This window comes from Hyperolius riggenbachi, chromosome 10 (genome assembly GCF_040937935.1).
Source record: "Hyperolius riggenbachi isolate aHypRig1 chromosome 10, aHypRig1.pri, whole genome shotgun sequence".
NCBI classification, from domain to species: domain Eukaryota; kingdom Metazoa; phylum Chordata; class Amphibia; order Anura; family Hyperoliidae; genus Hyperolius; species Hyperolius riggenbachi.
This window is the reverse complement of record NC_090655.1, coordinates 284097802-284169890: the sequence shown is the minus strand read 5'-3', so window position 1 is coordinate 284169890 and position 72089 is coordinate 284097802. Positions and strand designations below refer to the sequence as shown.

Here is a 72089-nt window from a genome sequence, read left to right as displayed (position 1 = left end):
CTCACCTCGGGTTCACTTTAAATTACAGTTAGCTCCACCCTCATCCGGTCATGGTCACAACCATTTTTTGCCATGGCGCGCTTAGCGTGCCGCAGGTTGTAGCCACACCCACTTTTTGCTGCTGCGTGCTTTGCACGCCGCAGGTCATCTACTACCCCGGAAATTGGGCCAACACCTGCATAGCACCCCCTAAAAAAAAATCCTGGAGCCGCCACTGACCTTAGGTCCTGTGCAATACTACTCACAGCAGCAGCTCAAACAACATACTGGGAAAGACACAGAGTCAGAATCAGAATCAGATTTATTTCGCCAAGTGCAGCAGTTGACACACTCGGAATTGTTTGAGGTACACATCGGCATAAAGCATAGTACAAAGGCATTAGAAGCATAGTAGTGCAAAAGCATTCAATGACGACAGACAAGACATTAAAACCAGGTAGTACAAATACATGTACAGACAAGGGAATTTAGGTATTGTAGTGCACACTACATGCGGTAACCACAGAATAGGTAAACCTTAATTTAGGCCTGGGTCACAAATGTGCTATTTAGTTTTCCTGTGTGTGTGACTTGAGTTCAGAAGGCACACTGCTTGGGGGACAAAGGAGTTCCTGTGCCTGGAGATTTTGGTGGAAATAGCCCTGTAACGGTGGTCTGAGCGCATGCGGTTGAAGAAGCGGCTGCCAGGATGGTGTGGGTCATTCGTGATCCTGTAAGCCCTTGTTCTCAGCCTGGATGCGTGGAGGAGGTCCAGAGGTGGCAGGGGTGAACCAATGATTCTTTCCGCTGCATTGATTACTCTTTGTAGTCTGTACCTGTCACTCGTGGTGGCACCCCCATACCAAACGATGATGGATGAGCACAGGATTGACTCGATGGTGGCGGTGTAGAAGCTAGACAGCAGCTCCTGCGGCATACCAAACTTCCTGAGTTGTCTTAGGAAGAACAGCCGTTGCTGCGCCTTCTTTTGGCATTTAGTGGTGTTTTCACTCCATCTCAGGTCGTTGGTGATGGTGGTGCCCAGAAACCGAACACTTGATACTCTGGTGACTTCAGTGCCTTCGATGAATACCGGGCTGAGTGGGGGGGGGGGCCTTTTCCTGAAGTCGATAACCAACTCGACGGTCTTTGCAGCGTTTAGGACAAGCATGTTGTCCTTACACCAGTTGCAGATTCGCTCAATCTCACTGCGGTAGATGCTTTCATCCACTCCACTGATGAGACCAAGGATGGTGGTGTCATCTGCAAATTTAATTACCTTAACGCAGTCGGCAGTTGAGGTACATCTGTTTGTTTACAGGGAAAACAGGATCGGAGACAGTACGCAGCCTTGGGGGGCGCCAGTATTTGTGGTCCTCATTTGGGAGAGGCAGCTGCCAAGTTTAACCTGTTGCGTCCTGTTTGTGAGGAAGTCCTTGATCCAGGTGCAGAGATTTCCGTCAAGCCCAAGTTGCGCTAAGTTGTTGTACAGGATGTTCGGGCAGATCGTATTGAAAGCAGAGCTAAAGTCTAGGAAGAGGATCCTGGCGTAGGTGTTGGGTCTGTCCAGATGTTCCATGATATATGCCAGGCTGATGTTGATGGCATCCTCTATGGACCTGTTTGCCCTGTATGCAAATTGAAGTGAATCTAGGAGAGCGTTGGTGGAGTTTTTCAGATGGGTGAGGACCAATTTTTAAAGGATCTTCATGACAGTTGAGGTAAGGGCCACAGGTCTGTAGTTGTTGAGATCCGTAACACCTGTTTTTTTGGGTACTAGTATGATGGTGGAGGGTATCTTGCCAGCCGACAGGGAATTCTGAAAAATGGAAGTCAGCACGGGGGCTAGCTGGCTAGCGCAGGATCTCAGGCACATAGATGACACGCCATCTGGGCCAGAGGCTTTCCTAGGATTTAGTTTCCGGAGGTGCCTGAGTACGTCAGACACCTGGACTACTGCTGGTTCTGGGAGGGCACTGCCTTTACTAGGAGAGGTGGGGGTTGCCCAATGGGTAGCCCTCGGGTTTCCTACATGGGTTGGTTGTTGTTCAAACCTGCAGTAGAATTCGTTGAGTTTTTCTGCTAGTTCGAGGCTCGCTAGTTCGAGGCTTGCCAGACTTCCCGTGTTCCCGTGTGTTGTTTGAGCCCCAGCTTGTTGGAGTAGGCCCTCTTTGCGTTGCTAAGTTCGCACTTGAGGGTGTATCTGGCTTCCTTGAACTCCTCCGGTGTTCCGGACTTGTGCGCTTCTTCCTTGATTTTCCGGAGCCGGCGTAACTTGCCGTTAAACCAGGGCTTGTTGTTAGGGTAGACCCTGAAGGTTTTTGTGGGGATGCACAGCTCCTCGCAGAAGCTGATGTAGGAGATGACGTTCACTGACCAATCCTCCTGGCAGGCTGTCTCGAGGGTCACCCAGTCAGTGCAGTCGGAACAGGCGTGTAGTAGTGTTGGGCGAACACCTGGATGTTCGGATTCGGGCCGAACAGGCCGAACATGGGCCAGATGTTCGGCATGTTCGGCCCGAAAGCCGAACTCAATGGAAGTCAATGGGACCCCCGAACATGCCCATTTTGGGGGCCCTATGGGGTCGCAGGCATAAGGGGGGAGCATGCCCCGATCGCGGGGGGGGGGGTTCGGAAATTCCCCCCACCCCCTCCGCTAGCGCTCCCCCCTCTGCCCGCTTCCCCATAAAAAAAGTTTAAGGCAAGTTAAATAGTACTTGGTGGCTGGCACTGGCAGTGGAGTGAGGAGGAGGAGGAGTCCGAGTAGCAGAGTGACGCGTTGAGGCCGGGCAGCGGGCGGTTCAGCGGTAGTACCCTTGTGGTACTTCCGCCCTTTCTCTGACCTCACGTCCTCTGCATACGAGGGTACGCGTCATGCGTACCCTCGTATGCGTCATCACATAGAGGACGTGAGGTCAGAGAAAGGGCGGAAGTACCACAAGGGTACTACCGCTGAACCGCCCGCTGCCCGGCCTCAACGCGTCACTCTGCTACTCGGACTCCTCCTCCTCCTCACTCCACTGCCAGTGCCAGCCACCAAGTACCATTTAACTTGCCTTAAACTTTTGTATGGGGAAGCGGGCAGAGGGGGGAGCGCTAGCGGAGGGGGTGGGGGGAATTTCCGACCCCCCCCCGCGATCGGGGCATGCTCCCCCCTTAAGCCTGCGACCCCATAGGGGGGCCGTATTGCGGCATGTTCGGCCGAACAGGGGCCCTGTTCGGCCCTGTTCGTGGCCGTTCAGTAGTTCGGGGCGAACCCGAACTTAAAAGGCCGAACTCGAACATCACCTGAACAGGGTGATGTTCTGCAGAACCCGAACAGTGGCGAACACTGTTCGCCCAACACTAGCGTGTAGTTGTAGCTTAGCTTCTTCTGTCCACTTTCTCACAGTCCTGAGGACCTACTTGGATGATTCAAGGTGCTTTCTGTAGTTGGGAATTAGATGGATTAGGCAGTGGTCAGAGTTCCCTAGGGGAGCCTGTCGAATAGGTTTGTACGCATCCTTGAGGACCGTGTAGCAATGGTCCAGGGTGTTCTGATTCCTGGTGGAGCAAGTAATGTGCTGTTTGTAGCGAGGCATCTCCGTGTGGAGGTTCGCGCTGTTGAAGTCCCCGCAGACGATGAAGAGGGAGTCTGGGAGGGATGTCTCCCACAGCGAGATGGTGTCGCTGAGTGTACACTGAGCGATCTTGGTGTTGGCACTGGGGGGGATATATACTCCTACAAGAACGTAGGAGGAGAATTCTCTTGGTGAATATTGAGGTTTGCAGTTTATGAGTAGGAGCTCGATGTCTGGGGAGCAGCGGCTGTCCATGATGGACGTGTTAGTGCACCAGGTGGCCTTGAAGCAGATGCCACCCCCCCTCAGTTTCCCGGAGAGTGCGCTGTCGCGGTCTGCATGGAAGAGGTTGAAGCCAGGTAGTTGGAGGGAGTTGTCCGGGATGGTGTCATTTAGCCACGTCTCAGTGAAGCAAAGGACTGGTGTGTTTGCGCCCATTGAACATACATAGGGTGCACATATATACAGTGACACAACTGTGACATGTTTCACCATGAAGGGCCTCATCAGAAAGTAGGAACAATGTAACAGAAATACAGCTATTTACAATATCCCCCACCAGAATTCCCAGTAGCAAACAGCCCCAGTCAGAGCTGAGTTGCCAAATTAGCCTCTGGGTTAAATACCTGTGTGTTAGCCGCCTAGACACGCCCCTAGGGTGTTGTCCGGACCGTGTTCACCTGTATATAGAATTATCCATGATGCAGGTGCTGGTGTGCATGGTATGTACCCCTCCATCAGCATATTTCGAATGGGCTGTGTGAGGAGATGGGCAGGTGCATACAACCTAGTTCCCTGTGTCATTTCCTGAGTGTGGTCAGGGATTACCCCATGTCATTTCCTGGGTGTAGCCAGGGATTACCCCATGTCATTTCCTGGGTGTGGTCAGGGATTACTCGGTTGCTATGGACACCCATAAAGCAGTGGGCATGAATTTTAAGGTTCATGTAAATTAACATATGAGTCCCGCAGTGATGGTCTGTAAAGCCTCACATCCCCTGTATAAGGCAAGATGTGATAGAGGCATAAGACTCAGGTGTAAATCAATGAGAGAGAATCTAGAATAATGCAATCACAATATATGCTGTATAATACAAGACAGTGTGAACCAGGTAAGGATAAATGACACAGGTAACCGTAGTGGGGATGTTTTTAACCACTTTACCTCTCCCAGCACGAGTATCTACATCCCTGCTTTACCTTGCAGAGACGTATATACTCCTCTCTTGCTGCCGTGCACTCGCCCCCCCTCCCCCACGCTTTTTTTTACCGCTGAACAAAGTTTCCATTCATTAATCTGAGTCCCCGTTTGAATGACGCCAGCGATCAATTCGATGCCACGTCAGTCACAAAAGCCGATACTTCCACTTCCACTTATTGCTTCCTGTTTAGCAGACTAATAGTACGCAACAGAAAGGAATGCATGAGGCCATCTTTTGGCCAAATAGTAAAATTACACCTAGGTACAATTTTTTTTTAAATAAAAAGTCATACATTTACATTTAAAATTAACTATTTCCCACCCACACTCTCCCATAGTACCCAAGTTTGTTTCTTTTTTTGTATAAAAAAAACATAAAAAAACATAAATAGTAACCTTAGTGGCTGAACTTTTTAAATATGTATGTCACTAGGGTATATTACTGTTATTTTTTAACCACTTGAGGACCCACCCTTTACCCCCCCTTAAGGACCAGCGCTGGTTTGAGTGATCTGTGCTGGGTGGGCTCTGCAGCCCCCAGCACAGATCAGGGTGCAGGCAGGGAGATCAGATTGCCCCCCTTTTTTTCCCCCTATGGGGATGATGTGCTGGGGGGGTCTGATCTCTCCTGCCTGCTGTGGGTGGCGGGGGGGGCACCTCAAAGCCCCCCTCCGCGGCGAAATCCTCCCCCTCCCTCTCCTACCTGGCCCCCTCCTGGAGATCCGGCTGCACAGGACGCTATCCGTCCTGTGCAGCCAGTGACAGGCTGTCTCCTGTCACATGGCGGCGATCCCCGGCCGCTGATTGGCCGGGGATCGCCGATCTGCCTTACGGCGCTGCTGCGCAGCAGCGCCGTACAAATGTAAACAAAGCGGATTATTTCCGCTTGTGTTTACATCTAGCCTGCGAGCCGCCATCGGCGGCCCGCAGGCTATTCACGGAGCCCCCCGCCGTGATTTGACAGGAAGCAGCCGCTCGTACGAGCGGCTGCTTCCTGATTAATTAGGCTGCAGCTGGCGACGCAGTACTGCGTCGCTGGTCCTGCAGCTGCCACTTTGCCGACGCACGTTATGAGTGTGCGGTCGGCAAGTGGTTAAATCACGGGCTTGTAAATAGTGATGGATGCGAAATTGAAAGAAATGCACCTTTATTTCCAAATAAAATATTGGTGCCATACATTGTACTAGGAAAACATTTTTAATGTTGCAATACCTGGGACAAATGGGCAAATAAAATGTGTGGGTTTTAATTATGGTAGCATTATTATAAAACTATAATGGCCGCAAACTGATAAATAATGAATTATTCCCATTCTTTTCTTGTTTTTTCTGTTAAAATGCATTTAGAATAAAATAATTCATAGCAAATAGTAACACCCAAAGAAAGCCTAATTTGTGGTGAAAAAAACAAGATAAGAAGCAATAAAGTATAGGCAAATGAATGGAAGGAGCATTATTTCTCTGGTGTGTAAGTGTACCTTTATAGTCTGAGTGCAGATGATTCCATCAACAGAGGCTGCAGTTAGCCTATCTACCACAAGATGGAGATCTCGCCCTCTCCCAGGTGGAACGCATAGACAGGAAAATGTTAAACCAAAGAAAGGAAGTGGTGTAATAGAGATGGGAAGTGATGTCACGAAAGGAGAATTTGCAGGAAGTGGAGAGAGCACAAGGCTGGGAGAGGTAATTGTGTGATTGTTGTTATATATTGGGCAGAGCAGAGGTCAGGGTGGACATACTTGTTATATATTGGGCAGAGCAGAGGTCGGGGTGGTCATACTTGTGATAGATTGGGCAGAGCAGAGGTCGGGGTGGACATACTTGTTATATATTGGGCAGAGCAGAGGTCAGGGTGGACATACTTGTTATATATTGGGCAGAGCAGAGGTCGGGGTGGACATACATGTTATATATTGGGCAGAGCAGAGGTCGGGGTGGACATACTTGTTATATATTGGGCAGAGCAGAGGGCGGGGTGGTCATACTTGTTATATATCGGGCAGAGCAGAGGTCGGGGTGGACATACTTGTTATATATTGGGCAGAGCAGAGGTCGGGGTGGTCATACTTGTGATAGATTGGGCAGAGCAGAGGTCGGGGTGGACATACTTGTTATATATTAGGCAGAGCAGAGGATAGGGTGGACATACTTGTTATATATTGGGCAGAGCAGAGGGCGGGGTGGTCATACTTATTATTATTATTATTATTATTATTTATTGTATTTATAAAGCGCCAACATATTACGCAGCGCTGGACAATAAATATATACAATGATACAAGGATGACATACATAGGGTTATACACATAGAACAAAGTTATACATACAAATTGTACAAAATACATGATCATGCAATATGGGCTGGTTAGGTAGGCCCAGTAATACAAGTACAGGCTGTCATAGGACAGGAGCACATGATCCTGTAGATTACACTAGGGAGTGGAGGACTCTGCCAGAGGCTTACAATCTAAAGGGAGGGGTGGAAACTAGGGGGGGCTGTTAAATATTCCTTAGAGAGTTACTGTGTGGTAGGAGGTGGGTAGGCCATCATAAAGAGGTGGGTTTTGAGGGCTTGCTTGAATGTGTTGAAAGAGGGAGCAAGTCTGATGGGTGGTGGAAGGGCATTCCAGAGGGTGGGGGCAGCTCTTGAGAAATCCTGGAGGCGGGCATGGGAGTGTGAAATGCGCGGGGTGGTGAGGCGAAGGTCGTTGGAGGAACGGAGGGGGCGACCTGGTGTATACTTGTGAACAAGCTGCGAGATGTAGGTAGGGCATGTTTTGTGCACAGATTTATACGCCAGGCATAGAATCTTGAAACTTATCCTGAGACGGATAGGGAGCCAGTGCAGGGATTCACAAAGGGGAGATGTGGATGCAGAGCGGTGCGAAGAATGGATGAGTCTTGCAGCCGCGTTCATCACTGATTGAAGGGGGGCAGTGCGTTTCAGGGGGAGGCCAGAAAGGAGTGAGTTACAGTAATCAAGGCGGGAGATGATGAGGGCATGGATGAGCAGTTTGGTCGTGTCCGGGGTTAAGAATGGGCGGATCTTGGAGATATTACGGAGGTGGAAATTGCAGGCTCTTGTGATGTTTTGGATGTGTGGGATGAAGGAGAGGTCAGAGTCCAAGGTGACACCCAGGCAGCGGGCCTGGGAGGTAGGGAGAATGGTTGTGTTGTCGATTGTGAGGTGGAAACCTGGGATAGGTGCAGCAGCATGGGGTGGAAGGATCAGGAGCTCAGTTTTGTCTAGGTTAAGCTTTAGGAACCTAGCTGACATCCAGGAGGAAATTGCTGAGAGACACGAGGAGACCTTGTTTATGGTGGTGGCTGAGAGATCGGGGGTATGGAGGTAAATCTGAGTGTCATCTGCATAAAGGTGGTAATTGAAGCCCAGGGAGGAGATAAGCTTGCCAATTGAGGAAGTGTATATGGAGAAAAGAAGGGGGCCTAGAACAGAGCCCTGGGGGACCCCAACTGAAAGGGGGGCAGGAGTTGAGGAGGAGCCATTGAAGGAAGTGGTGAAGGAGCGATTGGATAGGTAGGAGGAGATCCAGGCCAAGGCAAGCCCATGGATGCCCATGGACTGTAGTGATTGGAGGAGGAGGGAGTGGTCAACAGTGTCAAATGCTGCAGAGAGGTCAAGGAGGAGCAGGATGGAATAACTGCCTTTGGCCTTGGCAAGGGTAAGGTCGTTGACCACCTTGGCGAGGGCTGTTTCAGTTGAGTGCGCAGGTCGGAATCCAGACTGTAGGGGGTCAAGTAGGGCATTGGTGTTGATGTATTGGGTAATGCGCTGGTGGACTAGGCGTTCGAGGAGTTTAGAAGCATAGGGAAGAAGGGAGATTGGGCGGTAGTTTGAGGGTAGGGATGGGTCGAGTGAGGGTTTTTTCAGCAGGGGAAGCACAGTGGCCTGTTTGAATGCTTTGGGGAAGATGCCTGTGGAAAGGGAGAGATTGAACAAGGAGGTGAGGACTGGGGCCAGGTCAGAGAAGTGGGGACGAAGAGTATTCGCGGGTACCGGATCACAGGGAGAGGATGTGGGGGGGGAAGCCACTAGCAGCAGGCTGACTTCGTCAATGGTGGCAGGAGCAAAAGAGGCGAGGGGTTGATGAGACAAGGGAGCCGCTGGGAGGGAAGGCAAGGGGACAACCTGAGACGCATTGGTAAGGGAGGGATGGAGGGGGGAAATTTCATTGCGTATTGTTGCAATTTTAGTGGTGAAGTGGTTGGCAAGGTCATTGGCTGAGAGGGAGGAGCTGGGAGGGGGAGGAGTGGGGTTGAGGAGGGAATTGAAGGTAGCAAAAAGCTGTCGAGGGTTGGAAGCTTGGGTTACAATCAGTGCTGCAAAGTACCTTTGTTTAGCCTCGGAGAGGGCAGTGTGGAAGAGTAACAGTTTGGCCTTATAATCTAGGAAGTCAGCATTGAGATGTGATTTCCTCCATTTCCGTTCGGCTGCTCGAGTTTCTTTCCTGAGGTTACGTGTGTGGGTGTTGTGCCAGGGTTGGGGGTTGGGGGGCTTGATAGGGCGGAAGATTGAGGGGGCAGCTTGATCTAAAGCAGATGAGAGGGCAAGGTTATATTGTGCAGCCGCTTCATTTGGGCATGTTAGGGTGGGTAGGTGGGAGGAGAGGGAGAGAAGGGGACTTGCTAGGACATTTGGGTTGAGATTACGTAGGTCTCTCTGCCATCGACCAGGCTGAGGGGTGGGGAGAGAAGTTGTTGGTGGGGAGATAGTGAAGGTGAGGAGGTGATGGTCAGAGATAGGGAAAGGTGCGATGTCCAGGTTGCTGAGGGAGGTGGACTTTGAGAATATGAGGTCAAGAGTATGACCAGCGCGGTGGGTGGTGGAATTTGTGTGCTGAGAGAGACCAAGGGATTTGGTGAGGGAGAGTAGCTGCTTGGCAGCAGTGGAGATAGGCTCATCGATAGGTAAGTTGAAATCCCCGAGTATGATGGTGGGGAGGTCAGATGACAGGATGTGGGGGAGCCAGGAGGCCAGGTTGTCCAGGAAGAGTGAAGTTGGAGCAGATGGGGGGTGATATAGGACCGCAATGATGGCTGGGAGAGGTTGGTACAGGCGGATTACATGGGCCTCGAAGGATGAGAAGTGCAGGGAAGGGGGCGGTGATAGGACCCGGAAGGTGCAGGGTGCGGAGAGAAGCAGACCCACTCCTCCTCCAGACCTGTTGTCAGGTCTGGGGGTGTGACTGAGATGCAGTCCCCCATAGGAGAGAGCAGCGGCTGCGGTACAGTCAGAGGGGGTGAGCCATGTCTCTGTGAGGGCGAGGAAGGTGAGGGATTTAGAGAGGAAGAGCTCATGGATGGATGTGAGCTTGTTGCGGACAGATCTGGTATTCCATAGACCACAAAACAGAGGGAGAGAGTGCCTGGGGGTTGTATGGATGGGAATGAGATTATTATGGTGTGGTCTGCGGATGCAAGAGGAGTGTGGAGGGGCTGGAAGGGGGTTGGCTGGGAGTTTGGGGACCAGTGGGGGTCTAGGAATGGGTGGGTTGAGGATGGAGGGAGAAAGCACTGGGACCAGCTGGAGAAGCAGGTGGAGGAATAGCATGTGGTAGTGGTGGAGGGGTGGCAAAGGGTTGGTAGGAATATGGTGGGTGAAGTGTGGGTGAGCCAGAGAAAGGACTGGGGGGAAGGGGTGCATTACGTTGTGTGGAGAGGAGGCTGGCAGTGGTTTGGACAGAGGTAGATGTGTAGAGAACGGTGGAAGGTGCATGGAGTAGGAGAGAGGAAGCAATGTGTGTGAGGTTTGAATAGTGATCAGGAATGCAGGTGAGGCTAAAAGATTGAGGAAGTTACCTTGGTGTAATGCTGATTTCTGCTGAATTGCTGTTGAATTCTGGTAAATTCTGGTTAATTTCCACCCTTTGAAACGACGCTCGGGCAGAGCAGAGGTCGGGGGGGCATACTTGTTATATATTGGGCAGGGCAGAGGTCGGGGTGGACATACTTGTTATATATTGGGCAGAGCAGAAGTCGGGTGGACATACTTGTTATATATTGGGCAGAGCAGAGGTCGGGGTGGACATATTTGTTATATATTGGGCAGAGCAGAGGTCGGGGTGGATATACTTGTTATATATCGGGCAGAGCAGAGGTCGGGGGGGGGGGGGGGACGACATACTTGTTATATATTGGGCAGAGCAGAGGTCGGGGTGGCCATACTTGTTATATATTGGGCAGTGCAGAGGTTGGGGTGGACATACTTGTTATATATTGGGCAGAGCAGAGGTCGGGGTGGTCATACTTGTTATATATTGGGCAGGGCAGAGGTCGGGGTGGACATACTTGTTATATATTGGGCAGAGCAGAGGTCGGGGTGGACATACTTGTTATATATTGGGCAGAGCAGAGGTCGGGGTGGGCATACTTGTTATATATTGGTCAGAGCAGAGGTCGGGGTGGACATACTTGTTATATATTGGGCAGAGCAGAGGTCGGGTGGACATTCTTGTTATATATTGGGCAGAGCAGAGGTCAGGATGGACATACTTGTTATATATTGGGCAGAGCAGAGGTCAGGATGGACATACTTGTTATATATTGGGCAGAGCAGAGGTTGGGGTGGACATACTTGTTATATATTGGGCAGAGCAGAGGTCGGGGTGGTCATACTTGTTATATATTGGGCAGGGCAGAGGTCGGGGTGGACATACTTGTTATATATTGGGCAGAGCAGAGGTCGGGGTGGACATACTTGTTATATATTGGGCAGAGCAGAGGTCGGGGTGGGCATACTTGTTATATATTGGTCAGAGCAGAGGTCGGGGTGGACATACTTGTTATATATTGGGCAGAGCAGAGGTCGGGTGGACATTCTTGTTATATATTGGGCAGAGCAGTGGTCGGGGTGGACATACTTGTTATATATTGGGCAGAGGTTGGGGTGGACATACTTGTTATATATTGGGCAGAGCAGAGGTCGGGGTGGACATACTTGTTATATATTGGGCAGAGCAGAGGTCGGGGTGGGCATACTTGTTATATATTGGTCAGAGCAGAGGTCGGGGTGGACATACTTGTTATATATTGGGCAGAGCAGAGGTCGGGTGGACATTCTTGTTATATATTGGGCAGAGCAGTGGTCGGGGTGGACATACTTGTTATATATTGGGCAGAGGTTGGGGTGGACATACTTGTTATATATTGGGCAGAGCAGAGGTCGGGGTGGACATACTTGTTATATATTGGGCAGAGCAGAGGTCGGGGTGGACATACTTGTTATATATTGGGCAGGGCAGAGGTCGGGGTAGGCATACGTGTTATATATTGAGCAGAGCAGAGGTCGGGGTGGACATACTTGTTATATATTGGGCAGAGCAGAGGTCGGGGTGGACATACTTGTTATATATTGGGCAGAGCAGAGGTCGGGGTGGACATACTTGTTTTATATTGGGCAGAGCAGAGGTCGGGGTGGACATACTTGTTTTATATTGGGCAGAGCAGAGGTCGGGGTGGACATACTTGTTATATATTGGGCAGAGCAGAGGTGGGGGGGGGCATACTTGTTATATATTGGGCAGAGCAGAGGTGGGGGTGGATATACTTGTTATATATTGGGCAGAGCAGAGGTCAGGGTGGACATACTTGTTATATATTGGGCAGAGCAGAGGTCAGGGTGGACATACTTGTTATATATTGGGCAGTGCAGAGGTTGGGGTGGACATACTTGTTATATATTGGGCAGAACAGAGGTCGGGGTGGACATACTTGTTATATATTGGGCAGAGCAGAGGTCGGGGTGGACATACTTGTTATATATTGGGCAGAGCAGAGGTCGGGGTGGACATACTTGTTATATATTGGGCAGAGCAGAGGTCGGGGTGGACATACTTGTTATATATTGGGCAGAGCAGAGGTCGGGGTGGCCATACTTGTTATATATTAGGCAGAGCAGAGGTCGGGGTGGACATACTTGTTATATATTGGGCAGAGCAGAGGTCGGGGTGGACATACTTGTTATATATTGGGCAGAGCAGAGGTCGGGGTGGACATACTTGTTATATATTGGGCAGAGCAGAGGTCGGGGTGGACATACTTGTTATATATTGGGCAGAGCAGAGGTCGGGGTGGACATACTTGTTATATATTGGGCAGAGCAGAGGTCGGGGTGGACATACTTGTTTTATATTGGGCAGAGCAGAGGTCTGGGTGGTCATACTTGTTATATATTGGGCAGAGCAGAGGTCAGGGTGGACATACTTGTTATATATTGGGGAGAGCAGAGGCGGGGTGGACATACTTGTTATATATTGGGCAGTGCAGAGGCGGGGTGGACATACTTGTTATATATTGGGCAGGGCAGAGGTCGGGGTGGACATACTTGTTATATATTGGGCAGAACAGAGGTCGGGGTGGACATACTTGTTATATATTGGGCAGAGCAGAGGTCGGGGTGGACATACTTGTTATATATTGGGCAGAGCAGAGGTCGGGGTGGACATACTTGTTATATATTGGGCAGAGCAGAGGTCGGGGTGGACATACTTGTTATATATTGGGCAGAGCAGAGGTCGGGGTGGACATACTTGTTATATATTGGGCAGAGCAGAGGGCGGGGTGGACATACTTGTTATATATTGGGCAGAGCAGAGGTCGGGGGGGGCATACTTGTTATATATTGGGCAGGGCAGAGGTCGGGGTGGACATACTTGTTATATATTGGGCAGAGCAGAAGTCGGGTGGACATACTTGTTATATATTGGGCAGAGCAGAGGTCGGGGTGGACATACTTGTTATATATTGGGCAGAGCAGAGGTCGGGGTGGACATACTTGTTTTATATTGGGCAGAGCAGAGGTCGGGGTGGCCATACTTGTTATATATTGGGCAGTGCAGAGGTTGGGGTGGACATACTTGTTATATATTGGGCAGAGCAGAGGTCGGGGTGGTCATACTTGTTATATATTGGGCAGGGCAGAGGTCGGGGTGGACATACTTGTTATATATTGGGCAGAGCAGAGGTCGGGGTGGACATACTTGTTATATATTGGGCAGAGCAGAGGTCGGGGTGGGCATACTTGTTATATATTGGTCAGAGCAGAGGTCGGGGTGGACATACTTGTTATATATTGGGCAGAGCAGAGGTCGGGTGGACATTCTTGTTATATATTGGGCAGAGCAGAGGTCAGGATGGACATACTTGTTATATATTGGGCAGAGCAGAGGTCAGGATGGACATACTTGTTATATATTGGGCAGAGCAGAGGTTGGGGTGGACATACTTGTTATATATTGGGCAGAGCAGAGGTCGGGGTGGTCATACTTGTTATATATTGGGCAGGGCAGAGGTCGGGGTGGACATACTTGTTATATATTGGGCAGAGCAGAGGTCGGGGTGGACATACTTGTTATATATTGGGCAGAGCAGAGGTCGGGGTGGGCATACTTGTTATATATTGGGCAGAGCAGAGGTCGGGGTGGACATACTTGTTATATATTGGGCAGAGCAGAGGTCGGGGTGGCCATACTTGTTATATATTGGGCAGTGCAGAGGTTGGGGTGGACATACTTGTTATATATTGGGCAGAACAGAGGTCGGGGTGGACATACTTGTTATATATTGGGCAGAGCAGAGGTCGGGGTGGACATACTTGTTATATATTGGGCAGAGCAGAGGTCGGGTGGACATTCTTGTTATATATTGGGCAGAGCAGTGGTCGGGGTGGACATACTTGTTATATATTGGGCAGAGGTTGGGGTGGACATACTTGTTATATATTGGGCAGAGCAGAGGTCGGGGTGGACATACTTGTTATATATTGGGCAGAGCAGAGGTCGGGGTGGACATACTTGTTATATATTGGGCAGAGCAGAGGGCGGGGTGGACATACTTGTTATATATTGGGCAGAGCAGAGGTCGGGGGGGGCATACTTGTTATATATTGGGCAGGGCAGAGGTCGGGGTGGACATACTTGTTATATATTGGGCAGAGCAGAAGTCGGGTGGACATACTTGTTATATATTGGGCAGAGCAGAGGTCGGGGTGGACATACTTGTTATATATTGGGCAGAGCAGAGGTCGGGGTGGACATACTTGTTTTATATTGGGCAGAGCAGAGGTCGGGGTGGCCATACTTGTTATATATTGGGCAGTGCAGAGGTTGGGGTGGACATACTTGTTATATATTGGGCAGGGCAGAGGTCAGGGTGGTCATACTTGTTATATATTGGGCAGGGCAGAGGTCAGGGTGGACATACTTGTTATATATTGGGCAGGGCAGAGGTCGGGGTGGACATACTTGTTATATATTGGGCAGAGCAGAGGTCGGGGGGGGGCATACTTGTTATATATTGGGCAGAGCAGAGGTCGGGGTGGTCATACTTGTTATATATTGGGCAGAGCAGAGGTCGGGGTGGACATACTTGTTATATATTGGGCAGAGCAGAGGTCGGGGTGGACATACTTGTTATATATTGGGCAGAGCAGAGGTCGGGGTGGACATACTTGTTATATATTGGGCAGAGCAGAGGTCGGGGTGGACATACTTGTTATATATTGGGCAGAGCAGAGGTCGGGGTGGGCATACTTGTTATATATTGGGCAGAGCAGAGGTCGGGGTGGACATATTTGTTATATATTGGGCAGAGCAGAGGTCGGGGTGGATATACTTGTTATATATCGGGCAGAGCAGAGGTCGGGGGGGGGGGGGGGGGGACGACATACTTGTTATATATTGGGCAGAGCAGAGGTCGGGGTGGCCATACTTGTTTAATATTGGGCAGAGCAGAGGTCGGGGTGGACATACTTGTTATATATTGGGCAGAGCAGAGGTCGGGGTGGACATACTTGTTATATATTGTGCAGAGCAGAGGTCGGGGTGGACATACTTGTTATATATCGGGCAGAGCAGAGGTCGGGGTGGACATACTTGTTATATATTGGGCAGTGCAGAGGTCGGGGTGGACATACTTGTTATATATTGGGCAGAGCAGAGGTCGGGGTGGACATACTTGTTATATATTGGGCAGAGCAGAGGTCGGGGTGGACACACTTGTTATATATTGGGCAGTGCAGAGGTCGGGGTGGACATACTTGTTATATATTGGGCAGAGCAGAGGTCGGGGTGGACATACTTGTTATATATTGGGCAGAGCAGAGGTCGGGGTGGACATACTTGTTATATATTGGGCAGAGCAGAGGTCGGGGTGGACATACTTGTTATATATTGGGCAGAGCAGAGGTGGGGGGGGGGCATACTTGTTATATATTGGGCAGAGCAGAGGTTGGGGTGGACATACTTGTTATATATTGGGCAGAGCAGAGGTCGGGTGGACATTCTTGTTATATATTGGGCAGAGCAGAGGTCGGGGTGGTCATACTTGTTATATATTGGGCAGAGCAGAGGTCGGGGTGGTCATACTTGTTATATATTGGGCAGAGCAGAGGTCGGGGTGGACATAATTGTTATATATTGGGCAGAGCAGAGGTCGGGGTGGACATACTTGTTATATATTGGGCAGAGCAGAGGTCGGGGTGGTCATACTTGTTATATATTGGGCAGAGCAGAGGTCGGGGTGGTCATACTTGTTATATATTGGGCAGAGCAGAGGTCGGGGTGGTCATACTTGTTATATATTGGGCGGAGCAGAGGTCGGGGTGGACATACTTGTTATATATTGGGCAGAGCAGAGGTTGGGGTGGACATACTTGTTATATATTGGGCAGAGCAGAAGTCGGGGTGGTCATACTTGTTATATATTGGGTAGAGCAGAGGTCGGGTGGACATTCTTGTTATATATTGGGCAGAGCAGTGGTCGGGGTGGACATACTTGCTATATATTGGGCAGAGCAGAGGTCGGGGTGGACATACTTGTTTTATATTGGGCAGAGCAGAGGTCGGGGTGGGCATACTTGTTATATATTGGGCAGAGCAGAGGTGGGGGGGGGGGCATACTTGTTATATATTGGGCAGAGCAGAGGTGGGGGTGGACATACTTGTTATATATTGGGCAGGGCAGAGGTCGGGGTGGACATACTTGTTATATATTGGGCAGGGCAGAGGTCGGGGTGGACATACTTGTTATATATTGGTCAGAGCAGAGGTCGGGATGGCCATGCTTGTTATATATTGGGCAGAGCAGAGGTCGGGGTGGACATACTTGTTATATATTGAGCAGAGGTCGGGGTGGACATACTTGTTATATATTGAGCAGAGGTCGGGGTGGACATACTTGTTATATATTGGGCAGGGCAGAGGTCGGGGTGGACATACTTGTTATATATTGTGCAGAGCAGAGGTCGGGGTGGACATACTTGTTATATATTGGGCAGAGCAGAGGTCGGGGTGGACATACTTGTTTTATATTGGGCAGAGCAGAGGTCTGCTCTGTTATATATTGGGTAGAGCAGAGGTCGGGTGGACATTCTTGTTATATATTGGTCAGAGCAGAGGTCGGGGTGGACATACTTGTTATATATTGGTCAGAGCAGAGGTCGGGGTGGCCATGCTTGTTATATATTGATTTTTATTGAAAAAATATATACAAAATATACAATACAATAAATAATAATGATATTCGTGATCAAGGATCACAAAAGCAAAACATACTTAATCGATATATACATTGTATATCTTATACATAATGCATTAGCAACAATACTATTTACACAAGCTGATGAATTATCCACATCACAAACTCCCTGAGCAGAAGAATACTCATTCAATCTACATTCAAAACCAGGCAGGACAACAGGAAACATGAATCCATCACCCTACACCCAACAAGTGACAATCACCAGAAACAACAACCACTCATTCTGCCATTTATGCAGGAGGGGTAAACAAAGACAAAAATATCAAAATCAACACAGGACAAACAAGGACACCCATAAGTTAGTTGGAGGGATAACTCCACTAATTATGTCTGCGGCCAATCATCAAAAAAGGTATGAAAAAAACCCAAAAAAACTGAAAAGGGTGATAAGAAACAGAAAGCTCACCCAGAAGAGATGGAGATAGGCTAAGGAGGCCTGATGTTCTGCCACGCAAGAACCCAGGCACCTCTGCCCAAACTACGCCTCTCCAAGTCCCGGATCCTAGATACCTCACCCAGAATATTGCCTACCACCACCTGAACAGGAATGGTTTTATGCCTAAGTGGTACCTGACACCGTGCCAACCATGTGTGCTGCCTAACAACTAAGCTGACTAAGTATAAGGTGCATAAATCAAAACCCTGGTGGTGTCTGAATGCTCCATACGCCCACTCTGCGTAACTTAGACGCTCCAGAAAGGGAATACCTAGGCTTCCTCCCACCTGTTTATACACTTCAACGTTAAAAGGACAATGAAGTAGAAAGTGGTCCATGGATTCCTCAACACCACCACACTCCTCACGAGGACATCCACGTGCTTCCACCTTCAAGCACTTAACATTACTTCTAACGTAAAGCTTGCCATGAAAAGAGAGCCAAGCAATATCCCACAATTTATTTGGAATCCGCGGTGAATTAAGAAGTCGCAAACCCTCCTCCAATTTTACGCTTGGGCAATCTCTCAGGTACAGTGGCTCATGAAAGTATGAGTCTACCACCCGGATCGTAAGGACACGCCTCTCGACCGATTTGATATCCTCCACAGTCAATCCCCACTGCCTTAATTTTCTCAAGCACATAACAACATAGGTCGGAAGATAGTCACGATGTGATGCCAGTCTCTTCACTGAACCACCACTTTCCCAACTCTTGAGGTAAGTCCCAAACCAGGTCCGAAAGATGCCTACCCAGTCAGGTGGGTTCTCTGCAAACATATTACCAAGATTGTGTTTAATAAAAATCAGAGTAAAGAAAACAATTGGGTTGACCATGTCTATGCCACCCTCCCGCCTGGCTCTGTAGGTGATGCTTCTACGCATGATGTTTAATCTATTTCCCCAGAGCATCTGGAAAAACAGATCACAGATCCTTGCATACAGAGATTGAGGCAAAACTGCAACATAGCTGACATATAAGAGGATTGGAACCAGATGGCTCTTGATCAGGTCCACCCTTTCCCTAAAGGTCAATTTCCAACCTTTCCATCGTGCTACTTTGGTGCTGACATCATTCAGCCTACTAACCCAATTTTGATGACCATAGTCACCAGGTCCAAATTCGATGCCAAGAATCTTGATTTTCGGCTGGGGCACGGGAAAGGAGCCAGGAAGTACAAAGCTCTCTCCATCATTCCCCATCCAGAAAATTTCACACTTGTCTGGATTGACTTGTGAGCCTGATGCTTCTGAGTACTCGGCAATCTCCGAGACTACCACCTCTGCTTCCTCTGCCTTAGAGATCACCACAGTCACATCATCAGCATAGGCCACAACCCTGAAGGGTGAGACACCAGGGATGCCCACAGGAACTCCACTGAGCGCACCGCCCTCCAACCTTCTCACGAAAGGATCGATAGCAAATACGTACAGGAGGGAGCTCAGCGGACAACCCTGACGCACACCAGAACTTACTTCAAAAGGTTCACCAACCCAGCCATTAATAAGCATGAAACTCTCTGCCCCTTTGTACAAAGTACGAATCCAATCAACAAAACCTCCCTGTAGGCCGTACACACAAAGTAGCCTCCATAGGTACTTATGGTTGACCCGATCAAAGGCTTTAGACTGATCCAGTGCCAGCAAATACTTTCCCCAGCCCTCAGCCCTGCAACGTTCCAGGACTTCCCGGACAGCCAAAAGTGCTGAGAAAGTACTTTTTCCTGAAATCGAGCAGTGCTGGTGGCGAGAAAGCACACATGTCGCCTGAGACAATCGCCAGAACAAAATTTTTGCCAGGATCTTCCTGTCGATGTTGAGAAGACTGATGGGGCGCCAGTTCTCAATTATCTCAGGATCTTTGCCTTTTGACAAAAGGATCACCGCTGACTGTCTCATGGATGGTGGTAACTCACCCTCAGCAAGACATTGATTAAAGAGCTCTGCCAATTGTGGTGCCAGAAATGACTTGAAAGCCCTGTAAAACTCAGCCGTCAACCCATCTGGACCAGGTGTCTTTTTGGGTGTGAGACTATCAATAGCTCTCACTACTTCTTCAGTGGTGATCTCTTCTGTCAGACATATGTCAGAAGCATCTGCATCACCCAGACCTGGAGTTGAGACCAAAAAGCTTTCCATCTTTGCTTGGTCAATTGGCTTTTCCCCAAGCAGATCAACATAAAAACTTCTAGCGACGGATAGGATTCCAAGCCTGGACTTTGCCACTGAACCCGATCCATCCCTGAGACCACTGACCGTTTTAAGGGCTGCACCTTGTCTGCAATTCAGATAGGGATCAGGCGAGTGGTATTTGCCATAATCCCTCTCCAAACACAGAGAGGACAGACGGTCATACTGTTGCTGCCTAAGTTGAGCCTTGACCTCAGAGATTTCCCCATGATCTCCGCCTTCCGAAACAAGAACTTCAAGCCTTTTCCTCAATCGTTGGTAAGCAACATATTTACCAATTTGTCTTTTCCTGGCTAGGTTCTTGAAAAGAGCAACAACACGTCTTTTGACTACCTCCCACCACTCCGACCTGTTGTCAAAGCAGTCCAGTATGGTAATCTGTGCCTGAAAAAATTCCTCAACAGATTGTCTTACACTCTCTTCCAGTAGCATAGACGAATTTAGTCTCCAGATACCCCTACCTCTGGGAGCAGCATCTGAAACATTCAGGTCCACCGATAGAATACAGTGATCCGAGAATTCCACTGCCTGTACCCTAGGGGCCGTGGCAGTGAAACGCTCTGTAACAAAAAACCTGTCTATCCTACTCTGACTATCTAATCTACGAAAGGTGTACCCAGTGAGGCCTGGTGAATGTCGAATGTGAACATCCACCAGACCAGCCTCACTAACTATCCTATTAAGAAATTTGCTGTCAGAACCCAGCTGAGTGTTGGTACCACTCCTGTCCATAACCCTAACAATGGTGTTGAAATCACCACCAAACACTACCGGCTGGGTCGTAAAAAGGAAAGGCCTGATCGCTGTAAAGAGGCACTTCCTCTCCCAGGCCGACTGGGGTGCATAGATATTAATTAATCTGAGGTCTTGCCCCCTCACAGCGACGTCTAGGACCAGACATCTCCCCATCTCCACCTCAACCACTCGCCGGCAAGTTACCATACCAGTAAAAAGCACCGCCACACCACTGTAAGGCTCAGCCGCAAGAGACCAAAAACTCGGACCGGACCTCCAGTCCCTCTTGGCCAGATGGATATCGGCCAAAGAGGTGAGCCTAGTCTCCTGCAAAAACAAAATGTCAGCATCAAACTCACTGAGAAAAAATAAGGCTAGTTTACGAGCTCTTACTGATTTTATACTGGAAACATTAATGGTTGCCAGTTTCAATGGTGGGGAAACAGCCATTTGAGTGTTTAAGGTAGAATCCCTCCAACTTACTTCACTAAGGACAAAAAAAAATAGAAAAACACAAGACAGAGACAACATTAGGATGTATTCTTCTGCCCAGAATCTGATGTGTCCATACCCTCCTCAGAGGGCGGATCTGCTTGTTCACTATTCAAAGCATTGAATCTGTTAGACAAATGAATGCCTTGTCTTTTAACAGCGGTCTCATACTGTTTTTGCAACCGTCTTTCCTTCAAGGTTTTCGGTTTATGCTTTTTTACATACTTAAGTCTGTTTTCCAAATATAATAGTTCATCTGCCGGTAAATCTTCCCACTCGACAGACATCAACGGCTCTCTCTCTGTTGAGGGAGGAACCGCAGATGTTTCAGAAGGTGATATTGGACCAGGGGGATCTGACAAAGGACCGGGGACGGAAAGTTCATCAGGAGGGACGGGGGGTGGAACAGGAGGGGAAGGTTTAACAGGAGGGGGAGGTAAGGGAGAGGTTTCAGGGGGATCAGTTGAAGAAGGGGAAGAAGTTTTGGAACTAGGCCCAAGTTTCGGAGTTGATTGGGGCAATGGCCCCTCACCATCTCTGTGAGATGAATTTTTCTTAGGTCCCTTTTCCCTGGGACCCATGTGAGACCCAGGATGAGGGATATCAGTGGCTTTCCTTTTTGGGCCTTCAGCCTCGGACAAATTCTGGGAGAGAGTGCCCGCTCCCCTCCTCACATTCCCAGCACGACCTCTCCCCCTGGCCCTCTTCACCGTATGCCACAGTTCCTCGGAGGCCCCATCAGCAGACGCCGTTTCAGGGGGGAGCACAGTCGTTGGGTTTACAATAGGTTCAGACACAGGATTTGACACATCGGGAAGGGTGACAGGGGAGACAGACTGAGAGGACTGCACAATGGGAAGGTTAAGGGCATACGACTGTACTCCCTCCTCTTCCATCTTTACCAACAAGGCCTCCTTCACTGCGGCAGGCAGGTTTTCCCAGGAGTTTGGGCACACACTGTATGGATGGCCAAAGCTGTGGCACAAATTACATTTAATGTTTTTACAATCCTTCGCGTCATGCCCAAACTCCTGGCAAAGTCCACACCGGGGCTGCTTACAGCCATAGCTGTAGTGTCCCCTCCCCCCACAACGGTTGCAGACCCTAGGCTGACCCGGGTAGAAAACTGAGATCTTGTCTCTCCCGATCAGAGCAGATCTGGGCACGTGACAATATACTCCATTTTTATATCTCATTTTTATCGGGATCTCATAACCGCCCCACCAGATACCCAGGTCATCCAGGATCCTCTGGGGACGGGACACCACATCTACATAGTGAGAGAGCCAGAGGATAACGTCTTGTACTGGGATGGACTCATTGTACACTACGACGGTAGCTTTCCTCTCCAGGGGTTGCCGAGACACATACGATGCAACAAAATTTTTCCACTCTGCTCTCCTTCTATCCTTCTCTTCCATGAAAAACTCTTGCCCCCCTGAAGTCAGAAAGCTAACGTCGTAGTACTCAGGGGGGTCACCAGGTGCAATGATCGCATAAATGTCCTGGGCCTTTACACCCGTGTCAAGGAGAAGGCGGACGAAGTCCTGCTTTCCCGGGATCCGGGACTCCCCAATCCATTTCAAACGGACCACATTCCTCCTTCCCCCCAACACGGATGCATCCTCCCCCTGTTCCAAGGGAGCGGGCACTCTCTTACCACCTGCAACACCACCTCCCACCCCACCCCCCGCCACCCGGGCATACGAGACGGGTTTGTTGACCGGTAACTTAGGTACCACGACAGGTACCGTAGCTTTCCCACCTCTCGTAATGGAGGCTACACTAGGGATGGAAGAGGAAGCTGCTTGCTTTATAGAGGGATGACATTCCCCTACCCCATTAATAATCTCCATAAGGATTTCATTACCATTGATGTCATAACAGAAAAGAACTTCATTTCTGATTAAAAATCTGAGATCGGTTGTTTTGAAATCCGCCTGGATGCCTAAACTAGAGTCACCCAGTCCTACTGAGGTAATTTTGCTTAGGTCAACATTATCTGGTAAAGAAAAAAAATCAACAGTTTTGCAGGTTTTAGCTTCTAGTACATACAACACCTCTGGTTCAAAAACATACCGCCTGCTGCCAGCTATGAAATCACCAATTACTTTTTCGTGCAAAAAATCATTTTTCCTTTCATGCTGAGATGATAGTGCTTTGCCGGGTGAATCAGGTACCACAAGAGAAACATCTGTGCCAGTAGAGTCAGGAATCAGCACCGACCTTTTTACAGCTACAGTCTGTACGTCACCAAAAATGGTGTCCACAGTGGTAAATTCAAGGTTGACAGCAGCTGTGGCCAATCCTGACCCCCGACTCCCACCAGACTCCACAAGAGGATCACCACATTCATTATTCTTATCTACCAGAATATCGCTTTCCACATCAGTAACATTACATGTATTATCTACATTTTTGTCCCTGGAAATGGACTGTTTTTCAATTTGTACAGCTATTTCAGTTTTGTCACCAGTAGGGGGCAGCACAGCGCTATCATTCCCCTTTACAGGTGAATCCATGTGACCTGCAGCACACTGCCTCTTACCTCCGCTGCCAGGCTCACATGATTCCTTCAGTACATCACCTCCCCCACTGCTGTCAGCTCCAGTGACATTGCTGCTGCTGCTGCTGCTGCTGCTGCTGCTAGTTCCAGCATTCATGGCAGCAGGGACGCACAGTACCTTACTTCCGTTGACGTCACTTCCGGTTTTACAACTTCCGGTGACGTCACTTCCGGTTTTCGCCAGGCGCTTCCCTGCTGGTCCAGCCCTCGTGCTCTCCACAGTAGACGGTTGTGGAGCGCAGGGCTGCTTGCGGGCGCCATGTTTCTTCTGTACTGTAAGTTTGTACCCCCATCTCCTTTTCTTTGCTGCTCTAGGGAGCGATGCACGGATCTCCTCCTTTGTTTCCTCCTCAGCGCCAGGCACTTCCCCCATACTCTCTGTACAGGGCTGTAGTTCTGTAGGGGCTGCTGGGGGCACATCTGGACATACAGGCACTTCACCCATATTATCTGTACAGGGCTGTAGTTCTGCAGGGGCTGCTGGGGGCACATCTGGACATACAGGGACATCACAGCTTTCACTGTCAGCGCTCCTTCCATCCACAGTAAGCACATCAGACTGCACAGGCTTCTCCCCCACATCTTTCATTTGGGTAACATCAGCATCCTGGACTTTGCACACAGCAGGAACACCTCCATCTCCATCAGCTTTCACAGCAGTAGGCACCACACCAGGGGGTTGAGCGATGGGGTTTTCAGACACAGCTGGATCATTCTGCTGCACTTCACTGGCCCCAGCTCCCTCCGCACTTCTCAGGGTCACCTCCATCTCCTCCACCGGCCCACACGGGTTTTCACAGGGATTACCCTCCACCCTTTCCGCAGGACTCACGGTTTGGAGTTTTTGGGATGCCTCAGCTCTCACATCAGGTGCAGGGATTGCTCTCTCCATAGCCTGTTTTGTTGCTTGCTGACGGAACCGGGTAGCATTTCGGTAGGTCTCCCGAAAGGGTCCACCTTTCTCCTCCAGCTCCACCACCACTTTTTGCTGTTCGTTCACCTTTCTTTGCAGTTCTGCAGTCACCGGATCTGTTTGAAGGAACTCCGGTCTCCATCTCACTCCAAATCGACTGATCCGTTCCTTTAGCTGCATTTCCAGTTGGTCACACAAATGTGAATGATAGCACATTGCCTTATTCCAGGCCACCACATCCGCCACAACATCTCTGTAAACCGCTTCACGGATATTCCCCCCTGCCCCTAGGTACGACAGGTCAGGGGGGGCATGAGCCAGCTGCTCCATTGCTGGAAGCAGCTGGCTAGTGTAGAGAGGGCCCCTGCAGGCCAAGGCCTAAGCAGGGACCTCAGGAGTCTCCAAGCCCAAAACCAAGCACAGAACTGGGCTAGGTATAAGCCGGTTATGCTGCTCTCTGGATCTCAACAGGAGCTCCCCAACACACGTCTGCTCTGGTGCACAGACTTGTTATATATTGGGCAGAGCAGAGGTCGGGGTGGACATACGTGTTATATATTAGGCAGAGCAGAGGTCGGGGTGGACATACTTGTTATATATTGGGCAGAGCAGAGGTCGGGGTGGGCATACTTGTTATATATTGGGCAGTGCAGAGGTCGGGGTGGACATACTTGTTATATATTGGACAGAGCAGAGGTCGGGGTGGACATACTTGTTATATATTAGGCAGAGCAGAGGTCGGGGTGGACATACTTGTTATATATAGGGCAGAGCAGAGGTCGGGGTGGACATACTTGTTATATATTGGGCAGAGCAGAGGTCGGGGTGGACATACTTGTTATATATTGGGCAGAGCAGAGGTCGGGGTGGACATACTTGTTATATATTGGACAGAGCAGAGGTCGGGGTGGACATACTTGCTATATATTGGGCAGAGCAGAGGTCGGGGTGGACATACTTGTTATATATTGTGCAGAGCAGAGGTCGGGGTGGACATACTTGTTATATATTGGGCAGAGCAGAGGTCGGGGTGGACATACTTGTTTTGTATTGGGCAGAGCAGAGGTCTGCTCTGTTATATATTGGGTAGAGCAGAGGTCGGGTGGACATTCTTGTTATATATTGGTCAGAGCAGAGGTCGGGGTGGACATACTTGTTATATATTGGTCAGAGCAGAGGTCGGGGTGGCCATGCTTGTTATATATTGGGCAGAGCAGAGGTCGGGGCGGACATACTTGTTATATATTGGGCAGGGCAGAGGTCGGGGTGGACATACTTGTTATATATTGGGCAGAGCAGAGGTCGGGGTGGACATACTTGTTATATATTGTGCAGGGCAGAGGTCGGGGTGGGCATACTTGTTATATATTGGGCAGAGCAGAGGTCGGGGTGGACATACTTGTTATATATTGGGTAGGGCAGAGGTCGGGGTGGTCATACTTGTTATATATTGGGCAGAGCAGAGGTCGGGGTGGACATACTTGTTATATATTGGGCAGAGCAGAGGTCGGGGTGGACATACTTGTTATATATTGGGCAGAGCAGAGGTCGGGGTGGACATACTTGTTATATATTGGGCAGAGCAGTGGTCGGGGTGGACATACTTGTTATATATTGGGCAGAGCAGAGCTCAGGGTGGGTGGACATACTTGTAATATATTGGGCAGAGCAGAGGTCGGGGTGGACATACTTGTTTTATATTGGGCAGAGCAGAGGTCGGGGAGGATATACTTGTTATATATCGGGCAGAGCAGAGGTCGGGGTGGACATACTTGTTATATATTGGGCAGAGCAGAGGTCGGGGTGGGCATACTTGTTATATATCGGGCAGAGCAGAGGTCGGGGTGGACATACTTGTTTTATATTGGGCAGAGCAGAGGTCGGGGAGGACATACTTGTTATATATTGGGCAGAGCAGAGGTCGGGGTGGACATACTTGTTTTATATTGGGCAGAGCAGAGGTCGGGGAGGACATACTTGTTATATATTGGGCAGGGCAGAGGTCGGGGAGGATATACTTGTTATATATTGGGCAGAGCAGAGGTCGGGGTGGACATACTTTGTTACAGAGGAGATCATAGTACACCTGTCACTATCCTGATCATCCCCCCTTGAAGTAATCGCCATACAAGAGACTTTTATATAACTGGTTTAGGCCACATTCACATTATCAAATCAACTGGTATTGTTTAACAGAAAACAAATATGGCAGCCTCCATATCATCCTAATCCTAAATTACACTAGCGCTTCCAGGTCGGAGCAGTGCTTTTCAGCGCTGCTAGATTTGGGCGCTGCCGGCGCCTCCATAGACTTCAATAGGAATCATTCCTATTGAAGCGCTCAGTAACGTCGGCTCCGTCAGAAGTTGGAGCCGAGGTTGCTTAAAAACATAATAATTCGGCCTCCAGCAATCGCTGGAAGCCGAATTATTTCATTCCCCCACTATCCATGGCGGCCTGGAGGGGGAATAGTAATTAAATCGGCCCGGACTTGTGCAGAAGCAGGATCAGCTATATACTGCTGTATCCTGTGCCCAAGTCTACCGGCGCCGATTTTAAATGTACTCCTTCCAGGTCCCCTGTGTCCCCCAGCACTTCCATTATGCTCCAGTATATAATGTTCCCCACCCCAGTAATGCCATTTCTTTTACAATATAGCCATGTCCCCCTGTGTCCCCAGCATTGCCATTATCCTCCAGTATGTACTGTTCCCCACCCCAGTAATGCAATTTCTCCCCCAGTACAGCCATGTCCCCCTGTATCCCCCAGCATTGCCATTATCCTCCAGTATGTACTGTTCCCCACCCCAGTAATGCAATTTCTCCCCCAGTACAGCCATGTCCCCCTGTGTCCCCCAGCATTGCCATTATCCTCCAGTATGTAATGTCCCCCACCCCAGTAATGCCTTTTCTGTCCCAGTATAGCCATGTCCCCCCTGTTTCCCCCAGCATTGCCATTATCCTCCAGTATATAATGTCCGCCACCCCAGTAATGCCATTTCTGTCCCAGTATAGCCATGTCCTCCCTGTGTGCCCCATCATTGCCATTATCCTCCAGTATATTATGTCCCCCACCCCAGTAATGCCATTTCTCCCCCAGTATAGCCATGCCCACACTCCAGTATTGCTCCCTTCCCCCACCTCCATGCAGAGTAGTAAAAGGAAGGGTTACATTGGTTTATAGCTAGCTGTCACAGTGTGCTCCAGTCCTCTGCTCCCATTAGCCTCAGTCTCTGCCTCTCCTCATATCCTCATCCATCTACCACTACCAGCACTGCTGTAACATCACAGGAATGGTAACAGTGTGAGGGGGATGTGAGGAGAGAAGACCAGCTGGAGAGGAGGCAGAGGGAGGACAGGACTGCAGCACGCTGAGTATAGTGCACAGGTAGCTATAAACCAGCGTATTATGCATTCCTGCAATACTCTGCATGGCCCCACCACCCACAAGTGACAGCAATGGGGAGTGCTGGTCAGGGCTGTGGAGTCGCAGTCGGGGCAATTTTGGGTGCCTTGAGTCGGAGTCGGGAAAAAATGCTCCGACTCCTAATGAATTTAAACTGTAATTAAAATAGAAAATATGATAAAATGTTCTATTTCTCAGATAATAGTCATCATAAATAATTTATACATACTACTGCCTAGTCCACAAAAATGAAATAAACCAATCAAAATTCAATAAAGCAGTCCCCGTATTTTTAAAGTGAGATATACACATCTGATTGTGACTGTATATATGATGTGTACACAGGAATCTCTTCTATATACTAAATAACATCTATGCTGTAAGAATAAAGCCTGATGTGTAGCCGTGTCACTAATAGAGATGGTCAATGAGATGGAAATAATTCTACATTGATGCTGATTTATGCAAATGTACTTTGCTCATGAAATCAAATAATTTGATATGTTGTTAAAATTTGGTTTGGTGACTACGAATTAAATGGTACCTGAGAAGGATGAAAAAAAAAGTTTTATACATACCTGGGGCTTCCTCCAGCCCCCTTCAGGCTAATCAGTCCCTCGCTGTCCACCTCCACCACCTGGATCTTCTGCTATTATTCCTGGTAATTCAGCCAGTCAGCGCAGTCCGGCCGCATGCCGGTTCCACAGCCAGGAATAGTGCTGCGCAGGTGTAGTACGCTCCTGGCGGTGGAGTGTGTGCATGCGCACTACGCCAGACTGGCTCAAGGAGCTGGACTCATAGCAGAAGATCCAGGTGGCGGAGGAGGACAGCGAGGGACTGATCAGCCTGAAGGGGGCTGGAGGAAGCCCCAGGTATGTATAAAACTTCAACTTCACCTGTCTCAGGTTTACTTTGTTACACAGTAGTACTATACTCTACATATGCACTCTCCACAGAGCTTCAGGGAATCCACTGAGAATGTTGTGCACATTGAATACAGAGGTGTTGTCTGTCACCCATAAACCTTGTTCAGATTGTGCATGAAGAATGTGTAATAGAGGAAGAATCCCCTCATTCCCCTGCAGAGTACCTGCACATCATACTTACATGTACCCACACTTACATTGCCTAGGGCCTGATAGATGTTCTTTGTTCTGGTCTGTACCTTTTACAAGTACTCTTACCAAGGACTAGTTTTAGTCTATGGCTAAAGGGAATAAATATAGCAGTCTCCATATCCTTCTCACTTCAGTTGCTTTTAAAATTCCTAAGCGTTGGCAGTTAAGAGACGAATTTCATTTTACATACTTTCAATCAACAAGATTGTAATATGCAAATTAGAGGAGTCGGAGTCGGTAGAATCCTTAACTGAGGAGTCGAAGTCGGTGGATTTTTGTACCGACTCCACAGCCCTGGTGCTGGGGGGAGGGGGGATACTGTATTGATAGTTTCATCACTGACAAATGTACAGCCTAAATTATCTTCCCCTTTTTATTTATCAAAAGGCAGCAGCTTCCTGTACAGATCACATGACTGCATTACTGAGGATGGATGAGGACCAGAGTCACATGACCGAAAGGATATTCAACCTCACCCTGGAGATCATCTGCCTGCTGACTGGAGAGGTAATGAGGATTCTGGGAGGTCACATGACATCACTATTATCTCTAGTAATATAAGACAGGTGACTGGAGAGGTGAGGAGGATTCTGGGAGGTCACATGACATCACTCTTATCTCTAGTAATATAACACACTGGTGACCAGAGAGGTGAGGAGGATTCTGGGAGGTCACATGACATCACTCTTATCTCTAGTAATATAACACACAGGTGACCGGAAAGGTGAGGAGGATTCTGGGAGATCACATGACATCACTCTTATCTCTAGTAATATAACACACTGGTGACCAGAGAGGTGAGGAGGATTCTGGGAGGTCACATGACATCACTCTTATCTCTAGTAATATAACACACAGGTGACCGGAAAGGTGAGGAGGATTCTGGGAGATCACATGACATCACTCTTATCTCTAGTAATATAACACACAGGTGACTGGAGAGGTGAGGGGGATTCTGGGAGGTCACATGACATCACTCTTATCTCTAGTAATATAACACAGGTGACTGGAGAGGTGAGGGGGATTCTGGGAGGTCACACGACATCACTCTTATCTCTAGTAATATAACACAGGTGACTGGAGAGGTGAGGAGGATTCTGTGTGTCTCTTATCTCTAGTAATATAACACACAACCAGTTCTGGGCTGAGGTGGGGAAGGCACGAGCCCCTGAGGGCGCACCCATGCCCCCTCCCTTCGAGTGCCCCCTTGCCTGGCTGATGCAGAGTCACAAGCAGAGGTTGTAGTGCTACTCCTCATCGCTCCAGGAACTCAGCCACATCACAGGCTTGCAGTAACTTATCTCTGTCTCCCTCTAGTCGCTTTTCTCATTATTTTCATTCCCATTATTATTATTACCGTATATACTCGAGTATAAGCCACATTTTTGGGACAAAATAATTAGCCCAAAGGTGGGGGCCTCGGCTTGTACTCGAGTCCTAAAAACAGAGTGCCCCTGTCTTATACCCTGAGTGCCCCCTTTGCCAAATGCCGGGCAGAATTGTGCTGACAGAATCTCAGCTCAGTGAGCTGATGTGTGAGATGTCCCGCCCCTCTCCCCCTCCCCCGCTCAGTTTTCAAGCATCCCCCCAGCAGAGCAGAGTAGCAAAGTAGTAGTTTATCTGCAGCGTTTCCGCCCCCCTCAGGCACACACAGGCTCTATTAGCAGAGCGTATGGAGGAAGCTATCACTCACTGCTCCTCCCCGTTAGGATTCCCCTGCTTGCCTGTTCACTGCGCCTCGCCACTAGAGGGCATCATAGATGTTAGCCGGTGACAGGCAAGCAGGGGAATCCTAACGCCAAGGGAATATGACTGAGGGCAGGGGTTCCAGGCTACTATGGATCTCATGGCTGGAGCAGCAGAGGAGTCAGTGGACCTGTGTCACACTACATGCACAGCTTGCTGATACGCATTATAATGATGCTGACATGCTGCTGTAACAATGTATTCAAAATAAGAAAGATGTCATCAATGGAGTGTGTGTAACTGAAGCACTGATGTACCAATGTGAAGCCCAACCAAACCTGAAAATGAAGAAGCAAAGTCTACAGCCTATTATGTTGTTTAGTGTTAATGAGAAGTATTACCTTTCACTTTTCAGCTTGGAGATGAGTTGAATTGTAGTTGTTCCTCTCTGCCTGGGGTATATGGAGAGTCGGGGAGGGGGGATGGGGGGCACACGTCACCTCACTGGTCACACAAGGTGGTGCTGATACATTTCAGCTGCCTGGGGTATATGGAGAGTCGGGGAGGGGGGATGGGGGACACACGTCACCTCACTGGTCACACAAGGTGGTGCTGATACATTTCAGCTGGCTGGGCTAACAGGGAGTACAGTGGAGAGTATTTACAGCTTCTGTATTTCCTTCCCCCGGCTTATACTCGGGTCGATCCTTTCCCTGCTTATTTAGGTAAAAGTTGGAGAGTCGGCTTATACTCGAGTATATACAGTATTTAATTTGTATGTTTTTGGGGTGTGGGAGGAAACTGGAGTGCCCGGAGGAAACCCACGCTAACATGGGGAGAGCATACAAACTCCGTGCAGATAGTGCCCTGGCTGAGATTCAAACCGGGACCCAGCACTGCAAGACAAGAGCAATAACCAGTACTCCACCATGCTCACTAGAGAGAGATAAGAAGAGATGCTGTGAGCCTGACATGGCTGAGTTCCTGGAGTGGTGAGGTGAGTAGGCAGCACTACAGGCTCTGCTCACAACTCTGCATGTGGGCGGAGCTGCTCAGTTTAAGGTGTGGCCTAATATTGGGGGGGAGGGGTGATCTGGCTATCTAACATGGGAAGTAGGGCTGCCTTATACTGGGGCACATCTGGCTATCTATACTGGGGAGGGGGGCACAGTGGTTAGCACTCTCGCCTTGCAGCACTGGGTCCCTGGTTCGAATCCCAGCCAGATCATCATCTGCAAGGTGTTTTTATGTTCTCCCTGTGTCTGTGTAGGTTTCCTCCGGGTACTCCAGTTTCCTCCAATGTCCTAGAAACATACAAATTAATAGGCTTCTCCCTAAAATTGGCCCTAGACTATGATATACATGCACTGCACGATACATACAAAGACATAGGATTCTGGTAGGGATTATAGTGTGATCTCCTCCAAGGGACAGTTAGTGACAAGCATATATATACTCTGTAAAGTGCTGCAGAAGATGTCAGCACTATATAAATACAAATAATAACTAATACTGGGCACAGTTTAGGGGACACTGAAAATCTGGGACACACAATGGTTAAACTGGTAAGCTGGAAGACACTATGGAAATGCTGGGCCACACTTTAGGGAACAGTGGGAATCTGAGCCACACTGTGAGGGACAATAGGAAGCTGGGACACACTATGGGGGACACTGGGAAGCTGGGGCACACTATGGGGGACACTGGGAAGCTGGGGCACACTATGGGGGACACTGGGAAGCTGGGACACACTATGGGGGACACTGGGAAGCTGGGGCACACTATGGGGGACACTGGGAATCTGGGACACACTATGGGGGACACTAGGAAGCTGGGGCACACTATGGGGGACACTGGGAAGCTGGGGCACACTATGGGGGACACTGGGAATCTGGGACACACTGTGAGGGACAATAGGAAGCTGGGGCACACTATGGGGGACACTGGGAAGCTGGGACACACTGTGAGGGACAATAGGAAGTTGGGGTACACTGTGAGGGACACTGGGATGTGGCACATACTGTGAGAGACACTGGGAAGCTGGGATGCACTAAGGGAATACTGGGAAGCTAAGACACACTGTGGTGTTGCAGGGACACTAGGAAGCTGGGGCACACTGTGAGGGACACTAGGAAGTTGGGGTACACTGTGAGGGGCACTGGGATTCTGGGACACACTGGAAGGACAATAGGAAGCTGGGACACACTATGGGGGACACTGGGAAGCTAGGGCACACTATGGAGGACACTGGGAAGCTGGGGGACACTAGGAAGCTGGGGCACACTATGGGGGGACACTAGGAAGCTGGGGCACACTATGGGGGGGGGACACTGGGAAGCTGGGGGACACTAGGAAGCTGGGGCACACTATGAGGGACACTAGGAAGCTGGGGGACACTAGGAAGCTGGGACACACTATGGGGGACACTAGGAAGTTTGGGTACACTGTGCGGGGCACTGCAATGTGGGACATACTGTGAGGGACACTGGGAAGCAGGGACACACTATAGGGGACACTAGGAAGTTGGGGGACACTAGGAAGTTGGGGTACACTGTGAGGGGCACTGCAATGTGGGACATACTGTGAGGGACACTGGGAAGCTGGGATGCACTAAGGAGATACTGAGAAGCTAAGACACACTGTGGTGATGCAAGGACACAGGGAAGCTGGGACACACTATGGGGGACACAGGGAAGCTGGGACACACTATGGGGGACACTAAAAGCTGGAACACACTATGGGGGGCACTAGGAGGCTAGCACACAGTACGGGGACACTAGAATGCTGCTTGGGTGCATTTAAGTCCTGGAAAGGAGGGGTGGGGATATTAATCTCCAATTTGTGAATGTTCTCTGATACACCGAGGAATGTCTCACTAGAATAGCCGAAAAGCCCGCCCCTCTCTGCTGCTGCTTCTCTCAGCTGATCTGGCTATATAACTTGAGGAGGTGGGTTACTCAATACTGGGGGCTGATCTGGCTATATAACATGGGGAGGGGCTGCCTAATACTGGGGCTGATCTGGCTATATAACATGGGGAGGGTCTGCCTAATACTAGGGGCTGATCTGGCTATATAACATGGGGAGGGGCTGCCTAATACTGGGGCTGATCTGGCTATATAACATGGGGAGGGTCTGCCTATTACTAGGGGCTGATCTGGCTATATAACATGGGGAGGGTCTGCCTAATACTAGGGGCTGATCTGGCTATATAACATGGGGAGGGGCTGCCTAATACTGGGGGCTGATCTGGCTATATAACATGGAGAGGGGCTGCCTAATACTGGGGCTGATCTGGCTATATAACATGGGGAGGGTCTGCCGAATACTGGGGCTGATCTGGCTATATAACATGGGGAGGGGCTGCCTAATACTGTTGCTGATCTGGCTATATAACATGGGGAGGGGCTGCCTAATACTGGGGGCTGATCTGGCTATATAACATGGGGAGGGGCTGCCTAATACTGGGGCTGATCTGGCTATATAACATGGGGAGGGGCTGCCTAATACTGGGGCTGATCTGGCTATATAACATGGGGAGGGGCTGCCTAATACTGGGGCTGATCTGGCTATATAACATGGGGAGGGGGCTGCCTAATAATGGGGCTGATCTGGCTATATAACATGGGGAGGGGCTGCCTAATACTGGGGCTGATCTGGCTATATAACATGGGGAGGGGCTGCCTAATACTGGGCCTGATCTGGCTATATAACATGGGGAGGGTCTGCCTAATACTGGGGCTGATCTGGCTATATAACATGGGGAGGGGCTGCCTAATACTGGGGCTGATCTGGCTATATAACATGGGGAGGGGCTGCATAATACTGGGGCTGATCTGGCTATATAACATGGGGAGGGGCTGCTTAATACTGGGGGCTGATCTGGCTATATAACATGGGGAGGGTCTGCTGAATACTTGGGCTGATCTGGCTATATAACATGGGGAGGGGCTGCCTAATACTGGAGCTGATCTGGCTATATAACATGGGGAGGGTCTGCCTAATACTGGGGGCACATCTGGCTATATAACATGGGGAGGGGCTGCCTAATACTGGGGCTGATCTGGCTATATAACTTGGGGAGGGGCTGCCTAATACTGGGGGCTGATCTGGCTATATAACATGGGGAGGGGCTGCCTAATACTGGGGCTGATCTGGCTATATAACTTGGGGAGGGGCTGCCTAATACTGGGGGCTGATCTGGCTATATAACATGGGGAGGGTCTGCCTAATACTGGGGCTGATCTGGCTATATAACATGGGGAGGGGCTGCCTAATACTGGGGGCTGATCTGGCTATATAACATGGGGAGGGGCTGCCTAATACTGGGGCTGATCTGGCTATATAACTTGGGGAGGGGCTGCCTAATACTTTGGGCTGATCTGGCTATATAACATGGGGAGGGGCTGCCTAATACTGGGGCTGATCTGGCTATATAACTTGGGGAGGGGCTGCCTAATACTGGGGGCTGATCTGGCTATATAACATGGGGAGGGTCTGCGTAATACTGGGGCTGATCTGGCTATATAACATGGGGAGGGGCTGCCTAATACTGGGAGCTGATCTGGCTATATAACATGGGGAGGGGCTGCCTAATACTGGGGCTGATCTGGCTATATAACTGGTGCATGCTGGGAAATGTAGACAGATTAATGACAATTTCTCCCAGCATGCAGCAGTGGTCAGGAACACACTGGACTCTTGGCCACTTTAAACTGCGGCCACGCTGCAATGATATCTGCAAGATGGACGCCTTCATAGAGAGAAAGGAGACCCCACAAAGAGACATAATGTGTGAACCTCCCTTAGGGGAAGGTTCGTTTTTTTTTTCTTTTTTTAAATGAGGTTTCCTGTACTACAGGGGCTGCATCTGCTACCTACACTAGTGCTGGGGAACCTTGTCCTGGCCCTGCACACAGCTGACTGGAGAGGTGAGGGGGATTCTGAGGGATCATGTGACATTATGGTTGATGTTTCCATACAGAGTTTTGCTCCAGTAAAGGCTGGTGATCATGTGACCATCACGGTGCCCCCACCTCACTTCCTGATATCTGAGGGACACAACAAGATTCTGGAAATCACCAGGAAGATGATGGAGCTGCTGACAGGAGAGGTGAGTGGTGCTGGGAATTATGGGACATTATCCAGTAACAGCAGGGGGGGTGTCTGGGTGTTAACTGTATCATTGTGTATGTCAGGTTCCTATAAGGCAGTGATGGCTAACCTTGGCACTCCAGCCGTGGTGGAACTACAAGTCCCATGAGGCATTGCAATACACTGACAGCTCTAAGCATACATAGGGGAGTCAGAGGCATGATGGGATTTGTAGTTTTGTCACAGCTGGAGTGCCAAGGTTAGCCATCACTGCTATAAGGTGTCAGGATGTCACTGTCTATTTCTCCATGCAGGAGCAGCAGTATATAGAAGGACACCAGGACCTCTACAAAGACTCCATGATGGAGAATCAGCCGCCCCTCACATCACCGGGTAAGAGGAGACTTTCATGTCTTGTACAGGAGGGTGCAGACCTAGATCCCCTCCATCATTTGATAAACACATGGAGACAATGTACAGGTGAAAGTCCATTTATTTCTGTAATTTTACCTAAAAGATGAAACTAATGTATGAAATAGGAACCCCTTGCGGGTGTTTTGGATTTATTTGGATGAATTAGCTAATTAGACTCTGACACTTTGAGCCGAGGATATTGAACAGTTTCTCAATATTCTAATGGTCTGAGATTTTGATTTTAGGGGTTTCATAAGCTGTAAGCTATAATAATCAAAATTTATAACAAAGGCTTGAAATATATTACTTTGCGTGTAATGAGTCTATTGCATATATTAGTTTCACCTTATAAGTTGAATTACTAAAATAAATGGCGTTTTGCATGAAATTCTAATTTTTTTTTTAGTTTTACCTGTATTCAGTCAATGTGGTGTTTCCTGCAGATGGATCCAGTGACAGAAACCCACCAGAGAGATGTACAGGTCCTCTTTCTTCCCAGGATTGTCAACAGGAAGATCCCACCATCCCCCACCATTATCAGGTAGGTGGGACTGAGGGTCCCCGGAGACCCCAAACCATGACACATTCTTCCTTCCTGTGCTGTTCTCTGTGCTCACATTTTACATTATCTCTCACTTTGTGCACTTAGGGTGGAGAACTTGTACATGAAAGTACTGTGGTTAAAGAGGAAGAAGAGACCTATATGAGGAGTGATCAGCAGTCTTTGGAGGGAGGTGACATGATGAGGACAAGTAAAGAGGAAGAAGAAGAGACGTATGTGAGGAGTGATCAGCAGTCTTTGGAAGGGGGTGACATGATGAGGACAAGTAAAGAGGAAGAAGAAGAGATGTGTATGAGGAGTGATCAGCAGTCTATGGAGGAGGGTGACATGATGAGGACAAGTGAAGAAGAAGAGACGTATGTGAGGCGTGATCAGCAATCTATGGAGGACGGTGACATGATGGTAACAATTAAAGAAGAGGAAGAAGAGACATATGTGAGGAGTGATCAGCAGTCTATGAAGGAGGGTGACATGATGAGGACAAGTAAAGAGGAAAAAGAAGAGACCTATGTGAGGAGTGATCAGCAGTCTATGGAGGAGGGTGACAAGATGAGGACAAGTAAAGAAGAGGAAGAAGAGACATATGTGAGGAGTGATCAGCAGTCTATAGAGGAGGGTGACATGATGAGGACAAGTAAAGAGGAAAAAGAAGAGACATATGTGAGGAGTGACCAGCAGTCTATGGAGGAGGGTGACATGATGACAAGTGAAGAAGAAGAAGAGACGTATGTGAGGAGTGATCAGCAGTCTATAGAGAAGGGTGACATGTTGAGGACAAGTAAAGAGAAGGACAATGTTACAGAGGGCAGAACAGGTTAGTAATCAGCAGTAATATAGAATAAATGTGTATCTGTATTGCTGTTATGTCACTGCTCACAGACTGACCATATCGGGTTATGCTTTGTGCTCATGTTAGATTTTTGCCATCTATAACTATCATTCATGAATATATATGGTGACAGCTTGCTAACAATAGCAGTACAGACACCCTGGGGAAGGGAAAGGTCTCTTTATTCTCTCACACTGGGCTGCTCTCTTCTCCTCTGACACTTTAGCAGGGGACGCTTGCTACTGTCAGCAGCACTGATTACCTAATAAAGTGTTACATTTCTGCTAATCAGTTCCACTGATGATGCCCATATGTCATTGTTCAGCCACCTTTGTGCGATCCCTGGTTGCTTAGCAACCAAAAGATGAAGAAAGAGCTCCTACAGTGCATTAATCCTCTTTATTCATAAGTTGCACTAAAGGCTCATACACACGTCAAATTTTTCCAAACGACCGGTCATTTGGATGTCAAATCAGGTGTGTGTACAGACGGTCGTTCAGCTAATAAAGCTGGTTTTGATGGATCCGCTTAGTGGATTGGTCAAAACCAGCGTTATCAGCTGAATGACCGACTGTACACACGCCCGATTTGACGTCCAAATGACCTGTCTTTTGGAAAAATCCGTGTGTATGAGCCTTTACACAGGTTTCAAAAGTAACCCACGTGTCCAGAGCCGCCACGTCTGCTGCCTCCGCCCCAAGGTCTGGCCGGGACCTGGGATTGCCATGGTGTCTCTCTGGTGTCTGGCTCTGGGAGGTGTGGGATAAGCAGGGGGCGTGTCCACTGTGCGTCAGTGTTATGTCACTACTGTTTTCGGCAATACCACGCCTTCTTCAGGTGACATAGTGGCTGTGGGCGCTGGCTATGTAGTTTCTATCTGAGACTACTTAGCATAAGGGGCGGGGAAATGCCAGCGCACTGTTAAGGCAAATGTTATCGTACTGTAATAAACGCTGGCAGCCCTTTCCACACTTACAGATATAAAAACAATTGAGCGTGGCTATTACCTAAAATGTATGAATAAATATAAATAACTGAATAAGATTATTAAACAGAAATGAATCATAAAACCATCAAATAATTAATTAAGCTGAATTTAATCATAATAATAAAAATAATCATAAGATAATAATCATAAACACATTCCGCCCATGCTATTACACCACTCTGCAATGCTAAGAAGGGTTATAAAAAGACCTCTGCCCTTAAAGCTGTCAGTGGGCGCATGGGCTCAAAGTGACATCGGGCTGTCATTGAAATGTTGGCAATAATTGGGCTATAATGTATGTGTGCGGCCACGCCCAGGACATGATGCGCTAATTAGGGCTATAGAATCTAGTTACTTCCCGATCAGCATAGTGTCCTAGTGTGCTATAGCGCTCTGCATTCAGGCTGCAAACTTATACAGGAATGGATAAATGCAGAGCTAGTAATATTGATAATATGATACAATAGATGAGTAATAAAGATGTGGTACTATGGTACCTGCCTGGTAGCCTATGCAGCAACTGCCCTACTGTCTGTCCCGTATCTGCAACCAGGGAGGCTGTCTATGGGGAATTACCCTCATCTCAGCTCTCCCTGTGTGTCCCGTATCTGCAACCAGGGAGGCTGTCTATGGGGAATTACCCTCATCTCAGCTCTCCCTGTGTGTCTCGTATCTGCAACCAGGGAGGCTGTCTATGGGGAATTACCCTCATCTCAGCTCTCCCTGTGTGTCCCGTATCTGCAACCAGGGAGGCTGTCTATGGGGAATTACCCTCATCTCAGCTCTCCCACATTCCCAGACATGTATAGTACTGTGTGTCCCGTATCTGCAACCAGGGAGGCTATCTATGGGGAATTACCCTCATCTCAGCTCTCCCTGTGTGTCCCGTATCTGCAACCAGGGAGGCTATCTATGGGGAATTACCCTCATCTCAGCTCTCCCTGTGTGTCCCGTATCTGCAACCAGGGAGGCTGTCTATGGGGAATTACCCTCATCTCAGCTCTCCCTGTGTGTCCCGTATCTGCAACCAGGAAGCCTATCTATGGGGAATTACCCTCATCTTAGCTCTCCCTGTGTGTCCCGTATCTGCAACCAGGGAGGCTGTCTATGGGGAATTACCCTCATCTCAGCTCTCCCTGTGTGTCCCGTATCTGCAACCAGGGAGGCTGTTTATGGGGAATTACCCTCATCTCAGCTCTCCCTGTGTGTCCCGTGTCTGCAACCAGGAAGCCTATCTATGGGGAATTACCCTCATCTTAGCTCTCCCTGTGTGTCCCGTATCTGCAACCAGGGAGGCTGTCTATGGGGAATTACCCTCATCAGCTCTCCCTGTGTGTCCCGTTTCTGCAACCAGGGAGGCTGTCTATGGGAAATTACCCTCATCTCAGCTCTCCCTGTGTGTCCCGTATCTGCAACCAGGGAGGCTGTCTATGGGGAATTACCCTCATCTCAGCTCTCCCTGTGTGTCCCGTATCTGCAACCAGGAAGGCTGTCTATGGGGAATTACCCTCATCTCAGCTCTCCCTGTGTGTCCCGTATCTGCAACCAGGGAGGCTGTCTATGGGGTATTACCCTCATCTCAGCTCTCCCTGTGTGTCCTGTATCTGCAACCAGGGACTCTGTCTATGGGGAATTACCCTCATCTCAGCTCTCCCTGTGTGTCCCGTATCTGCAACCAGGGAGGCTGTCTATGGGGAATTACCCTCATCTCAGCTCTCCCTGTGTGTCCCGTATCTGCAACCAGGGAGGCTATCTATGGGGAACTGCCCTCATCTCAGGTCTCCCTGTGTGTCCCGTATCTGCAACCAGGGAGGCTGTCTATGGGGAATTACCCTCATCTCAGCTCTCCCTGTGTGTCCCGTATCTGCAACCAGGGAGGCTGTCTATGGGGAATTACCCTCATCTCAGCTCTCCCTGTGTGTCCCGTATCTGCAACCAGGGAGGCCATCTATGGGGAATTGCCCTCATCTCAGCTCTCCCTGTGTGTCCCGTATCTGCAACCAGGGAGGCTGTCTATGGGGAATTACCCTCATCTCAGCTCTCCCTGTGTGTCCCGTATCTGCAACCAGGGAGGCTATCTATGGGAATTACCCTCATCTCAGCTCTCCCTGTGTGTCCCGTATCTGCAACCAGGGAGGCTGTCTATGGGGAATTACCCTCATCTCAGCTCTCCCTGTGTGTCCCGTATCTGCAACCAGGGAGGCTGTCTATGGGGAATTACCCTCATCTCAGCTCTCCCTGTGTGTCCCGTATCTGCAACCAGGGAGGCTGTCTATGGGGAATTACCCTCATCTCAGCTCTCCCACATTCCCAGACATTTTAAAAAAAATACATATTTTTTGTTTAAAAAAACCCCCAACAAATAAATTGATAAAAAAACAAAAGAATCATGACAGCAGCGTCCAGAGCCCACCAACATAGAGCTCTGTTGGTGGGCAGAAAAGGGGGGTGGGGGAATCCATTTGTGTGCTGACTTGTACGGCTCTGCAGCGAGCTAATAAAGCTGCAGAGCACTAAATTGTAAAAAAAAATAGACAGATAGAGATAGGTGCTCTCTATGTAACCCAGTGCTGTGTAGCTGTGTGCCTGGGGTCAGTGTAGGGAGAGCTGTGCTGCTGAGGGACAGATAGAGATAGGTGCTCTCTATGTAACCCAGTGCTGTGTAGCTGTGTGCCTGGGGTCAGTGTAGGGAGAGCTGTGCTGCTGAGGGACAGATAGAGATAGGTGCTCTCTATGTAACTCAGTGCTGTGTAGCTGTGTGCCTGGAGTCAGTGTAGGGAGAGCTGTGCTGCTGCTGAGGGACAGATAGAGATAGGTGCTCTCTATGTAACCCAGTGCTGTGTAGCTGTGTGCCTGGAGTCAGTGTAGGGAGAGCTGTGCTGCTGAGGGACAGATAGAGATAGGTGTTCTCTATGTAATCCAGTGCTGTGTAGCTGTGTGCCTGGAGTCAGTGTAGGGAGAGCTGTGCTGCTGAGGGACAGATAGAGATAGGTGTTCTCTATGTAATCCAGTGCTGTGTAGCTGTGTGCCTGGAGTCAGTGTAGGGAGAGCTGTGCTGCTGACTGAGGGACAGATAGAGATAGGTGCTCTCTATGTAATCCAGTGCTGTGTAGCTGTGTGCCTGGAGTCAGTGTAGGGAGAGCTGTGCTGCTGAGGGACAGATAGAGATAGGTGTTCTCTATGTAATCCAGTGCTGTGTAGCTGTGTGCCTGGAGTCAGTGTAGGGAGAGCTGTGCTGCTGACTGAGGGACAGATAGATATAGGTGTTCTCTATGTAACCCAGTGCTGTGTAGCTGTGTGCCTGGAGTCAGTGTAGGGAGAGCTGTGCTGCTGAGGGACAGATAGAGATAGGTGTTCTCTATGTAACCCAGTGCAGTGTAGCTGTGTGCCTGAAGTCAGTGTAGGGAGAGCTGTGCTGCTGAGGGACAGATAGAGATAGGAGTTCTCTATGTAATCCAGTGCTGTGTAGCTGTGTGCCTGGAGTCAGTGTAGGGAGAGCTGTGCTGCTGAGAGACAGATAGAGATAGGTGCTCTCTATGTAATCCAGTGCTGTGTAGCTGTGTGCCTGGAGTCAGTGTAGGGAGAGCTGTGCTGCTGACTGAGGGACAGATAGAGATAGGTGTTCTCTATGTAACCCAGTGCTGTGTAGCTGTGTGCCTGGAGTCAGTGTAGGGGGAGCTGTGCTGCTGAGGGACAGATAGAGATAGGTGTTCTCTATGTAACCCAGTGCTGTGTAGCTGTGTGCCTGGAGTCAGTGTAGGGAGAGCTGTGCTGCTGAGGGACAGATAGAGATAGGTGGTCTCTATGTAATCCAGTGCTGTGTAGCTGTGTGCCTGGAGTCAGTGTAGGGGGAGCTGTGCTGCTGAGGGACAGATAGAGATAGGTGTTCTCTATGTAATCCAGTGCTGTGTAGCTGTGTGCCTGGAGTCAGTGTAGGGAGAGCTGTACTGCTGACTGAGGGACAGATAGAGATAGGTGTTCTCTATGTAATCCAGTGCTGTGTAGCTGTGTGCCTGGAATCAGTGTAGGGAGAGCTGTGCTGCTGACTGAGGGACAGATAGAGATAGGTGCTCTCTATGTAATCCAGTGCTGTGTAGCTGTGTGCCTGGAGTCAGTGTAGGGTGAGCTGTGCTGCTGACTGAGGGACAGATAGAGATAGGTGCTCTCTATGTAATCCAGTGCTGTGTAGCTGTGTGCCTGGAGTCAGTGTAGGGAGAGCTGTGCTGCTGACTGAGGGACAGATAGAGATAGGTGCTCTCTATGTAATCCAGTGCTGTGTAGCTGTGTGCCTGGAGTCAGTGTAGGGAGAGCTGTGCTGCTGACTGAGGGACACATAGAGATAGGTGCTCTCTATGTAACCCAGTGCTGTGTAGCTGTGTGCCTGGAGTCAGTGTAGGGAGAGCTGTGCTGCTGAGGGACAGATAGAGATAGGTGTTCTCTATGTAACCCAGTGCTGTGTAGCGGTGTGCCTGGAGTCAGTGTAGGGAGAGCTGTGCTGCTGACTGAGGGACAGATAGAGATAGGTGTTCTCTATGTAACCCAGTGCTGTGTAGCTGTGTGCCTGGAGTCAGTGTAGGGAGAGCTGTACTGCTGACTGAGGGACAGATAGAGATAGGTGTTCTCTATGTAATCCAGTGCTGTGTAGCTGTGTGCCTGGAATCAGTGTAGGGAGAGCTGTGCTGCTGACTGAGGGACAGATAGAGATAGGTGCTCTCTATGTAATCCAGTGCTGTGTAGCTGTGTGCCTGGAGTCAGTGTAGGGTGAGCTGTGCTGCTGACTGAGGGACAGATAGAGATAGGTGCTCTCTATGTAATCCAGTGCTGTGTAGCTGTGTGCCTGGAGTCAGTGTAGGGAGAGCTGTGCTGCTGACTGAGGGACAGATAGAGATAGGTGCTCTCTATGTAATCCAGTGCTGTGTAGCTGTGTGCCTGGAGTCAGTGTAGGGAGAGCTGTGCTGCTGACTGAGGGACACATAGAGATAGGTGCTCTCTATGTAACCCAGTGCTGTGTAGCTGTGTGCCTGGAGTCAGTGTAGGGAGAGCTGTGCTGCTGAGGGACAGATAGAGATAGGTGTTCTCTATGTAACCCAGTGCTGTGTAGCGGTGTGCCTGGAGTCAGTGTAGGGAGAGCTGTGCTGCTGACTGAGGGACAGATAGAGATAGGAGCTCTCTATGTAACCCAGTGCTGTGTAGCTGTGTGCCTGGGGTCAGTGTAGGGAGAGCTGTGCTGCTGACTGAGGGACAGATAGAGATAGGTGCTCTCTATGTAATCCAGTGCTGTGTAGCTGTGTGCCTGGAGTCAGTGTAGGGTGAGCTGTGCTGCTGAGGGACAGATAGATAGGTGCTCTCTATGTAATCCAGTGCTGTGTAGCTGTGTGCCTGGAGTCAGTGTAGGGAGAGCTGTGCTGCTGCTGAGGGACAGATAGAGATAGGTGTTCTCTATGTAATCCAGTGCTGTGTAGCTGTGTGCCTGGAGTCAGTGTAGGGTGAGCTGTGCTGCTGAGGGACAGATAGAGATAGGTGCTCTCTATGTAATCCAGTGCTGTGTAGCGCTGTGCCTGGAGTCCGTGTAGGGAGAGCTGTGCTGCTGAGGGACAGATAGAGATAGGAGTTTTCTATGTAATCCAGTGCTGTGTAGCTGTGTGCCTGGAGTCAGTGTAGGGAGAGCTGTGCTGCTGACTGAGGGACAGATAGAGATAGGTGCTCTCTATGTAATCCAGTGCTGTGTAGCTGTGTGCCTGGAGTCAGTGTAGGGAGAGCTGTGCTGCTGAGGGACAGATAGAGATAGGTGTTCTCTATGTAATCCAGTGCTGTGTAGCTGTGTGCCTGGAGTCAGTGTAGGGAGAGCTGTGCTGCTGACTGAGGGACAGATAGAGATAGGTGGTCTCTATGTAACCCAGTGCTGTGTAGCTGTGTGCCTGGAGTCAGTGTAGGGAGAGCTGTACTGCTGACTGAGGGACAGATAGAGATAGGTGTTCTCTATGTAACCCAGTGCTGTGTAGCTGTGTGCCTGGAGTCGGTGTAGGGGGAGCTGTGCTGCTGAGGGACAGATAGAGATATGTGCTCTCTATGTAATCCAGTGCTGTGTAGCTGTGTGCCTGGAGTCAGTGTAGGGAGAGCTGTGCTGCTGACTGAGGGACAGATAGAGATAGGAGTTCTCTATGTAACCCAGTGCTGTGTAGCTGTGTGCCTGGAGTCAGTGTCGGGAGAGCTGTGCTGCTGACTGGGGGACAGATAGAGATAGGTGTTCTCTATGTAATCCAGTGCTGTGTAGCTGTGTGCCTGGAGTCAGTGTAGGGAGAGCTGTGCTGCTGAGGGACAGATAGAGATAGGTGCTCTCTATGTAACCCAGTGCTGTGTAGCTGTGTGCCTGAAGTCAGTGTAGGGAGAGCTGTGCTGCTGACTGAGGGACAGATAGAGATAGGTGTTCTCTATGTAACCCAGTGCTGTGTAGCTGTGTGTCTGGTGTCAGTGTAGGGAGAGCTGTGCTGCTGAGGGACAGATAGAGATAGGTGTTCTCTATGTAATCCAGTGCAGTGTAGCTGTGTGCCTGGAGTCAGTGTCGGGAGAGCTGTGCTGCTCACTGGGGGACAGATAGAGATAGGTGTTCTCTATGTAATCCAGTGCTGTGTAGCTGTGTGCCTGGAGTCAGTGTAGGGAGAGCTGTGCTGCTGACTGAGGGACAGATAGAGATAGGTGTTCTCTATGTTATCCAGTGCTGTGAAGCTGTGTGCCTGGAGTCAGTGTAGGGAGAGCTGTGCTGCTGAGGGACAGATAGAGATAGGTGTTCTCTATGTAACCCAGTGCTGTGTAGCTGTGTGCCTGGGGTCAGTGTAGGGAGAGCTGTGCTGACTGAGGGACAGATAGAGATAGGTGTTCTCTATGTTATCCAGTGCTGTGTAGCTGTGTGCCTGGGGTCAGTGTAGGGACAGCTGTGCTGCTGAGGGACAGATAGAGATAGGTGTTCTCTATGTAACCCAGTGCTGTGTAGCTGTGTGCCTGGAGTTAGTGTAGGGAGAGCTATGCTGCTGAGGGACAGATAGAGATAGGTGTTCTCTATGTAATCCAGTGCTGTGTAGCTGTGTGCCTGGAGTCGGTGTAGGGGGAGCTGTGCTGCTGAGGGACAGATAGAGATAGGTGTTCTCTATGTAACCCAGTGCTGTGTAGCTGTGTGCCTGGGGTCAGTGTAGGGAGAGCTGTGCTGACTGAGGGACAGATAGAGATAGGTGCTCTCTATGTAACCCAGTGCTGTGTAGCTGTGTGCCTGGAGTTAGTGTAGGGAGAGCTATGCTGCTGAGGGACAGATAGAGATAGGTGTTCTCTATGTAATCCAGTGCTGTGTAGCTGTGTGCCTGGAGTCAGTGTAGGGAGAGCTGTGCTGCTGACTGAGGGACAGATAGAGATAGGTGGTCTCTATGTAACCCAGTGCTGTGTAGCTGTGTGCCTGGGGTCAGTGTAGGGAGAGCTGTGCTGCTGACTGAGGGACAGATAGAGATAGGTGGTCTCTATGTAACCCAGTGCTGTGTAGCTGTGTGCCTGGAGTCAGTGTAGGGAGAGCTGTGCTGCTGACTGAGGGACATATAGAGATAGGTGGTCTCTATGTAACCCAGTGCTGTGTAGCTGAGTGCCTGGGGTCAGTGTAGGGAGAGCTGTGCTGCTGACTGAGGGACAGATAGAGATAGGTGGTCTCTATGTAACCCAGTGCTGTGTAGCTGTGTGCCTGGAGTCAGTGTAGGGAGAGCTGTGCTGCTGACTGAGGGACAGATAGAGATAGGTGTTCACTATGTAACCCAGTGCTGTGTAGCTGTGTGCTTGGAGTCAGTGTAGGGAGAGCTGTGCTGCTGACTGAGGGACAGATAGAGATAGGTGTTCACTATGTAATCCAGTGCTGTGTAGCTGTGTGCTTGGAGTCAGTGTAGGGAGAGCTATGCTGCTGAGAGACAGATAGAGATAGGTGTTCTCTATGTAACCCAGTGCTGTGTAGCGGTGTGCCTGGGGTCAGTGTAGGGAGAGCTGTGCTGCTGACTGAGGGACAGATAGAGATAGGTGTTCACTATGTAACCCAGTGCTGTGTAGCTGTGTGCTTGGAGTCAGTGTAGGGAGAGCTATGCTGCTGAGAGACAGATAGAGATAGGTGTTCTCTATGTAACCCAGTGCTGTGTAGCGGTGTGCCTGGGGTCAGTGTAGGGAGAGCTGTGCTGCTGACTGAGGGACAGATAGAGATAGGTGTTCACTATGTAACCCAGTGCTGTGTAGCTGTGTGCTTGGAGTCAGTGTAGGGGGAGCTATGCTGCTGAGAGACAGATAGAGATAGGTGTTCTCTATGTAACCCAGTGCTGTGTAGCGGTGTGCCTGGGGTCAGTGTAGGGAGAGCTGTGCTGCTGACTGAGGGACAGATAGAGATAGGTGGTCTCTATGTAACCCAGTGCTGTGTAGCTGTGTGCCTGGAGTCAGTGTAGGGAGAGCTGTGCTGCTGACTGAGGGACATATAGAGATAGGTGGTCTCTATGTAACCCAGTGCTGTGTAGCTGAGTGCCTGGAGTCAGTGTAGGGAGAGCTGTGCTGCTGACTGAGGGACATATAGAGATAGGTGGTCTCTATGTAACCCAGTGCTGTGTAGCTGAGTGCCTGGGGTCAGTGTAGGGAGAGCTGTGCTGCTGACTGAGGGACAGATAGAGATAGGTGTTCTCTATGTAACCCAGTGCTGTGTAGCTGTGTGCCTGGAGTCAGTGTAGGGAGAGCTGTGCTGCTGAGGGACAGATAGAGATAGGTGCTCTCTATGTTATCCAGTGCAGTGTAGCTGTTTGCCTGGAGTCAGTGTAGGGAGAGCTGTGCTGCTGAGGGACAGATAGAGATAGGTGCTCTCTATGTAACCCAGTGCTGTGTAGCTGTGTGCCTGGAGTCAGTGTAGGGAGAGCTGTGCTGCTGACTGAGGGACAGATAGAGATAGGTGTTCTCTATGTAATCCAGTGCTGTGTAGCTGTGTGCCTGGAGTCAGTGTAGGGGAGCTGTGCTGCTGACTGAGGGACAGATAGAGATAGGTGTTCTCTATGTAATCCAGTGCTGTGTAGCTGTGTGCCTGGAGTCAGTGTAGGGAGAGCTGTGCTGCTGACAGAGGGACAGATAGAGATAGGTGTTCTCTATGTAACCCAGTGCTGTGTAGCTGTGTGCCTGGAGTCAGTGTAGGGAGAGCTGTGCTGCTGAGGGACAGATAGAGATAGGTGTTCTCTATGTAATCCAGTGCTGTGTAGCTGTGTGCCTGGTGTCAGTGTAGGGAGAGCTGTACTGCTGAGGGACAGATAGAGATAGGTGTTCTCTATGTAACCCAGTGCTGTGTAGCTGTGTGCCTGGAGTCAGTGTAGGGAGAGCTGTGCTGCTGACTGAGGGACAGATAGAGATAGGTGTTCTCTATGTAATCCAGTGCTGTGTAGCTGTGTGCCTGGTGTCAGTGTAGGGAGAGCTGTACTGCTGAGGGACAGATAGAGATAGGTGTTCTCTATGTAACCCAGTGCTGTGTAGCTGTGTGCCTGGAGTCAGTGTAGGGAGAGCTGTGCTGCTGACTGAGGGACAGATAGAGATAGGTGTTCTCTATGTAATCCAGTGCTGTGTAGCTGTGTGCCTGGAGTCAGTGTAGGGGGAGCTGTGCTGCTGACTGAGGGACAGATAGAGATAGGTGTTCTCTATGTAACCCAGTGCTGTGTAGCTGTGTGCCTGGAGTCAGTGTAGGGAGAGCTGTGCTGCTGAGGGACAGATAGAGATAGGGGTTCTCTATGTAATCCAGTGCTGTGTAGCTGTGTGCCTGGAGTCAGTGTAGGGAGAGCTGTGCTGCTGAGGGACAGATAGAGATAGGTGTTCTCTATGTAACCCAGTGCTGTGTAGCTGTGTGCCTGGAGTCAGTGTAGGGAGAGCTGTGCTGACTGAGGGACAGATAGAGATAGGTGTTCTCTATGTAACCCAGTGCTGTGTAGCTGTGTGCCTGGAGTCAGTGTAGGGAGAGCTGTGCTGCTGACTGAGGGACAGATAGAGATAGGTGCTCTCTATGTAATCCAGTGCAGTGTAGCTGTGTGCCTGGAGTCAGTGTAGGGAGAGCTGTGCTGCTGAGGGACAGATAGAGATAGGTGTTCTCTATGTAATCCAGTGCTGTGTAGCTGTGTGCCTGGAGTCAGTGTAGGGAGAGCTGTGCTGCTGAGGGACAGATAGAGATAGGTGCTCTCTATGTAACCCAGTGCAGTGTAGCTGTGTGCCTGGAGTCAGTGTAGGGAGAGCTGTGCTGCTGACTGAGGGACAGATAGAGATAGGTGCTCTCTATGTAATCCAGTGCAGTGTAGCTGTGTGCCTGGAGTCAGTGTAGGGAGAGCTGTGCTGCTGAGGGACAGATAGAGATAGGTGCTCTCTATGTAACCCAGTGCTGTGTAGCTGTGTGCCTGGAGTCAGTGTAGGGAGAGCTGTGCTGCTGAGGGACAGATAGAGATAGGTGTTCTCTATGTAACCCAGTGCTGTGTAGCTGTGTGCCTGGAGTCAGTGTAGGGGGAGCTGTGCTGCTGACTGAGGGACAGATAGAGATAGGTGCTCTCTATGTAGCCCAGTGCTGTGTAGCTGTGTGCCTGGAGTCAGTGTAGGGAGAGCTGTGCTGCTGAGGGACAGATAGAGATAGGAGTTCTCTATGTAACCCAGTGCTGTGTATCCACAATTTTTCTGAATCAGAATCTAAAAAGGTTCTCTAATTTCTCGAACCTTCCGAATCCTGAATCTAGTGAATCCTGCACATAAGAATTGTGCAATCATGGTATAGTTGCCCGCAGTATAGGTACCCAGGCATAGGTGCCCACAGTATAGGTAGCAAGGTAAAGGTGCCTTCAGTATAGGTAGCTAGGTATAGGTGCATTCAGTATGGTAGCAGGGTATATGTGCCTTCAGTATAGGTAGCAGGGTATATGTGCCTTCAGTATAGGTAGCAGGGTATAGGTGCATTCAGTATGGTAGCAGGGTATATGTGCCTTTGGTATAGGTAGCAAGGTATATGTGCCTTCAGTATAGGTAGCAAGGTATATGTGCCTTCAGTATGGTAGCAGAGTATATGTGCCTTCAGCATAGGTAGCAGGGTAAATGTGCCTTCAGCATAGGTAGCAGGGTAAATGTGCCTTCAGTATAGGTAGCAGGGTATATGTGCCTTCAGTATAGGTAGCAGGGTATATGTGCCTTCAGTATAGGTAGCAGGGTATATGTGCCTTCAGTATAGGTAGCAGGGTATGTGTGCCTTCAGCATAGGTAGCAGGGTATATGTGCCTTCAGCATAGGTAGCAGGGTATATGTGCCTTCAGTATAGGTAGCAGGGTATATGTGCCTTCAGTATACGTAGCAGGGTATATGTGCCTTCAGTATAGGTAGCAGGGTATATGTGCCTTCAGTATAGGTAGCAGGGTATATGTGCCTTCAGTATAGGTAGCAGGGTATATGTGCCTTCATTATAGGTAGCAGGGTAAATGTGCCTTCAGCATAGGTAGCAGGGTATATGTGCCTTCAGTATAGGTAGCTGGGTATATGTGCCTTCAGCATAGGTAGCAGGGTATATGTGCCTTCAGTATAGGTAGCAGGGTATATGTGCCTTCATTATAGGTAGCAGGGTATATGTGCCTTCAGTATAGGTAGCAGGGTAAATGTGCCTTCAGCATAGGTAGCAGGGTAAATGTGCCTTCAGCATAGGTAGCAGGGTATATGTGCCTTCAGTATAGGTAGCTGGGTATATGTGCCTTCAGCATAGGTAGCAGGGTATATGTGCCTTCAGTATAGGTAGCTGGGTATATGGGCCTTCAGTATAGGTAGCAGGGTATGTGTGCCTTCAGCATAGGTAGCAGGGTAAATGTGCCTTCAGCATAGGTAGCAGAGCAGTGTTCTCCCCAGGCTCTTTTAGCCGGGTGCTCCACCCGGCTACTTTTGGTGAGCACCCGGCTGTCATCTGCTCACCACCTCCTATGCTGTTAGCAAAGTGTAGCAGGGTATATGTGCCTTCAGTATAGGTAGCAGGGTATATGTGCCTTCAGTATAGGTAGCAGGGTATATGTGCCTTCAGTATAGGTAGCAGGGTATATGTGCCTTCAGTATAGGTAGCAGGGTATATGTGCCTTCAGTATAGGTAGCAGGGTATATGTGCCTTCATTATAGGTAGCAGGGTAAATGTGCCTTCAGCATAGGTAGCAGGGTATATGTGCCTTCAGTATAGGTAGCTGGGTATATGTGCCTTCAGCATAGGTAGCAGGGTATATGTGCCTTCAGTATAGGTAGCAGGGTATATGTGCCTTCAGTATAGGTAGCTGGGTATATGGGCCTTCAGTATAGGTAGCAGGGTATGTGTGCCTTCAGCATAGGTAGCAGGGTATATGGGCCTTCAGTATAGGTAGCAGGGTAAATGTGCCTTCAGTATAGGTAGCAGGGTATGTGTGCCTTCAGCATAGGTAGCAGGGTATATGGGCCTTCAGCATAGGTAGCAGGGTATATGGGCCTTCAGTATAGGTAGCAGGGTATATGTGCCTTCAGTATAGGTAGCAGGGTATATGTGCCTTCAGTATAGGTAGCAGGGTATATGGGCCTTCAGTATAGGTAGCAGGGTATGTGTGCCTTCAGCATAGGTAGCAGGGTAAATGTGCCTTCAGCATAGGTAGCAGACTGCAGTGTTCTCCCCAGGCTCTTTTAGCCGGGTGCTCCACCCGGCTACTTTTGGTGAGCACCCGGCTGTCATCTGCTCACCACCTCCTATGCTGTTAGCAAAGTTGTGCAGAGATGCACCAGCCCTACATTCTCTCATATCGCTCCACCCGGCTACTTTTCCATGCCACCCGGCTACTTTTTCATGCCACCCGGCTGGAAAAAAATTCTGGGGAGAACACTGCAGGGTATATGTGCCTTCAGTATAGGTAGCAGGGTATATGTGCCTTCAGTATAGGTAGCAGGGTATATGTACCTTCAGTGTAGGTAGCAGGGTATATGTGCCTTCAGTATAGGTAGCAGGGTATATGTACCTTCAGTATAGGTAGCAGGGTAAATGTGCCTTTTGTATAGGTAGCAGGGTATATGTGCCTTCAGTATAGGTAGCAGGGTATATGTGCCTTCAGTATAGGTAGCTGGGTATATGTGCCTTCAGTATAGGTAGCAAGGTATATGTGCCTTCAGTATAGGTAGCTGGGTATATGTGCCCTCAGTATAGGTAGCACGGTATATGTGCCTTCAGTATAGGTAGCAGGGTATATGTGCCTTCAGTATAGGTAGCAGGGTATATGTGCCTTCAGTATAGGTAGCAGGGTATATGTGCCTTCAGGATAGGTAGCAGGGTATATGTACCTTCAATGTAGGTAGCAGGGTATATGTACCTTCAGTATAGGTAGCAGGGTAAATGTGCCTTTTGTATAGGTAGCCCCGTGCCCATCCCCCCTTCCCCCGTGGCCTCCTCCGTTCACTTTCTCTGCATAAATAAGCACCCGCTCACCTCCAGTGTGAAGCGCAGAGCAGCAGACCTCTTACCTTACTTCCCTGTTCCCCCTAGTGGCCAGACCGGCTTTTACTGATGACCTTAGTAAAAGCAAGTTACTAGGGGGAACATGGAAGTAAGTGTGAGGTACGCCGCTCCGAGCCCTGCTTTGGATAGGTGAGCAGGTATTTTAACTATGCGGGCGGGGGGCGAGCGGAGGAGGCGTGAGGTGACGGAGGAGAATGAGCGACGGATGCATGAGGACGCAGTGTCGGGATTCGGTGAGCTGTAAATGGCATTGGGATTCGAATCCCGAGTATTTCCCAATATTCGAGGGATTCAACGGATTAGTCGCCCCATCCCTAGTACTTATATAAACTGATAAAGTGGATGTGTTGAACTGAAAAAATGGTGTCACCTGACCTTGTCACACAAAGCATTTCACATCACTGTGGAGCTTGTAGTGCAGTGTTAGGCCCACACTGCACAAGCGGCATATTTTGTGGCTGCAGTGTACTTTAAAAATTAGGTAGGTCTATGCCTAATATTTAAAGCCTCGGCTGCAGTGGCTGCAAATAACAATTTTTAGGCAGTTAAACACAGCGGCCAGTTTATGGAACTTAATTTAAAAAAATCTAGAAACAAAATGCAATTTTTCGTGTTTACATATTAAGAAAAAGTCTTTGTGTAAAATACATATTTTGAGGAAATTTTTTTGTCATTTATCTCCCTCTGTCATGCCACTGCCGGGGTTTTGTCATTTATCCCCCTCTGTCATGCCACTGCCGGGGTTTTGTCATTTATCCCCCTCTGTCATGCCACTGCCGGGGTTTCTGTCATTTATCCCCCTCTGTCATGCCACTGCCGGGGTTTTGTCATTTATCCCCCTCTGTCATGCCACTGCCGGGGTTTTGTCATTTATCCCCCTCTGTCATGCCACTGCCGGGGTTTTGTCATTTATCCCTCTCTGTCATGCCACTGCCGGGGTTTTTGTCATTTATCCCCCTCTGTCATGCCACTGCCGGGGTTTTTGTCATTTATCCCCCTCTGTCATGCCACTGCCAGGGTTTTGTCATTTATCCCCCTGTGTCATGCCACTGCCGGGGTTTTTGTCATTTATCCCCCTCTGTCATGCCACTGCCAGGGTTTTGTCATTTATCCCCCTGTGTCATGCCACTGCCGGGGTTTTTGTCATTTATCCCCCTCTGTCATGCCACTGCCGGGGTTTTGTCACTTATCCCCCTCTGTCATGCCACTGCCGGGGTTTTTGTCATTTATCCCCCTCTGTCATGCCACTGCCGGGGTTTTGTCACTTATCCCCCTCTGTCATGCCACTGCCGGGGTTTTGTCACTTATCCCCCCTCTGTCATGTCACTGCCGGGGTTTTGTCACTTATCCCCCCTCTGTCATGCCACTGCCGGGGTTTTGTCATTTATCCCCCTCTATCATGCCACTGCTGGGGTTTTGTCACTTATCCCCCCTCTGTCATGCCACTGCTGGGGTTTTGTCATTTATTCCCCTCTGTCATGCCACTGCCGGGGTTTTGCCATTTATTCCCCTCTGTCATGCCACTGCCGGGGTTTTGTCATTTATCCCCCTCTGTCATGCCACTGCCGGGGTTTTGTCATTTATCCCCCTCTGTCATGCCACTGCCGGGGTTTGTAATTTATTCCCCTCTGTCATGCCACTGCCGGGGTTTTGTCATTTATCCCCCTCTGTCATGCCACTGCCGGGATTTTGTCATTTGTCCCCCTCTGTCATGCCGCTGCTGGGGTTTTGTCATTTGTCCCCCTCTGTCATGCCGCTGCCGGGGTTTTGTCATTTATCCCCCTCTGTCATGCCACTGCCGGGGTTTTTGTCATTTATCCCCCTCTGTCATGCCACTGCCGGGGTTTTTGTCATTTATCCCCCTCTGTCATGCCACTGCCGGGGTTTTGTCATTTATCCCCCTCTGTCATGCCACTGCCGGGGTTTTGTCATTTAACCCCCTCTGTCATGCCACTGCCAGGGTTTTGTCATTTATCCCCCTCTGTCATGCCACTGCCGGGGTTTTGTCATTTATCCCCATCTGTCATGCCACTGCCGGGGTTTTGTCATTTATCCCCCTCTGTCATGCCACTGCCGGGGTTTTGTCATTTATCCCCCTCTGTCATGCCACTGCTGGGGTTTTGTCACTTATCCCATTCTGTCATGCCACTGCCGGGGTTTTGTCATTTATCCCCCTCTGTCATGCCACTGCCGGGGTTTTGTCATTTATCCCCCTCTGTCATGCCACTGCCGGGGGTTTGTCATTTATCCCCCTCTGTCATGCCACTGCCGGGGTTTTGTCACTTATCCCCCTCTGTCATGCCACTGCCGGGGTTTTTGTCATTTATCCCCCTCTGTCATGCCACTGCTGGGGTTTTGTCATTTATCCCCCTGTGTAATGCCACGGCCGGGGTTTTGTCATTTATCCCCCTCTGTCATGCCACTGCCGGGGTTTTGTCATTCATCCCTCTCTGCCATGCCACTGCCGGGTTATTGTTATTTATCCCCCTCTGTCATGCCACTGCCGGAGTTTTGTCATTTATCCCCCTCTGTCATGCCACTGCCAGGGTTTTTGTCATTTATCCCCCTCTGTTATGCCACTGCCGGGGTTTTGTCATTTATCCTCCTCTGTCATGCCACTGCCGGGGTTTTGTCATTTATCCCCCTCTGTCATGCCACTGCCGGGGTTTTGTCATTTATCCCCCTCTGTCATGCCACTGCCGGGGTTTTGTCATTTATCCCCCTCTGTCATGCCACTGCCGGGGTTTTGTCAGTTATCCCCCTGTGTAATGCCACTGCCGGGGTTTTGTCATTTATCCCCCTCTGTCATGCCACTGCCAGGGTTTTTGTCATTTATCCCCCTCTGTTATGCCACTGCCGGGGTTTTGTCATTTATCCTCCTCTGTCATGCCACTGCCGGGGTTTTGTCATTTATCCCCCTCTGTCATGCCACTGCCGGGGTTTTGTCATTTATCCCCTTCTGTCATGCCACTGCCGGGGTTATGTCATTTATCCCCCTCTGTCATGCCACTGCCAGGGTTTTTGTCATTTATCCCCCTCTGTCATGCCACTGCCGGGGGTTTGTCATTTATCCCCCTCTGTCATGCCACTGCCGGGGGTTTGTCATTTATCCCCCTCTGTCATGCCACTGCCGGGGTTTCTGTCATTTATCCCCCTCTGTTATGCCACTGCCGGGGTTTTGTCATTTATCCTCCTCTGTCATGCCACTGCCGGGGTTTTGTCATTTATCCCCCTCTGTCATGCCACTGCCGGGGTTTTGTCATTTATCCCCCTCTGTCATGCCACTGCCGGGGTTTTGTCATTTATCCCCCTCTGTCATGCCACTGCCGGGGTTTTGTCATTTATCCCCCTCTGTCATGCCACTGCCGGGGTTTTTGTCATTTATCCCCCTCTGTCATGCCACTGCTGGGGTTTTTGTCATTTATCCCCCTCTGTCATGCCACTGCTGGGGTGTTTTCATTTGTCCCCCTCTGTCATGCCACTGCCGGGGTTTTGTCATTTATCCCCCTCTGTCATGCCACTGCCGGGGTTTTGCCTTTTATCCCTCTCTGTCATGCCACTGCCGGGGTTTTGTCATTTATCCATCTTTGTCATGCCACTGCCGGGGTTTTGTCATTTATCCCCCTCTGTCATGCCACTGCCGGGGTTTTGTCATTTATCCCCCTCTGTCATGCCACTGCCGGGGTTTTTGTCATTTATCCCCCTCTGTCATGCCACTGCCGGGGTTTTGTCCTTTATCCTCCTCTGTCATGCCACTGCCGGGGTTTTGTCATTTATCCCCGTGTCATGCCACTGCCGGGGTTTTGTCATTTATCCCCGTGTCATGCCACTGCCGGGTTTTTGTCATTTATCCCCCTCTGTCATGCCACTGCCGGGGTTTTGTCATTTATCCCTCTCTGTCATGCCACTGCCGGGGTTTTGTCATTTGTCCCCCTGTGTCATGCCACTGCCGGGGTTTTGTCATTTATCCCCCTCTGTCATGCCACTGCCGGGGTTTTCGTCATTTATCCTCCTTTGTCATGCTACTGCCGGGGTTCTGTCATTTATCCCCCTCTGTCATGCCACTGCCGGGGTTTTGTCATTTATCCCCCTCTGTCATGCCACTGCCGGGGTTTTGTCATTTATCCCCCTCTGTCATGCCACTGCCGGGGTTTTCGTCATTTATCCTCCTCTGTCATGCTACTGCCGGGGTTTTGTCATTTATCCTCCTCTGTCATGCTACTGCCGGGGTTCTGTCATTTATCCCCCTCTGTCATGCCACTGCCGGGGTTTTGTCATTTATCCTCCTCTGTCATGCCACGGCCGGGGTTTTGTCATTTGTCCCCCTGTGTCATGCCACTGCCGGGGTTTTGTCATTTATCCCCCTCTGTCATGCCACTGCCGGGGTTTTGTCATTTATCCCCCTCTGTCATGCCACTGCCGGGGTTTTGTCATTTATCCCCCTCTGTCATGCCACTGCCGGGGTTTTGTCATTTATCCCCCTCTGTCATGCCACTGCCGGGGTTTTTGTCATTTATCCCCCTCTGTCATGCCACTGCCAGGTTTTTGTCATTTATCCCCCTCTGTCATGCCACTGCTGGGGTTTTTGTCATTTATCCCCCTCTGTCATGCCACTGCTGGGGTTTTGTCATTTATCCCCCTCTGTCATGCCACTGCCGGGGTTTTTGTCATTTATCCCCCTCTGTCATGCCACTGCCGGGGTTTTTGTTATTTATCCCCCTCTGTCATGCCACTGCCGGGTTATTGTCATTTATCCCCCTCTGTCATGCCACTGCCGGGGTTTTGTCATTTATCCCCCTCTGTCATGCCGGGGTTTTGTCCTTTATCCTCCTCTGTCATGCCACTGCCGGGGTTTTGTCATTTATCCCCCTGTGTCATGCCACTGCCGGGGTTTTGTCATTTGTCCCCCTGTGTCATGCCACTGCCGGGGTTTTGTCATTTATCCCCCTCTGTCATGCCACTGCCGGGGTTTTGTCATTTATCCCCCTCTGTCATGCCACTGCCGGGGTTTTGTCATTTATCCCCCTCTGTCATGCCACCGCCGGGGTTTTTGACATGTATCCCCCTCTGTCATGCCACCGCCGGGGTTTTTGACATGTATCCCCCTCTGTCATGCCACTGCCGGGGGTTTGTCATTTATCCCCCTCTGTCATGCCACTGCCGGGGTTTTGTCATTTATCCCCCTCTGTCATGCCCCTGCCGGGGTTTTGTCATTTATCCCCCTCTGTCATGCCACTGCCGGGGTTTTGTCATTTATCCCCCTCTGTCATGCCCCTGCCGGGGTTTTGTCATTTATCCCCCTCTGTCATGCCACTGCCGGGGTTTTGTCATTTATCCCCCTCTGTCATGCCACTGCCGGGGTTTTGTCATTTATCCCCCTCTGTCATGCCACTGCCGGGGTTTTGTCATTTATCCCCCTCTGTCATGCCACTGCCGGGGTTTTGTCATTTATCCCCCTCTGTCATGCCACTGCCGGGGGTTTGTCATTTATCCCCCTCTGTCATGCCACTGCCGGGGTTTTGTCATTTATCCCCCTCTGTCATGCCACTGCCGGGGTTTTTGTCATTTATCCCCCTGTGTCATGCCACTGCCGGGGTTTTGTCATTTATCCCCCTCTGTCATGCCACTGCCGGGGTTTTTGACATGTATCCCCCTCTGTCATGCCACTGCCGGGGTTTTTGACATGTATCCCCCTCTGTCATGCCCCTTCCGGGGTTTTGTCATTTATCCCCCTCTGTCATAACACTGCCGGGGTTTTTGAATAGTTTTGGCACCTTTTCAATGGAAATTGTGGCTGTAAATAGGCCCTGAAGGTTTTTGAAGTTCACCGGCCAGTAAAGTCAGTGGGGTCCCCTGCAAACATTCGGTTTGTGGACATTTGCGGAAGCGTTTGTGAATAGTCCCTGAACATTCATTCGCGATGACAGAAATCACACGTGGCATAGATAGCCATGACAAGGACGGGAAGTCACAGCACATGTTACATCACATCCGCTGTCCTCCTGTTACTCCAGCTCACATTTACATATTACCCAGCAAGCTCACGGTGAACCACAACTCCCAGGAGAGTGTAAGGGGCTACAAAGGATCAGAAATCCCTCTTACTAAAATGCTATGCTAAACAGAAATGTGACTTCTCAAAACAGAAGGTATTTGTGATTATTCAGGTTGGAGTGAGCATTTGAGGCACCCCACAATGCACCACTGCTGAATATGGAAATCACTCCTTTGTTGTCCCAGAAAGCTAAAACAAGCTAATACATCACTGCATTTCAGCAGTTCTGGGTGTGTTTAGATTTCATGGACAACAAAGAGACAATATGCATATTCAGCAGTGATGCATTATGGGAGATGGCATATGCTAACTCCAACCTGAATTATCACAATTATCTTCTGTTTTGAGAAGGCAAATTTATGTTCCAGCTCAAATGTGACCCAGCCGAAGTGTGAACCTGCCTGTGTGATGTGATGACTAAACAATAATAAGATTTTCTTTAAAGGGAGTAGAATGCCTGGTAGTCACACAGGAGGCGTATAAAGGGGCTCTCACACAGGTACAGAGGAGGCACTGAAATAAGTGTGTGTGTTTGTGTGTGTGTGTGTGGGGGGGGGGGGGGAGGGGTTAGAGGAGGCCCTGAAATAAGTGTGTGTGGGGGGGGGGGAGGGGCAGAGAAGGCACTGATATAAGTGTGTTTGGGGGGGGGGGGGGGGGAGGGCAGAGGAGGCACTGAAATAAGTGTGTGTGTGGGGGGGGGGGGGGGCAGAGGAGTCACTGAAATAAGTGTGTGGGGGAGCAGAGGAGGCACTGAGATAAGTGTGTGTGTGTGTGTGTGGGGGGGGGGGGCAGTGATTTCTAGTCACACCCCTTCCCCACCCCCACTGATCTGTCCAATAGGAGCTGCAGTGTGAAGCAGTTTGGTTCCTCATTGGATTGCAGGATGGGAGGAGAGGTACGGCTATAATGTATATATAGGAGTATATATGTATTTCTTGCTATAAGTACATCTAGGTCTGTTGTCACAGATGTAACACATTGCTTCCATTGTCTCATCAAGCTCTACAATTTACTGCTTTTCCGTGTATGGCCAATGCTTTATGTGTAGGGAGGTCAATGAGATACAAATAACTCTGACTTGTATGCAAATATCATGCAAATTGTATGCAGCTAATCACATTTTTCAGGAAGTTCATTTCATTGCCCAAATTCCAAGATACAGAAAATGTGCATGCAAGGCAAAGTTACGTGATTGGCTGCCTGTAATGAGCACAACCTTCTGCAGTTCTCTGTCAGGCTGATAACTAGCGATGGTCAGTGACATGCCAGTAACTCTTGAGATGGTGAATATGATAGTCTAATTATATGTAGAGATACACAGATGCTGCATCTGCCCCATTTCCAATCTGCATTATCTTTGCATCAACTTAGAATTATCAGCAGCTCACTGACCATCCCTAATGATAATTGCTCCTCCCCTCAGAATTCTCTAACCGGAAGTGATGATGTGTCTCTATTTGCAGGACGGAGTCCCGGCATCAGGATCCTCTCAGAGACTCGTCTCTCTGTATCCACAGACTGTACAACGGATGATGATGTCACTGGAGAAGAGTCTCCTGCAGATATCCTGGTTACCCCAAATATTCTTCCAGACTCCCCTCACCTGTCTAACCCTGAGGGGCCTCATACCCAGCACAGCTCTCCCCCTGCTGGAGGGTCTTATTCCTGTTCCACGTGTGGGAAATGTTTTGTACGGAAATCACAGCTTGTCAGACATGAGAGATCTCACACTGGTGAGAAGCCCTATTCATGTGCTGAGTGTGGGAAATGTTTTGTTCAGAAATCACATCTTGTCACACATGAGAGATCTCACACGGGTGAGAAGCCCTATTCATGTGCTGAGTGTGGGAAATGTTTTGTTCAGAAATCACATCTTTTCACACATGAGAGATCTCACACTGGTGAGAAGCCCTATTCATGTGCTGAGTGTGGGAAATGTTTCGGTGTTAAATCAAACCTTGTCAAACATGAGAGATCTCACACTGGTGAGAAGCCCTATTCATGTGCTGAGTGTGGGAAATGTTTTAGAGAGAAAGGTAGCCTTGTCAAACATGAGAGATCTCACACTGGTGAGAAGCTCTATTCATGTGCTGAGTGTGGGAAATGTTTTGGTCTTAAATCAAGTCTTGTCTTTCATGAGAGATCTCACACTGGTGAGAAGCCATATTCATGTGCTGAGTGTGGGAAATGTTTTATTCAGAAATCAAATCTTTTCAAACATGAGAGATCTCACACTGGTGAGAAGCCCTATTCATGTTCTGAGTGTGGGAAATGTTTTGGGCATAAATCAAGTCTTGTCTCTCATGAGAGATCTCACACTGGTGAGAAGCCCTATTCATGTGCTCAGTGTGGGAAATGTTTTAGAGATAAAGGTAGCCTTGTCACACATGAGAGATCTCACACTGGTGAGAAGCCCTATTCATGTGCTGAGTGTGGGAAATGTTTTGTGACGAAATCAAATCTTGTCACACATGAGAGATCTCACACTGGTGAGAAGCCATATTCATGTGCTGAGTGTGGGAAATGTTTTGTGAGGAAATCAGATCTTGTCACACATGAGAGATCTCACACTGATGAGAAGCCCTGTTCATGTTCTGAGTGTGGGAAATGTTTTAGAGATAAAGGTAGCCTTGTCATACATGAAAGAACTCACACGGGTGAGAAACCCTATTCATGTGCTGAGTGTGGGAAATGTTTTGCAGATAAAGGCAACCTTGTCACTCATGAGAGATCTCACCGTGGTGAGAAGCGCTATTCATGTGCTAAGTGTGGGAAATGTTTTGTAAGTAAATCATATCTGGTCATTCATGAGAGATCTCACACTGGTGAGAAGCCCTATTCATGTGCTGAGTGTGGGAAATGTTTTGGAGATAAAGGCAGCCTTATCATACATGAGAGATCTCACACGGGTGAGAAGCCCTATTCATGTCCTAAGTGTGGAAAATGTTTTGTGAGTAAATCACGTCTTGTCACTCATGAGAGATCTCACACTGGTGAGAAGCCCTATTCATGTTCTGAGTGTGGGAAATGTTTTGGACTGAAAGGAAACCTTGTCAGACATGAGAGATCTCACACTGGTGAGAAGTCCTATTCAAATGCTGAGTGTGGGAAATATTTTTAACGCAAATCATTTTTTGTGTGGCATTTGTGTTAAGTGTGGGAATTACAGCATTCCCTGAATCTCTCTTATTTGTCAGTGGGCCTCTGTAGAAATCAGTTATCAGGTTCAGTGTCATCCTCTACCTATCACAAGCCCTGTAGTGGGAATTCTATGCTGAGGGCCAATAGCTGTCCTCCTCTCCACACTATTCTGCCAGTCCCAGTAGAGGAATTTATCAGGGCACGTCACAGCTGCTCTCATGATGACGCTTTGTGTAGAGAGATGACATTGTGGGATCCGCCTACATGAATGAGGCTATCCTTATTGGAAGATAGGCAGAGCGATGAAACTGGCCCCGGAGAGAAACAGGGAACAAGGGTTGTGCAATGTCCCTGGGATGTGTGATAACCCAATACAGAGGGCACTGTATTCATCACAGCTGTTAGTTTGGAGTACAGTCACATTTTTTTCTCTATAGCAGCACTACAGGCTGATGAAGTCATCCACACTGTCTCGCTAAAGGTGTAAGATTTGCCAGGAGATAGGCGCCCACCTTGAGGAGCATTCTCTCTCCCCTTGTGATCTCTTCCAGCCCACGTCACTGGTTATACACGGTGTGGCGTGTCCTCATGTCAGTACTGCCATGTCCATACCACATCCAAGCCCATTGCCTCCTTATCTAATGGAGAACGTTTTCCATTTAGACAATTTCTTAATTTCCACACTAAATTTGCTGTGTATCTGATTTCTTGTTCCATCTGCCGTGTCCGATATGCAGGGTGTAATATCCGGCATCTCAGATGGCGGGTCTCCGAGCATCACAGGGGTCCTGGCTGACTGACCACAGCAATCCCAAATGTGGCTAAACATTTCCACCAGAGGCGCCTGGTGCATCGCTGACTATTCCCTGTTATATGCTCTCTATTTTATTGCCTGAAGAAGCAGGACTATACCTGTGAAACATGTTACAACACTGGGGAGAATCTAATAAATATTTGTCACTTTGAAATTGAGTTTACGGCCTCAATTCACTAAGATCATGCTGGAGATAATAAGGCAAGAGAAAACTTACCTCCACACAGTAAGAGAGTTATCTTATCTCTTCATTCCTTATGTTACCTCTTCTGTAGTTAATTTACCTCCTCTGTAGTTAAGTTACCTCCTCTGTAGTTATTTTCACACGCAGTTAATGAACAGCCTGTCTTTAACTCTGGAGTTATTTTAAGGATTAAAGAGTTAACTTAAAGACAGAAGAGATAACTTTAGGTTTGCCTGAGGAAAAATGTTTCCTGAATACAACATGCCTTATCACCATGGTAACAACTCTAGAAGAGTTATTAAAGACAGGAGATAAGCTTAGTGAATTGAGGCCTATGTGTCTGCTTTAAAGAGAACCTGTACTGAGTAAAAATATTTAAAATAAACACATGAGGTAACTTCAAATGAACATTACATAGTTACCTTGCCATCAGTTCTCCGAAGCTCACCATTTTCTTCTGACAATGATCCCTTCCAGTTCTAACAATATTTTGTCAGATCTGAAATATATCAGTTGCTGTCAGTAAAATATCAGTTGCTGTCAGTTATAGCTGAGAGGAAAACTGATGTACCAGGTAATGTCCATGTTTCCCTATGGCTCAAGTGGGCGATGTTACAGTTTAACTGTGTGCTGACCAGAAAGCTGTTATGGGTAATGGTCATTTTCAAAATGGAGGACGGAAAATTCCCTTGATGACAGTGAACAAACAGGACATGAGACAGGAGAAAGACACTGAGGAGTAGACAACATGGAAGGTAAGTATGACTTGTGTATGCTTATTTTGACTTTTAATTTTCAGTTCAGGTTTTCTTTCAGGAGGTAAGTCCACCGCTGCCTTCCGAGCAATTTTTAACAATTTTAGTTAAATTTTACGTTTTTGGCGCCTCTGTTTATTATATACAATTTCCATCAGGTTCACTATGGAAACAGGTCCTCTTTTTCCTTGCAGGGTATTGAACGTATCTCCAGACCAACTAGAGGGGGGGACGTTCATAAGCTAATTTAGTAGACATTGAATTTTCCAATTGGGTGTACATTCTCCTCTTGGTCTAAATACGAGGTGGGATTTAAGCTGCATCACTTAAATTGTTTACTAGATGGTGCTCTCTGTGCGCATGTGTGTTCATTGATGTCTTCATGTACATACATGCTCCCCAGCTTATCACAAATGCTATGTTTGCTGTCTACTTGGTTATTAATGTCGCCTGTTTGCCTCACAGTTTACACACACAGACACACACACGCACACACGCACACACACACGCACACACACACACACACACACACATTTTTGGATCTGAACCCAATCCATTCCAAAAAAAAGCTTTATTGGCAGGACCAAATACATTTTGCGTTGTCAAACAAAACAAAGCATTAACATTGGTGGGGGGGGGGAGGGTTGTGGGAATAAAGGAAGGGTATAGAGGGTTAGGGTATATAGTCCATAGGGTGTGAAGGATGTAAGGGACAATATGGGGGGTTGGGATATACAGGATCTTCTCAAAAAATTAGCATATTGTGATAAAGTTCATTATTTTCTGTAATGTACTGATAACCATTTGACTTTCATATATTTTAGATTCATTACACTACAACTGAAGTAGTTCAAGCCCTTTATTGTTTTAATATTGATGATTTTAGCATACAGCTCATGAAAACTCAAAATTCCTATCTCAAAAAATTAGCATATTTCATCCGACCAATAAAAGAAAAGTGATTTTAAAACAAAAAAAGTCAACCTTCAAATAATTATGTTCAGTTATGCACTCAATACTTGGTCGGGAATCCTTCTGCAGAAATTACTGCTTCAATGTGGCATGGCATGGAGGCAATCAGCCTGTGGCATTGCTCAGGTGTTATGGAGGCCCAGGATGCTTCGATAGCGGCCTTAAGCTCATCCAGAGTGTTGGGTCTTGCGTCTCTCAACTTTCTCTTTACAATATCCCACAGATTCTCTATGGGGTTCAGGTCAGGAGAGTTGGCAGGCCAATTGAGCACAGTAATACCATGGTCAGTAAACCATTTACCAGTGGGTTTGGCACTGTGAGCAGGTGCCAGGTCGTGCTGAAAAATGAAATCTTCATCTCCATAAAGCTTTTCAGCAGATGAAAGCATGAAGTGCTCCAAAATCTCCTGATAGCTAGCTGCATTGACCCTGCCCTTTATAAAACACAGTGGACCAACACCAGCAGCTGACATGGCACCCCAGACCATCACTGACTGTGGGTACTTGACACTGGACTTCAGGCGTTTTGGCATTTCCCTCTCCCCAGTCTTCCTCCAGACTCTGGCACCTTGATTTCCGAATGACATGTAAAAGTTGCTTTCATCCGAAAAAAGTACTTTGGACCACTGAGCAACAGTCCAGTGCTGCTTCTCTGTAGCCCAGGTCAGTCGCTTCTGCCGCTGTTTCTGGTTCAAAAGTGGGTTCATGCTTCCATCTGCTGAAAAGCTTTATGGAGAGTGCCCATGTGGTGCAGAAATTCTCCAGTACTGCCAGGCTATCCTGTAGACCTTTCTCTGTTCAGGAGAGCATCAGAAGGTCATCTGCATACAGCAGGAACTTCACCTCACAGTCATGCAGGAGGAGGCCTGGCACTGGGGAGGACTTCAGGGCTACAGCCAGTAAGTTAATGTATATGTTAACCACTTGCCGACCGCATAATGCGAAAGGGCGGCGGCAAAGTGGCATGCCCAGGACCCGCCGGCGGGTTGTTTACCCCTGAATCGCCGCATCTAAAGCATATAATAAGCTTTGTAATGTATACAAAGCGTATTATACAGGCTGCCTCCTGCCTAGGTGGTCCCAGTGATCGAGGGACCACCAGGGCAGGCTGCAGCCCATCTAGTATGCACCCAAGCACACTGATCTGCCCCCCCTGCCCTCTGATTGCCCACAGACCCCTGTTTGCACCCAGTCACCCCCCTGATCACCTATCAATCACCCCTTGTCACTATCTGTCAATGCTATTTTTTAGATTAGGTCCTAAACTGCCCCCTGGGGACTCCTGATCACCCCCCCCCCCTCGTGTACATTTATTTTCCCCTGTAATCACTCACTGATCACCCGTCAATCACCCCCTGTCACTGCCACCCATCAGATCAGACCCTAACCTGCCTCCTACCGGCATCTGATCACCCCCCCGCACAATCAGATCGCCTGCAGACCCACCCTCAGATCACCGCCAAAGTGCATTGTTTACATTTGTTCTCCCCTCTGATCACCCATCAATCACCCCCTGTCACCACCTGTCACTGCTACCCATCAGATCAGACCCTAATCTGCCCCCTGCGGGCACCCAAACACCCGCCCACACCCTCAGATTGCCCTCAGACCACCCTTTATCACCTCCCAAGTGCAATATTGACATCTGTTCTCCCTTCTAATCACTCACTGATCACCCATTAATCACCTCCTGTCACCACCTGTCACCCCCTAGCACACCTACCCATCAGATCAGGCCCTAATCTGCCCCCTGCGGGCTTCTGATCACCCGGCCAAACCCTCACCTGCCCCACCGCAGTGACAGATTTTTTTTTCTGATCACTGCTGGTCTCTACGACTTAATTGTGGCTGAGACCAACCGTTATGCCACACAATATGCAACCGCCAATCCAAGAAGCTACCATGCCCAGCCTTTTCGGTGGAAACCACTCCAAGTTTCCGAACGTAACATTTTTTTGGGGCCTTCTCCATAACATGGGTCTAGTCAAAAAGAATGTATTGCGGTCTTATTGGTCTATGCACCCAATATCACATGCCCATGTTCTCTGCTGCCATGTCCAGGTCACGATTTGGGAACATTCTGCGCTTCCTGCACTTCAGTGCCAATACAACCTGTCATCTAAGAGGCCCCCCTGCTTATGACCGGTTCCACAAAATTCGGCCCCTCATAGAATACCTGTCATCAAAATTTGCAGATGCTTATACCCCTAAACAGTCATTTTGAGGCTTTTGGTTTCCAGACTACTTCTCACGGTTTTGGGCCCTTAAAATGCCAGGGCAGTATAGGAACCCCACAAGTGACCCCATTTTAGAAGATTTTATTTTTTGTCACAAGTTAGTGGAAAATGACACTTTGTGAAAAAAAAAAACCCAGTAAAAATCAATTTCCGCTAACTTGTGACAAAAAATAAAATCTTCTATGAACTCCCCATACTACTAATAGAATACCTTGGGGTGTCTTCTTTCTAAAATGGGGTCACTTGTGGGGTTCCTATACTGCCCTGGCATTTTAGGGGCCCTAAACCGTGAGGAGTAGTCTGGAAACCAAATGTCGCAAAATGACCAGTGAATAGGACGTTGGGCCCCTTAGCGCACCTAGGCTGCAAAAAAGTGTCACATGTGGTATTGCCGTACTCAGGAGAAGCAGTATAATGTGTTTTGGGGTGTATTTTTACTGGTGCTAGGTGGGAGAAATATGTCTGTAAATAGGCAATTTTTTGATTTTTTTTTTTTTTTTTTTACACACAATTGTCCATTTACAGAGCTATTTCTCCCACCCAGCATGGGTATGTGTAAAAATACACCCCAAAACACATTATACTACTTCTCCTGAGTACGGCAATACCACGTGTGACACTTTTTTGCAGCCTAGGTAGAAGATTTTATTTTTGTCACAAGTTAGCGGAAATTGATTTTTTTTTTTCACAAACTTGTGACAAAAAATAAAATCTTCTATGAACTCACCATACTCCTAACGGAATACCTTGGGGTGGCTTTTTTCTAAAATGGGGTCACTTGGTGGGGTTCCTATACTGCCCTGGCATTTTAGGGGCCCTAAAGCGTGAGGCGTAGTCTAGAAACCAAATGCCTCAAAATGACCTGTGAAATCCTAAAGGTACTCATAGGACGTTGGGCCCCTTAGCGCACCTAGGCTGCAAAAAAGTGTCACACATGTGGTATCGCCGTACTCAGGAGAAGTAGTATAATGTGTTTTGGGGTGTATTTTTACACATACCCACGCTGGGTGGGAGAAATCTCTGTAAATGGACAATTGTGTGTAAAAAAAAAAAAAAAAAGTCCATTTACAGACATATTTCTCCCACCCAGCATGGGTATGTGTAAAAATTTTGAGACATCTTGAAATCAAGACTACTCCTCACGGTTTAGGGCCCCTAAAATGCCAGGGCAGTATAGGAACCCCACAAATGACCCCATTTTAGAAAGAAGACACCCCAAGATATTCCGTTCAGAGTATGGTGAGTTCATAGAAGATTTTATTTTTGTCACAAGTTAGCGGAAAATGACACTTTGTGAAAAAAAAACCAGTAAAAATCAATTTCTGCGAACTTGTGACAAAAAATAAAATCTTTCATGAACCCACCATACTCCTAACGGAATACCTTGGGGTGTCTTCTTTCTAAAATGGGGTCACTTGTGGGGTTCCTATACTGTCCCGGCATTTTAGGGGCCCTAAACCGTGAGGAGTAGTCTAGAAACCAAATGCCTCAAAATGACCTGTGAAATCCTAAAGGTACTCATAGGACGTTGGGCCCCTTAGCGCACCTAGGCTGCAAAAAAGTGTTACACATGTGGTATTGCCGTACTCAGGAGAAGTAGTATAATGGGTTTTGGGGTGTATTTTTACCCATACCCATGCTGGGTGGGAGAAATCTCTCTGTAAATGGACAATTGTGTGTAAAAAAAAAAAAAAACTCATTTACAGAGATATTTCTCCCACCCAGCATGGGTATGGGTAAAAACACATTATACTACTTCTCCTGAGTACGGCAATACCACATGTGTGACCCCTTTTTGCAGCCTAGGTGCGCTAAGGGGCCCAAAGTCCTATGAGCACCTTTAGGCTTTACAGGGGTGCTTACAATTTAGCACCCCCCAAAATGCCAGGACAGTAAACACACCCCACAAATGACCCCATTTTGGAAAGTAGACACCCCAAAGTATTCAGAGAGGGGCATGGTGAGTCCGTGGCAGATTTCATTTTTTTTTTGGGTCACAAGTTAGCAGAAATGGAAACATTTTTTTTTGTTTTTTTTGTTTTAAAGTGTCATTTTCCGCTAACTTTGACAAAAAATAAAATCTTCTGCTATATGCGGATGACGCTTTATTTCTATCTAGGCTGGTCATCACCTTACCCAATTTGTTCAGGCTGCTGTCTCAATTTGCAAGCTTCTCAGGTCTTGCTATTAATTCATCTAAGTCTCTTGCTATGCCTGTGAACCTGCCCCCTCATGCTATTAAAGGGGAACTGAAGAGAGAGCTATATGGAGGCTGTTATGTTTATTTCCTTTTAATCAATACCAGTTGCCTGGCAGCCCTGCTGGTCTATTTCTCTGCAGTAGTATCTGAATAAAACCAGAAACAAGCATGCAGCTAGTCTTGTCAGATCAGACTTTAAAGTCTGAACCACTGAAACACCTGATCTGCTGAATGCTTGTTCAGGGGCTATGGTTAATAGTATTAGAGGCAGAGGATCAGCAGGGCTGCCAGGTAACTGGTATTGCTTAAAAGGAAATAAACAGGACAGCCTCCATATACCTCTCTCTTCAGTTCCCCTTTAAGTTACTAGAGGCTAATTTTGATTTCACCTGGCAGAAGAAAAAATTTAAATATTTGGGCATGTATTTAACCCCCTCTTTTCGTCATCTGTTTGAGGTCAATTACCCTCCCCTGTTTCAACAGATTGGTGCAATAATTAAAAGCTGGGCCCCCTTTAAAACATCTTGGCTTGGACGAGTCATTGCCTGTAAGATGATATTGCTACCTTAACTCTTATATGCCTTTCGCATGTTACCAATCTCCCTGACTAAAGGTACTTTGGCACCGATCCAATCCCTTTTGACTAAGTATGTTTGGGATAATAAGCCACCACAAGTAAAGATAACGGTTTTATATAAACACTGTAATCAAGGGGGAATAGGGCTCCCATCACTTTGGCATTATCACTTGGCCGCTCGTTTAAGCCACATCTTAGACTGGGCCTCACTTCCTCGCTTCCTCCTTGGTGGGGATTTGAGTTCCAATCAATCCAACCATACCATCTTAAAGATCTCATTTTTATTTTTTCTCTTGATATGCTTCGAGGGTTATCTAATTTAAATAAAGTTGTTGCCCATTTATTACAATTCTGGTCAAGGGTACTTTCTAAATTCGCCTTAATAAGAACCCCCTCTCCTAAATTAGCCTTTTTAAGTAATACCCGGTTTAACCCGGCCCTTTCCAATCCTAATGCCTTTGGTTGGTGGGTTAACCAGGGGCTGGTTACAGCCAATGACTTTTGGCAAGGGGGTAGGTTCATATCATTCCAACAGTTTCGTTTTGGTAGGGACGCTCCTTGGGGGGGAAGCTTATCATTATCTTCAAATTCGACACTTTTTACACTCCCAATTCCCTAATTATGTCTTGACGGAGCCTTTCACATTTGAAAATATGTATGATAAAGGTGTTAGACAACCAGAAACTATTTCTCTTCTTTATCAGTTGCTCCTTTCTAACTTATCTACTGGTCCCATGTCCTATCAGAGAGCATTGCTAGCAAGATCTACAAACTGTAACGATCGGTGTCAACACGCAGAGAGAATCTGATCATTGATGATCTGCAGAATCACCGATACAGATATACAGATATATTACTAACCTCTGGACACCTGGGTAATGTGTGTGTTTTGGTGTAACAGTAGTACTTAGAGTATAGCACAGGTCAGCTAGAGACAGTGTATATACAATACTGCTCTCGAGATAAGGAAACCTTCCAGCAGCCTGACACTCTCCAAGGGGCGGAGTCAGGCTGGAATGGGGAAGGTCCAGAGAGTGAGTGACCCCTATGGTGAATGTCACTGACTGGTCTGGAGACTATCTCTTAATAGGAGAGATAGCTCTCGAGGTCGGGCAAGCCAGGTCGGCAACACACGGTCAGATAAAGTACATAGACAGAAGGCTGATTCGGTATCCAAGGCAAGCAGGGTTTGGCAACGGAGTATCAGATATGCAAGGTACAGAATCAGTAATCAGAAGAGTGGTCAGGAAAGCAATTGATCATAACAGATAACAAATAATGCCTAGTCTTGGGTGTAAGGTCCGTGGTCATCAACACCCTGGAACTAGTCTGAAGTATAACAGAATGAAAACACAAATCCCTAGTCTTGGGTGTGAGGTCCGTGGTCATCAACACCCTGGAACTAGTCTGAAGTATAACAGAATGATAACACAATAGCAAGATAAGAATTCTGGCTCAGTGTGAATTCCCAGGTCCTCCTGGTTCTAACACACTGTAGGATCTGACTAAGGTCTGAGTGCTTCCACGTAGTGATCGCAACGGCAGACAACTTGTGGCTGGCCAGCAGTAACTATATATATTGTAGCGCTTTCTGGCGCCTCCCCTAAGTAAAGACCAATAGGAGCTAGCTCTGGCTTCAGCAGACCAGCCTGGTCAGCTGGTCCTCTCTTGGCCGTCATAAAACTTCTGCCTCTCAGCGCGCGCGTGTATTTCTAAACCTGTGTGAACTAACAGACCCAGCCACACCAGACGCATGCTGCTGCGTGCAAACCGCCGCGCTGGACGCGGAACCAGCCGCATTGCTATCAGAACATGTGGCGGTTTTTCCGCATTCTGCCATGTTATCAGACGCACGCTTCCGCATGCAAACCGCCGCACTGGACGCGGAACCAGCCGCATTGCTGTCAGGACATGCGGCGGCTTTTCCGTGTTCTGCCATGTTATCAGACGCACGCTTCCGCGTGCAAACTGCCGCATTGGACGCGGAGTCAGCCACCTTGCTATCAGCACACGCGACGGCTTTTCCGCGTTTTCTCACATAAACACAAATAGATACTTCCCAATGGGCTTCATGCTGCACTAATGTAGCCACTGTTACTCGATCCACTATACTGAAAGATACGGCCGTCAAACATATGATGAGATGGTATTATACACCTACTCGCCTTCATCGTATACATCCTGAATGCTCTTCTTTATGTTTTAGAGGATGTGGAGCAATAGGTACCCTTTCGCATATATTTTGGAGCTGCCCTACCGCAGCAAAATTCTGGAATGACTGGCAACTTTTATTTTTTGATGTTTCAGGGGTCCGTCCTAACCTCTCGGGGACTATGTGCCTACTACATGGTCAAAATGTATCAATACCTAAGCAATTCCTAAGATTTTACCATTATATGTTGTTGGCAGCTCATTGGTCCATTGCTCTCAGTTGGAAAACTTCAGGATTAAGCATTTGTTTAGTGAAGGATAGATTGGACACTATTATGTTAACAGATAGGCTCTATTATATGAGTATTGAAAATTCAGATAAGTTTCAAAGCATATGGGGCAATTGGATGGAATTTAGGAGGCTGCATCTATCTTAACCCTTTCACATTCTCTTTTTTCTCAGATGGACATTGTTATCATAACCTGTATACATTTTATGATGTTTGATTCTCAACTTGAGCCTGTTATTACCATATTTCTTTTGTTTGGTGCCTGTGACACTTGATTGAATGTGTTTTTATGACATGTCTGTTCATACAATTTTTTGACATGATCAATAAACTTGTTGAATAATAATAAAAAAAAAATCTTCTATGAACTCACCATGGCTCTTAGTGAATATTTTGGGATGTCTTCTTTCCAAATTGGGGTCATTTGGGGGGTATTTATACTAACCTGGAATTTTAGCACCTCATGAAACATGACAGGTGC

At 48.6% G+C, this 72089-nt stretch overlaps 1 protein-coding gene across 1 annotated transcript; it reads left to right on the top strand.

Annotated features, from left to right (window-relative positions):
- Positions 1-29598: 29598 nt before the first annotated feature.
- Positions 29599-63775, top strand: LOC137535542 (zinc finger protein 665-like). Its single transcript, XM_068257376.1, has 6 exons — positions 29599-29657; positions 35821-35949; positions 36245-36323; positions 36788-36885; positions 36994-37720; positions 59752-63775. Exons 1-6 carry the CDS (start codon positions 29601-29603, stop codon positions 61407-61409), a joined length of 2748 nt encoding a protein of 915 aa, XP_068113477.1. The 5' UTR covers positions 29599-29600; the 3' UTR covers positions 61410-63775.
- Positions 63776-72089: the final 8314 nt, after the last annotated feature.

Bases quoted from the DNA above. Each gene is read 5' to 3' on its own strand.
- LOC137535542 (XM_068257376.1), top strand. From the start codon at position 29,601: ATGACCGAAAGGATATTCAACCTCACCCTGGAGATCATCTGCCTGCTG. The intron at 35,950-36,244 runs GTGAGTGGTGCT...TTCTCCATGCAG, and splicing joins TGGAGCTGCTGACAGGAGAG to GAGCAGCAGTATATAGAAGG. The intron at 36,886-36,993 runs GTAGGTGGGACT...TTGTGCACTTAG, and splicing joins CCATCCCCCACCATTATCAG to GGTGGAGAACTTGTACATGA.